The sequence below is a fragment of the Nicotiana tabacum genome, chromosome 6 (genome assembly GCF_000715075.1).
Source record: "Nicotiana tabacum cultivar K326 chromosome 6, ASM71507v2, whole genome shotgun sequence".
In the NCBI taxonomy this organism is placed as follows: Eukaryota; Viridiplantae; Streptophyta; class Magnoliopsida; order Solanales; family Solanaceae; genus Nicotiana; species Nicotiana tabacum.
Window position 1 is genome coordinate 31,880,559 of NC_134085.1, and position 71,779 is coordinate 31,952,337.

General features: G+C 37.7%; 4 protein-coding genes across 6 annotated transcripts; 2 read left to right on the plus strand and 2 right to left on the minus strand.

Moving 5' to 3' along the window:
- The first annotated feature begins 21,696 nt into the window (after positions 1-21,696).
- Positions 21,697-30,928, plus strand: LOC107794592 (DEAD-box ATP-dependent RNA helicase 37). 2 transcript variants are annotated; one of them, XM_016617089.2, is made up of 7 exons: positions 21,697-21,927; positions 22,479-23,357; positions 23,472-23,555; positions 28,304-28,546; positions 28,923-29,090; positions 29,653-29,766; positions 30,212-30,928. In XM_016617089.2, the coding sequence occupies exons 2-7, from the start codon at positions 22,620-22,622 to the stop codon at positions 30,695-30,697; spliced, it is 1,833 nt and encodes a 610-aa protein (XP_016472575.1). In that variant the 5' UTR covers positions 21,697-21,927; positions 22,479-22,619; the 3' UTR covers positions 30,698-30,928. The 2 variants fall into 2 exon arrangements, with proteins under 2 accessions (XP_016472575.1, XP_016472576.1); XM_016617090.2 differs by having other exon boundaries at positions 21,712-21,927; positions 22,551-23,357.
- Positions 30,929-37,083: 6,155 nt separating this feature from the next.
- LOC107794591 (lipid phosphate phosphatase delta-like) lies at positions 37,084-42,337 on the plus strand. Its single transcript, XM_016617088.2, has 8 exons — positions 37,084-37,451; positions 37,552-37,647; positions 37,730-37,804; positions 37,931-38,061; positions 38,579-38,682; positions 38,761-38,889; positions 40,466-40,581; positions 41,780-42,337. Exons 1-8 carry the CDS (start codon positions 37,290-37,292, stop codon positions 42,188-42,190), a joined length of 1,224 nt encoding a protein of 407 aa, XP_016472574.1. The 5' UTR covers positions 37,084-37,289; the 3' UTR covers positions 42,191-42,337.
- Positions 42,338-43,584: 1,247 nt separating this feature from the next.
- On the minus strand, positions 43,585-46,661 carry LOC107794590 (fatty acyl-CoA reductase 2, chloroplastic-like). The gene is made up of 9 exons (XM_016617087.2): positions 45,953-46,661; positions 45,676-45,779; positions 45,395-45,594; positions 45,212-45,312; positions 44,924-45,134; positions 44,674-44,835; positions 44,509-44,590; positions 44,027-44,424; positions 43,585-43,950 (listed from the first exon to the last, which is right to left on the minus strand). The coding sequence occupies exons 1-9, from the start codon at positions 46,308-46,310 to the stop codon at positions 43,785-43,787; spliced, it is 1,782 nt and encodes a 593-aa protein (XP_016472573.1). The 5' UTR covers positions 46,311-46,661; the 3' UTR covers positions 43,585-43,784.
- Positions 46,662-56,887: 10,226 nt separating this feature from the next.
- On the minus strand, positions 56,888-64,479 carry LOC107794589 (histone-lysine N-methyltransferase ATXR4). 2 transcript variants are annotated; one of them, XM_016617084.2, is made up of 7 exons: positions 64,024-64,479; positions 61,313-61,368; positions 60,012-60,138; positions 59,070-59,139; positions 58,713-58,892; positions 57,954-58,025; positions 56,888-57,250 (listed from the first exon to the last, which is right to left on the minus strand). In XM_016617084.2, exons 1-7 carry the CDS (start codon positions 64,369-64,371, stop codon positions 57,132-57,134), a joined length of 972 nt encoding a protein of 323 aa, XP_016472570.1. In that variant the 5' UTR covers positions 64,372-64,479; the 3' UTR covers positions 56,888-57,131. The 2 variants fall into 2 exon arrangements, with proteins under 2 accessions (XP_016472570.1, XP_016472571.1); XM_016617085.2 differs by lacking the exon at positions 61,313-61,368 and having other exon boundaries at positions 64,024-64,431.
- Between the last annotated feature and the right edge of the window lie 7,300 nt (positions 64,480-71,779).

A 71,779-nucleotide genomic window follows, 5' to 3' on the forward strand; every position in this document is an offset into this window, starting at 1 on the left:
CTTCTCCCGAATATCATCATTTCTAATCTTGTCCATCCTAGTGTGCCCGCACATCCACCTCAACATCCTCATTTCTGCTACTTTTATGTTTTGGATATGTGAGTTCTTAACAGTCCAACACTCAGCCCCATACATCATTGCCGGTCTAACCACCACTTTATAGAACTTACCTTTGAGTATCGTTGGCACTCTCTTGTCACACAAAACTCCGGATGCTAACCTCAACTTCATCCATCCTACCCCAATACGGTGGGCGACATCCTCATCGATCTCCCCTTCCCCTGGATAACCAAACCAAGGTACTTGAAGCTGCCTCTACTTGGGATAACCTGTGATTCAAGCCTCACATCCACACCCACTTCCCCCGGCTCAGTGCTGAACTTACACTACAGGTATTCCGTCTTTGTTCTGCTCAGCTTGAAACCTTTAGACTCAAGAGTCTATCTCCAAACTTCTAGTCTCTCGTTAACCCCGGCTCGTGACTCATCAATCAGAACTATATCATCGGCAAATAGCATGCACCATGGCACATCCCCTTGAATATGGTTTGTTAATGCATCCATCACAGGGTGAATAAGAACAGACTGAGTGCAGAGCCTTGGTGTAACCCTATTTCAACCATAAAATGCTCAAAGTCGCCTCCTACTATCCTAACCCGAGTCTTGGCCCCATAATACATGTCCCTAATTGCCATAATATAGGGAACCGACACACCTTTTGTCTCCAAGCATCTCCAGAGAACTTCTCTAGGAACTTTGTCATACGCTTTCTCTAGGTCAAGAAACACCATGTGCAGATCCTTCTTTCTCTCTCTGTATAGTTCCACCAACCTCCTAACAAGGTGTATAGCTTCTGTGGTAGAACGGCCCGGCATGAACCCGAACTGGTTGTCGGATATAGACACTGTCCTCCTCACCCTCGCTTCAATGACCCTCTCCCATACTTTCATGGTATGACTCAGTAATTTAATACCCCTATAATTGTTACAACTTTGGATATTACCTTTGTTCTTATACAATGGAACCACCGTACTCCACCTCCGCTCATCCGGCGACTAAGAATATAAATACATAAATTGAAGAAAGATATCATGGGCGAATAAGAATATAAATACAAAACTGACATGAAGAAAGATTATATCATATATTTGGAATATACATAAATTGAAATATAAGTCCTAAACTGCCATGAATAAGGTGGTAGCTTGGTCATCTATAGTAGCTCAGCTCCAAAATCTATATGTAAGGTATAGAAGTATAGTATGAGTATAACCGATCACATATACTCAGTAAGCATCAAGACTAACCTCAACGAAATAGTGACAAGGTTTTGTCAAAAGATACTCACTTTGTATAGCCTGTGCAGCTCAATAACATGTATAATAATATAGATATATCCAAGGAACAATCAAAGAATAAAGAATATCAATTAAAAGGTGCACACATTGTGTAAAACGCAGTAAGCATGCTGATCACACCAGTTCTAGTCCTAAAAGGATAAGCGATCGTTGCAAATATAATACGGTCTAAGATTATAATTTCATTTTAACCAAATTAACTAAAAAAATACTACAAAGAAGTAAGAATTTATCAACTAAAGAGACTAAGGGTTGGAGACACGATTAAGAAGGTTTAAAGTTATTTTTTCTAATTGTTAGAATCCTTCCTGATATGTCTCCTATAATTTTGCCTAGGTATTCTATATTGATCGTGATCACTTCACGTGTCATAATTCTCTTTCGAGCAACTACAATAATTTACTAGATATATTCTTATGAATTACGCTAGCTGGCACTATCTTACTGCTCAATATGATAACGTCAAGACTTTGTTATTCCTAAACCCACATTTAAACCCGTCATATTGATTTCTCACATAAGTTAGGAGTGATGTTGTTAAACAACCACCTAAATATGTATCATTCCCAAGAAAAACATAATAAATAGGCAAACTCAATTTATGGTCATTCAATCAACAACAATAAATACGTAGTTCAAATTCAAAGGCTAAATTATATTAAAATATAATAATAATTCTTCCTCCAAAAGGTTCCATCAAAACTCTAGATAATAAATTAACTACTCATAATAGTATGTAGAAATACAATATTAAAACTCATATCCAACAATAGAAAATAGGAAGAAGAAAGAGAAAACTCGTAGTTGAATCTTTTTCCTTGCTCCTAGCGTATTCTTGCCACAAGGAGTTGTCTAACCCCTAAAGTAGTGTCTTCCCCCTTCAAAAGGATGTTTTAGGAATTATTTATATCAATTAGGATTTATATGACACGTAACAAATCAATCCAATCTCGAATAGAAAAGTTGGAATCCGCATCAACTTTCGCGCAACGCAACCTAGACGCGAACTCAGATTTTGAAAATTTTCTATTCGCTTCACTTCACTGTTTTGTGCATTCAATTTTCTCCTTTTTCATGTCCATTTTCGTGCCATGCGCGATAATAGCCGAACTCTCCGTTTTACCATTTTTTTCTTTGCTACAAAGTGATATCTTTTAATCACTTATTATCCAAACTTACTCATATACACAAGAAATACGTAACGAGCATATTTTATTTTAATATTATGTAATCTCCCGTAACTCACACGACAAATGATATGCAAACACACTTAAAAATATGCACTTTTGGTCATTTATCACCACCCGTACTTAAATATTGCTCGTCCACGAGCAACTTTAAGAGTAAGCACTTCGGCAAGAAATAAATTTTTAATCCTACTCAAGCATCACACCAGTGATAATGATTTATACCAATTCTTAGAACTTAGCATAAGTACTATTCACACTTTTCCTCAAGTTTACGTCATGCCAAGATTAATTAAAATAGTTGTGTGACTCTTTCTAACTTCCTAACCTCAAAAATTGACTTCAATTGATTCCATACTATGACTTGCTTCTTGTGCCAACTTAAAAATCAAGGACACGACTAATCCTTTGCAAATCATGTGCCCTCACCAACAAACCAACGAGAATAATTATTCTCCACACTCAAATATAAGTTCAAGTATCTTACGAAAGAATTCACTCATTCTCACAAGAAAACTCATATGCCAGCTAAGTTCGTACCATATGCTTGCAAGTAGTGTAAGACTCAGCTAATTTAAGCTCGAAAAGTCTAGGATAAATTAGGTCTTTATGGGTAGTAATGTAGGATAAGGGATAGGAGGATAGATACGGATAATAGTGATAACCTTCCAAACCACTTTTAGTACATTACACTTCTAACTTTTAAGCACATCCTCTTCATGATCACTCAACACCGTACATAACATAGCTCATTAACTTTAAGCACATCTACACAATCACTAGCACATATCAGTGAATTGGAGGGGTATTTTTTTATGGCATTCTTGTATCTTTTTTAAAAAAAAATCTTTTCAATGCCCTCTAGAAGTTGGTATTTCTCGCTAGTGACCTTCATAATACATACGTATATATTTTGGCTTTTCTATGGTTCCACTTAAAAGCTACTCAATCTCTTCCCTTGCTATTCTATTGGAGGTAAAGATTTAATAAGATTTAATTAAGAACAAAGGGGATTGGCTAGTAATATGAGTGCCAAAGAAAAAGTCTACAAGCTCAAAATGATGACTATGGATAATATTAGCACTGGTAAACAAATAGGCTAAATGCTCAATCAAAGAAATACATGTATCACTTCCTAAACTTACACTTAATCATTTTGCTTCGACTCACATACATGACAAGTTCTAGACTAACAAGGGATGACACAGAGTACAACTAAAATTTCACCTCATACAATATACATAACTCACTCAGGATGGCTCAGACCCGACTTTCAGGTTAAAGCAACTAGCACAGTCATCAAATAATCCAAATACATAGGATGTAATAACATGAGTCAATAGATGAGACTAAGTGTTAAAAGAAAGCCACATATGCTCTCAAGGCATGTAATCACAGAAATTATAGAGAAAGTACTGAGTTCAAATGCTCTAGACTTAAGCCCCAATATAAACCATATTAGCAATATAGACACTCAAGTTCTTCCCATTCCATTATCAGTTCAAAAAGGGAAAAAAAATCTTTTTTTTATTTTTCTTTAGACTTTAAACCTTTAACAAACTGTCTAAAAAGTCCATCATCGGGAAGTTCAAAACTTTTTGAAAATTCTACCTAAAAAATAATTATTACCCAATTCAAAGAGTCATCCCTTGAAAAAGAACAGTGGTCATAAGAAAAACCAAGAGGAGTTATTTCTACCTAATTATTATTTTTCAATTCATTTTTTAATTAAACTAGCTAAATTAAAAGAGCACAAAATTATTCAGAGAACCTTTCCACCCCATGCTTCAGATATCCCCAATGTGGCAGGGCATCCCAATGCACTAAGATCCCACTATGCACAGTATACCTTGTCCCTAATATACACCATAAATATAAAAGGGTAAAAGAAACTCCCTAGTAGGCCAAAGGCCGAAGTATTAACAACTCATATGATACTCAGACTTCTCCCATCCTTGGTCCTTTGAGTGGGCACCCCTCACTTAGTTACAACTACTTTGCTTGCTTTTGCATCCTTCCAATGGTTTTACATTTCATATTCCTACTCCTACAAAATCAAAATAGTACTACAAAAATAACACATTAAAATAAATAATAAAGAACTACAAATAAATAAAAGCGGTAAAATTAGGTTGCCTCCCAACAAGCGTTTGATTTAATGTCGTGGCATGAAGTGAATCACTTTTTGTCTCTACCTCGAGCTTATGAATTAAACGGGCAGTGAAATAAATCTAACTGGCCAAGCAACCAATGTGGTATTCTCCACTTCTTGGCCTTTAGATGAGGTATCTAATCCTGTCTTTCTTACACGAAAATTCCATAATGTAGGCACCTTGTTCCTTATTCCTTGACTCTTCAATTGGCTCGGATGACTCTATTTCCATATAATCATCCAAATACAATGTGAAAAAAATTCTTGGAGTAAGGAACAATGCGCTCAAATATATAAACTTCAGGATTTTCGACATCCCCAACACCAATGACACTAGAGTCAACCAAATTTGTATCCCCAATTTCCTTGCCTGACTCTAGTATTACTTCTTTAACTCCTCCATCAGTGTGTCAACTGTTGATTCTAATCATACTGTTCTCGGCTACTATCCACAATATTAGCTTGTTGAATATTAAAAACTTTCATCAATTGACTCACTTGAGCCTCTAAGTTGTGAATAGTTGCCTCTTGCCTTTGTATCTGCAATTAGTTCCATGAGGCAGTTTAACATATCATTTATCTCCTTCAGGTCCGCATCCCCTGGTTCTTTGTTCCTATTAACTTCATAAGAAAAAGTAGAACCATCATAATAAGGATTTTTGGGGAGGATAAGAAATATAAGCATAACCATAAAAGTGACCATCTTGACCACCACACACATCACACATATTCCACACATAAGATTGAGTTGGTATACATAACTCATTTCTGGAAATATTTTGATAATTTTGTGGTTTCTTTCACAATATGCATAAGAAAGATCAAAAGTAGAACTACCAATACTTGAATCCTCATAATTCCAAGATGCCACATTTCTCAAATCACAAATAAAATAAAATAAAACAACATAAATATTCAAACTTGAACCCTCACAATATTTATAGCAACAACTACACTGTTAATTCTCTGGCAATGGTGCCAAAATTTGATCATGCCCAACTCTATTCCTAAAAAGGATAAGCGATCGCTACAATATAATCCGATCTAAGAGTCCGGGTCGAATCCCACAGAGAACTTAGAGTCAGTTACAGTTGTTCAGTATCGCTAAGAAATACAAGTCTAAATAATTTTCTAATTATAAAGATTATAATTTTATTTTAAATTAATTAACTAACAAAATACTAGAAAGCAGTAGAAATTTATCAACTAAAGAGACTAAGGGTTGGAGTTAAGAAGGCCTAGAGTTATGATTTTTCTAATTGTCGGAATCCTTCTTCCTACGTCTCCTATAATTTCGCCTAGATTCTCTACTGATAGTGAGCACTTCTTGTATCGTAATTCTCTCCCGAGCAATTGCAACAATTTACTGGATATATTCTTCTAAACTATTCTAGCTGGCACTATCTCACCGCTCACCATGACCGCGTCAAGGCTTTGTTATTCCTAAATCCACCTTCAATCCCACCATATTGATTATTCATATACGATAGGAGTGAAGTTGTTTAACAACCATCTAAATATATATCATTTCCCAAGCAATACATAATAAACAGGCAAAGTCAATTTATGGTCATTCAATCAACAACAATAAACACCTAGTTGAACAAATAGAGAAATTCAAAGGCTAAAATATAATAAGAATTTATCCACCAAAAGGTTCCATCAAAACTTTAGAAAATAAATTAGCTAATCATAATAGTATATGGAAATACAATACTAAAATCATAACCAACAATGGAAAATATGAAGAAGAAAGGGATGCTCCTAGCATATTCTTGCCTCCAAAGGTGTTGTCTAACCTTAAAGTAGTGTCTCCCCCTTCAAAAGGACGTTTTATGATGTATTTATCAATTAGATTTTTTAATAGATGGAACAAATCAATCCAATCTCGGATAGAAAAGCTTGAATTTGCATCAACTTTCGCGTAGAGTGCGACCATAGACGCGGACTCAACTTTTGAAAAATTTTCATTTCGCGAAGCGATCCGTGCCTTCACTTCATTTCATTATTTTGTGCATTCCACATGTTTTGCGTCCGTTTTCATGCCATATGCGAGAATAGACGAGCTTCCAGTTCTTTTTTTTCTTGCAATAAATTGATATCTTTTAATCACTTATCATCCGAACTTACTCTTACATGCAAGAAACACGTTTTACTTCAAAAAACATGTCCCGTGGCTATACAACAAATGAGATGAAAACATACTAAAATTATAAAATTTTGGCCATTTATCACATGCTTTTTAAATAACCAAATCAAGCATGTCCACATGCACCAAATTAGCATATCAATACAATTTGCACCAACTAGATCTAATTCAAGTACTCACACATGATCTTAAAAGGGACTATGTTTACCGTAAAAATGGTAATAATAATTAAATTTGTTGATGGGACTCTAAAAATAGGTGATCTATTTTTATGCTAGTTTGTTAAGCAGTTGATGCTAAGTATATGAAATTTAGGGGCGAAATATAGTTAAGGAGAGAGCTGTAATCAAACCGCTAAGTCAGCTATTCGGGGCCTCGAGCCTATCGATTTGGGGCCTCGAGGTCGATCCCAGGGCTCGGACTCGAGCTATCATAGGTGATCGGGGTAGGTCTAACAGTTATGAAATAATTGACGAAGGCTCTTTATGGCCAATGATGAGCAATAAATGATGAACAAATATGAAGATAATAAATGAAAGCAATAATATCAAGAGAGTGTATGAAAGAGCAAAGAGAATATTTTTTGTATATTTCTTGCGGAGCAATTGGGGCAACAGAGAGTTACAAAGTGTCAAGGATCCCCTTTATATAGGAGGAAAAATTTCAACATAGTACAAAATATATTAACTACAAAGGTACGGAGACGTGACAACTAGATGACACCCTGACTCGGGTCTTAGAGTAGCTCTCTAGGCTTCGTCAGTCCTAGCCACGTGCCTTGGGAACTCCCTATTTCCGCCGTGGCCGTGGTTGACATTATCACAAGACCGAGTGCCGACGAACCTCGAGGGAGGAGTATCGATCATAACCTTGCAGCCTCGAGGTCTCGAGATGATCCCATGAAATGTCTTAATGATGAGAAATTGGACCCTTCGATTTCGCTATATACAGATAGTCTCCGCGTTTCCTAGAATGAAGTGATGTGAAATGTTTTTGAGCCTCTGTTCCGAGGACATCATTACCGTGACATCAGCCTATCAGAGCATTAAATGTCATGTCCCAAAAAACCGTGCAAGGGTCACCGTCAAATGCGACTATCGAGAGACTCACAAACTACTATTGGCTCGTCCCTTCCGCTGCCCATGTGGTTCCTATAAATATACCAACCTTTTGATAATTCTTATTTTCTCAACATCTTCAAATTCACGAATCCAAACCCATCTCCTTTTACATTCTTTCTTTTCACTTTCTTAGAGAAAATTTTACCGTCGCAATGGCCAGAATATCTAGGACGGTTCCTCGGCGGAACGAAGTCACCTCTTCATCTTGGTCGTTTAAGGAAAAAACAAAAGTGATACCCACTCTGGGACAATGTACTCTCCCCCCCCCCCGATCTTGACATGTCTAAAGATTATACGACCGATAAACCCCCTGCTACACCGGGCCAATGCGAACACGTGTCCCAGTACGTCAGTGTCGTGACCAATGCGGGGACGGTAAAAAGGACTGCCGATTGAAGAAGGCAGCGGAGGTGGAGATTCCCGGCCCTAATGAGAACATAACGGATTACAAAGATGGTTTCCTCTACGTATATACTTATCCCTTTACTTTGAGTCCGACTGAGTCTTCTGGATCGCCTCCCCCGGAGATAGATCCGGTCATCCTCGACTTCTGAGACAAATATCAAGTGACACTCAGTCAAATCTATCCCTTTTTTTGGAGGATAGTCCTGATGCTCCGTTATTTCACTAATAAGGTTGGGTACGAGACCTTTACTCTGAATCATTTGATCAGGATGTACAACCCCTGGTTCTATCGAGGCTTGATTAGGCTTCGTCCTCGATCCAAGAAATCATTTTTCTCGAGCACCGACGAGGAAAAAGATCGAGGATGGATGAGTAGGTTCGTTCGGGTTAGAACCTCAGACATCATTCTAGCCGGGAAGACACCTTTCCCAGAGAGATGGAACATGCAGCGTAAGCATTTTTTCCTTCAAACATGTTTTAAGATCTTCTTTCCCTTCTTCCAAAAAGATAACCTCTTTTTATTTTCTACAGCTGCCGCTTGGTACCCTGAAGCGGTCTCGGATCTACCGGGGTGGATTGAGCGGTTAGACAAAAAGTTCCCGTATCTTACCCGATCTTGGACCGACCTGGACAAGACACGATGGGTGGCCAAAAATCATGGTAAAGTTTCTTTCGCAACCCTATGTTTTTTCTTGTACCTTCTTGTGCTGACAAGTTGTGGCCGCTATGCTCGTGTAGGCCTCGGTGAGAATGTGCTGATGAGACCACCCCTAGAGGCGAGATGGAGGTTTCGAAGCCTGCCAAGGGAAATAAAAGGAAAGGCAAGGAGGTTGCCGACCCTTCTGTGACAAAGAAACCCAAGCCGCACAGGCCTAAAACCGCCATTGGGACCTCAGCTTCTGCTTTCGAGGCAAACCTTGGTACTGATGACGAAAATGATGATGAGAGCGGGTACCACTTGGAGGAGAGGCTGAGGCCGGATGTGAAAGCCCCGCAAATACCCCAACCGAAAGCTGCAGAATCGGGGACGGCTGACTCAGGTCGGCCCCGTAGATCAGAGATCCGCGAGGAGGGTGTTAGTGGCCTCAGATCCCATGACCGAGTTCGGCGTAGTTTCCATTGGGGGGGACCGTTGTCACTGGCCCTGAAGGGTAGGGACTTGGAGCTTTTCAAGAGCAGGAATTGCACCTCGGGGACATTGGTGATATAGGTGATTTCATTTTCGGCTCCTATTTTTCGTTAGGGGAGCTAAGGGATGCTCAAGATACGAATGCCGCCAAAGCCGGGGATCCTCTCAAGGGAGGAGGCACGCTTGGCGATATTCTTGGCGACGTTAGCGGGAACGTCGATCTTGACACTCCCAGTTTTGTCAAGGCGGCCGAGAGGTTCATGCAGCAAGTGATAGCTGCTTTAAGTATATTTATTTTAGCCTCGGACATCTTTCTTCATTCTTTTAACTCTTCGGTTTTGCTGTAGTGCAAAGAGATGTATGATCATGCCCTCTTCAGGCTTAACGGGGAGCTTTCGTGCCGTGAGAAGGAGCTTGAGAAGCTGTCCTCAATACTGCGAGAGTCAGAGGCTCGTTTTGCCCAGAAGGAAAAAGAGTCAGGTGAGCTCCGGGCTACTTTGGAGGGAGCACTCTGAGAAAAAGATGCCTTTGTCGAGCAGGTATTTTATTACGCATGAGTCTTTCCCTTGCTCCCATAGTTCGATACTGACTGATTTACTTTTCTTTTTGTAGGTCAAGCAAAATGACTCACAGATCGGGCGGCTAAATGTGGAGGTCCTCGGTCTGAGGAAATAAAATGAGGTGGTGACCTCAGAGTTGGCATCGACCCCTGATCTTCTCAAGGATGCCCGAAAGGAGATAGATGTGCTGGTTGCGGCCAAGTCCGAGATCAAAAGAAATGTAGCTACTTACCTGAAGGACGCAACCACAGCGCATCAAATAGCCCGTGACGTATCGATAAAGGCCGAGAAGAAACTAGCTCGGGCCATCAAACATGCTAGGGCGTAGGCGAGGAGAAAAATATTGGAAGAGATCGAGGCCGTAGGCATCGATCTGTTAGTTGGAATTGAGGAGGCCCGGGAGCTGGAGAGAAAGTTGGCGCTTTTGATCGTGCCTGACGAGGATCCCGGATATGGTTCGGGGGACAGTGGTGATGAAGAGTAGGCCTTGTGTTGCTTTTGTCCCCCCTTCCTGTGTATGCATGTACCCCCGGGGGAGTGAGTCTTGTAAAGACGTCCCTTGTAAATACATATATTTTTTGGTAATGAAAAGAAAGGGTTTTTCTTCTATCTGTCTTTTCATTCTTTTTACCTCGCTTCCCGAGCAGGGTTAACCTTAGACTCTAGGCGTTAGCTCTTTGAAAACGTATTTGGAGCGGCTGGGACCCCTAAATCGGGTCCTGTCCCGAAGTTAGATCGGCAGCTTCTTTAGGGTCAGTGCTAGTGATAGCGAGGAGTCCTTGAGGCCTCACTACTTCTCGAATTTCGTGGGATAGTAGCATTCGAGCAATCTGGTGAAGGGACCCCGAGGTGGTCTTGTTAGTACATTTCCCTAGAAAAAAGGTGATGTTAACGCGGCCAGAATTAATTGGCCCTCTGGGTAAGCGAGCAACCGCTGCCTTGCCCCTATATATTCATTCATTTGCCTCTCAAGTGGAGATTTTGCTCCTTTGAGTCACCGCAGGACCTGGCGCTTTGTGCTAGTTCTCCCGTTGTTCCATCTCAAAATATTTGCTCAAATTCATATCTCCCCCTTCCCATTTTTCATAGCCATGACTAATACGTCGACCTCTGCCCACCAAAGAGAGGGGAGTTCTGCTTATGTTCCGTATTCGGTCATTGGTACATTGCCGGTGCCTAGTGAACGGGCCTCGAGGTGCCTTTCCTCGAGAAAAGACATTATGTTGGGGAGACCCCCTGTTGTTCCAAGACATCGGGAGCATGCGTTGAGGTTTATCTCATCAGTGGGAGAGGAAAACCTTGAGATGATCAGAAAAGATTGTGAATGGGGGGAAGGCGTGGTATTGCAAGTGCCTTCCTCTGAGGAGAGCATCATGACCTATGTCGAGGGGTTTTTGAGTGTGTACACGCATACTTTCACATCGAGTCCCCCCGACTGGGTCGTGCTTGAGTTCTATTGGAGATATCGGGTTACCTTGGCACATGCTCACCCATTCCTTTGGAAGATAGTGCAAATGATAAGGTATTTTGCCGACAAGGCCGGGATTGATTTTACCCTCAGTCATCCCGTGAGGTTATATCGGCCACTGCACTATCGAGGTTTGATTGTTCTGCAGCATCGATCCACCTGGGCTTCTATCGTTAACAGCGTAGAGGATGAGGACCGTGGATGGATGAATCGATTAGTTCGAGTTCGAACGATCGATATCATTCCTGGAGAGTTTCTGCCCTTTCTTGAGAAATGGAACTTCACACGTAAGTGTCACACCTGTTTTTTCATCATTTTGACTAGAGGCGCGCTCCGTAATGACATTTTTCTATTTCGTTTTTATAGTGATTCCTTGGTTGCCGAACGAGGTCCCTGATTTGGCCGAGTGGTCTCGTAAGCTAGCAGCCTACTCGACTTATGATAGGCGCAGGTGGCGAGACCTATCCAAAGGGATGTGCGAGGCAAAGGATCATAATAGGTGCCTCGTAACTTGTTTCCCCAAAATGGTGTTTTTTTTCAACGTACTAACTTAGCCGCTGCAGGTACCGGAGATTTTTCTGAAATGAGACCGTTCTCTCTAGGAGAGGAGAAGAGACTGCCGAACTCGGTGTCGAGGGTCGATAATAAACGAAAAAAATCTTCGGGGTGCGAGGAGGCTTATAGCGGGGCGAGTCCTTCTCAGCGAATCAAGAGAGGTGATCTGACCGATCATTCGGTTTCGGGGACCTCCGTTCTCGAAAGAACATTCCCCGTTTCTGCTGATGGCGCTTCGGGGGATACTAAGCCATCGGACATTGGCTCGGCTTTTGGTGAGGCTAGTGGCTCGGCTTTATGGTAAGTTTGGTAGCCGGCATGGGACTATTCTGGCCTCACACTTTTCTTTTCTTATTGAATTTTCTTTCGCAGGCCTTCGACAGGCTCAAATTCGAGCTACTTCGATATGAGGCTCGGTTGCGGAGAACTGTGGATAGGGAGAAATCCCTTAAGCTTTTTTGTAAGAAAAAAGAAAGTGAGCTGGTATCCCTGTGGTGCGAGGCGGGTCGAAGACGAAATCACGAGAGCTGCCTTGAGAGATAGGTATCTTGTGTTTCATGTTGACGTATGCTTCTTCTTTCATTTTCGGAGGTTAACGTTTTGATATTTCAGTTGGAGAGCAAAATGGAGGAGCTGGAGCGGCTTTGGGGCGAAGTTGGCAGGGCAAAACGTGAGTTCGACGAGCTGCAAGCCCATGTAGATGCCCAAGTTGCGGCCAAGGAGAGTGTTTTGGCTAAAGTTTCCACCCTGGAGATGCAAATTCGGACTGCTCGTGCGAGTGATTCTGCGCGAGCGAACATGATCGCAAGGCTCGAGTCTGAGCTTTCAAAGACGAAGGCCGAGGTGATGAATGCTCGGGCCGAGGCTGTGATGAGTAGCACTAGGGCTGATCAGAGAGCGACGGCTTATTTGAAGAATGCTGCCACTGCTAAAGTTGAGCTAAGGAGAACTCTTGGTCGAGCGAGCAGTAGTAAAGAGTACGTAAAGTGCAAATCTCGCAGGGAAACTCTCGAGGAAGTTCATGCCAGGGGTTTCGATCTTTCGTAGGAGATCGAGCAAGACAAGGTGGAGGAGTATGATGCCAAGTTCCTTCTGTCTGATGCCGAAGATGGTGAGGACGAGGCCATCGGGTCATATTCCCCAAGGGGGACGTTTGCTTTTTTCTTGTTCTTGTTTATATATCTTTCATATTATGTTATAAACAGAGCTTGTATTCTATTACCTGTATGTATAAGAGGGGAACCTCACAGTTTTGTATCTTCTGGGTTTCTGTTTGCCAAGATTTTAGCCAGATCAATCCGATCTCTTGAGTTAGTAGGAGTCTCTAGATTCGATGATACGGCCCTGGGGCTCATTAGGCTGGCCCAGGGGTCTTTTACGCGCTTGTTCGATACGACCTTTAATATAAGCTGGCGTTTGAGCTCTTATGATTTTGTTCAACCGTTTTGGGTTTAGTCTCCGAGTATGGTTTCAGCTCGAGCTCATTTGACCCTCAGGATTTTACGTTTGCGTGGGCTGGCGATAATGGCTCTTACGCCTTGGGCCGAAGTGGCCTTTTAATGTAAGCTGGTGATAGTGGCTCTTATTCTTTGGGTCGAAGCGAACTTTTAATGTAAGCTGGCGATAATGGCTATCACGCTTTGGGTTGAAGCGACCTTTTAATGTAAGCTGGCGATAATGGCTCTCACGCTTTGGGTCGAAGTGACCTTTTAAAGTAAGCTAGCGACAATGGCTCTTATGCCTTAGGCCGAAGTGACCTTTTAATGTAAGCTGGTGACAATGGCTCTTACGCTTTGCCCTTAGGCATATATAGTTAACTATTTTGGGTCCATTCTTCGAATCGGGTTACGACTCGAGCTCATTTTGACCCTCAAGTTTTCAGATTTTAGGCTGGCGACAGTGGCTCTTACGCTTTTGGTCGATGCGATCTCTTATGTGTGTGGCCTTGAAGCTCATTAGGCTGGCGATAATGGCTCTTACACGCTTGGTCGATGCGACCTTTTATATAGGCTTTATTTTCCTCTCGTTAAGGACTTTTGAAGTAATTTTTGCCTGACTCATCATCGGTTCGGGAAGAACCTCAATTTCAAGTAACTTGCGGTGACGTTCGAGCACCTCGGGAGGCTTGGCTCGAAGGATGAGTAGCTCGAAGCCTATGATTTGGAGCTGACATGGTCGAAGCTCTTTTGCCTATGTCGAGGGTAGCCTGTTTAACCGGTTCTTTTCGAAGTAGATTCGAAGTAATGGCCTGTGATTTTATAGCGACGGTCGGGCATCCCCGAGTCGTGTTAGTTTGGCTGGTACCGCTGTGTGACCAGAGTCACTTATGTTTGGCCGGAGCCATTTTGATCCCGAATGAGATAGTTTCGGCATCTATATCAATGGTATGCTTTTATAGGGGTTTTACAAGTTCGATATATAGCCGAAACTTTGAGATCGGGTTTATGACTTTAGTAAGGTCTTACAAGTTTTTCATGCCTTTGAGGTCTTACAGTTTTGGATACTTGGTACAAGTATTGTTCATGCCTTGCTTGAGGTCTTGCAGATGCAACTGCTGCCTTATATAGGTCTTACGAGATCGAGTCTGCCCGCTCGGGGTCTTATAGCCTAGCATTTTGATAAGTCGATAGAGATGGTGCTTGGCGGCAGTCCCCGAGTCGTCGAGGGTTTCTTGACTCGAGAGCTATTACTTCCTAACTTTGTATTGCCTCGTTGAGGGCTTACGATTTTGGAGATCCCGAACCTAAAGTCATGCAATTTTGGAGATATCGGCGCCAGTTCTCGGGTGTTCGGGGCACTTTTGGCCTTGGAGATGTTTCGAGATTTTCCTGCTTCCTCGTTGAGGGCTTATGAGTTTGGTGTTCTGACCCTAAGGTCATGCGGGTATCGAATTGTTGATGGTAGTCTCCGAGTGTTCGGGACGTCTTTGATAGAGAAATCGTTTTTGCGAAAATGTTGAGTTTCTTTTGGAGTATGAAATGCTTTGACAAAAAGTATTCTTTGATTGCTTGACACAAGTATAAATTGTTTCGTTATCGGGGGACCGACTATATAGGCACGGTTCGTTCGACCATTTGGCCCGATACATCATTTTACTAATGGGACCCTGGGGGGATGCCCTCCAGTATTCGGGGTTGATTGCAAAAGAAGACCAGAATACTCGTCGAGTCTTCCTCAGGTAGAACACGGATATTTCCTCATTAAAAACCTTGCCAGTAAAACCCTTGTCAGGATAAAAACCAGGTCGAAGGAAAGAGTGCAATAGATGTTTTAAAACCTTAAGGTCTTTGGGCTAGGTTAGCGCTTTGACTGCATCGATCGGCGCCTGTATGAGGGTTAGTATGGAATATAAAATAAAAAGGGAGATGGCTATACCTCAATGGCGATTGCGCTTTTGATCCTTGGTATTCGTTTGGAGAACGCGGTACGGCCCTTTATTCGGATACGGTCGAGGGCGTATCTCGCGGCTGCTATTTTTTTACCGATTTATCTCTTAGTCCCTCTGCTGGAGAGGGCTTTGGTGTTCCGGCTAGTGGCGGCCGTCTCAAAAAATCGTGTGGATGACATGTTGTGGCTCGTCTGCTTTGTTCTTCTTGGTTGTTTCCCTTTCTCGAAACTGGTTTTTGGCTCGGTCGCTGAGGAATTCCCGAAGATGGCCATTGTCGAGTAACCGGACCATTTCCTCCCGGAGTTGCCGGCTTCGGTCCTGTGTCCGTGCGTGTTGTGAAACTCGCATACTAGATTATAGTTCCTTTGTGAAGGATCCGATTGTACAGGCTTGTGTCATCTAGCGTCTCTGATTTTATTGATTGCGAACACGATGTCTGACACATCGACGTTGAAGTTTTACTCTGACAAGCGAGGTGCCTCTGTTGCCCTGTGTTCCTACCGAATCCGGCTCTGTTGGTGAGTTCCCTATGATTCTGTCCTTGGTCTATCCTTCGATCATTGCGAAGTGGGTTGCGCCTCGGGGCATTCCTCTTGTCTTCGATGTATGGCTGATATCTTTCTTTGTTTGGTTTTGGCTCCTTTGCCAGGAGCCTGTTTGGGTATACTAAGCCCGAGGGGGCTCCCAACTGGTCATCTTCGGCCCTGATTTTCGATTGGTACCGGTTGTGGACGTCCAACCAGGTCACAGCTGGATACTCGATCAAATTCTATTTCAAATATTTCGAAGCCACCGAGCTTCGTTCATTCAGACCTTGAGTGAAAGCCTGCACTACCCAGTCGTCGTAGACTGGTGGTAGCTCTATCCGTTCCATTTGAAAGCGAGATATGAATTCTCGCAGCATCTCGTTCTCCCTTTGCTTAATCTTGAAAATGTCGAATTTCCTCATTGCTACTTTGATGGCACCGGCATGTGCCTTTATGAAGGAGTCTGCTAGCATGGTGAATGAGTCTATAGATTTAGGAGCTAAGTTATGATACCACAGCATGGCCCCCTTCGAGAATGTTTCCCCAAACTTTTTCAGTAATACGGACTCGATCTCGTCTTTCTTTATATCGTTGCCCTTTACTGCACAAGTGTAGGCAGTAATGTGTTCATTAGGGTCTGAGGTCCCATTGTACTTTGGGAGTTCCAGCATTCCGAACTTCTTTGGAATGGGTTTCGGGGTCGCTTCCTCGGGGAGCGGCCTTTATATGAACTTCTCCGAATCCACACCTTTCAGGACCGAGGGTGCGCCCGGGATTTGATCAACCTTGGAGTTGTAGGTTTCGACCTTTTTGTCGTTGGCTTCTATCATTTCTCGTCCGATTTGATCTTTTTGGTGAGATCCTCGAGCATTTTTACGATGACAGGGTCGGCTATCGACCCGTTATTGCTCAATCTCTCAGATACCTATTCGGCTGGGGGAGCTGTCCCCGGTGATACCGTGCTAGGAGTTTTCTGGTGACTTTGCAGCTAAGCAATAGCTAGCTGTTGTGCCTGTAAAATTTCAAAAATAACATGAAGGCTAACCTTACATTCTTCTCTAGTTGGGATTTTCTGTGCTTCTTGTTGATCCCCTTGGTGCACGCTCCTGTCAGTGTGGGAGCTTATGTGGATGCGCTGGGCGTCGCGTGACCGTGTCCATGGGATTGGCTCTGGTGCATTCCCAGGGTTTTGTGGTGGCACAACAACACCTGGAACAGCCACACCATTTTCCCCATGGTCCTCAAGATTGTTATTTTCATATCCATTTGCCGAGTTAGACATTTTGACCTGAAATCGAAGATCTTGGACAAGAAAAAGCGTGAAAGATAACTTGCGTTATGTAGTAAAACCAGCAACAAAATAATCATTATTATTTTTATCCCCATGGTGAGCATCAAACTATTTACCTAAAAATGGTAATAACAATTAAATTTGTTGATGGGACTCTAAAAATACGTGATCTATTTTTATGCTAGTTTGTTAAGCAGTTGATGCTAAGTATATGAAATTTAGGGGCGAAAAAATAGTTAAGGAGAGAGTTGTAATCAAATCGCTAAGTTAGCTATTTGGGGCCTCAAGCCTATCGATTTGGGGCCTCGAGGTCGATCCCAGGGCTCGGACTCGAGCTATCGTGGGTGATCGGGGTAGGGCTAACAATTATGAAATAATTGACGAAGGCTCTTTATGGCCAATGATGAGCAATAAATGATGAACAAATATGAAGATAATAAATGAAAGCAATAATATCAAGAGAGTGTATGAGAGAGCAAAGAGAATGTTTTTTGTATATTTCTTGCGGAGCAATTGGGGCAACAGAGAGTTACAAAGTGTCAAGGATCCCCTTTATATAGGAGGAAAAATTTCAATATAGTACAAAATACATTAACTACAAAGGTACAGAGACGTGACAACTAGATGACATCCTCACTCGGGTCTTAGAGTATCTCTCTATGCTTCGTTAGTCCTAGCCACGTGCCTTGGGAACTCCCCGTTTCCGCCGTGGCCGTGGCCGTGGTTGACATTATCATAAGACCGATTGCCGACGAACCTCGAGGGAGGAGTCTCGATCGTAACCTCGCAGCCTCGAGGTCTCGAGATGATCCCATGAAATGCCTTAATGACGAGAAATTGGACCCTCCGATTTCGCCATATACAATGCATGATAAAGATCCAATTTCTTAAAAAAATTCCAAATAATATTTATATGAATCTAGCATGAGACAAAGTGTCAGTATATAACTCGACAATTGCATCAAACCCGACACTCTCCAAGTGTCCAACCATTAGCTAACAAGCCTCATGCATATGAAAATACATGACTATACATATGTCAATTATATGTATGCATGTTTCTGCACGAGTCTAGGATGTCAATGCATGCTCAAGAATCAATCCTTTTTGAAAAATCAACATCTATACATACACACCGCACACATACTATGCTCTCGGGGCTTAAGGTACAAAAAGTGATCACCTGACTCCAAAGGGACAGATTCAAATCCAAGCATTGTACGGACAACTCACGTGATGCACTGACAATTCACATGCCAATAATAATATCACTCGCACGAATAACTCACGTATCGTACAGAAAACTCATATGTTAATAATAATATTTGCTCGCACGGGCAACTCACGTGCCTTAACATACCAATCACACGGATGACTCACATTCCATGCTTACTAATAATATCGCAATAACCACACGGTAGAAATTTCGTGTCATAATCATCTAAACTGCACTGGCAACTCACGTATCATAACCCTAGTCCATATAAGAGAATAATATGTAGAGTTGCATGCATATAAATAAAAGATAAGCATGTATAATGCACATGGGAAGAAAAGTAACCCTACAGGGATGCATGCATGAGTACAAGAGATGATTTCTAGGCATGATGTACGCCTAGGTATAACGTATGACTACGGTCGCAACACCTAATCTATAATCTGTTGTCCTAAGTAAAGGTAAAGTTTTGAAGACTGATAAAGGAACTCAGACATGAACCAGGTCCATCTTGTGAAACACAGTTGTGATCAACCCAAACATGTGAGATGCACGTGAAGGAGATAAACCTAACTTATCAAAAGTAGTGTCTCCTGATCATGATTGAAAAGGTTGCATATTGGATAAGGAGAAAGACTCCTTACACAAAGAGAACACGGTTTAGGAAAAGGATAGAGTTAGAGTATGAGATCAACTAGAACTCTTCCACCATGGAAGAGTAGCATCTTTATCCTAGTAAATCTCTAATTGCTAACTCCTTAAATATTAGTATTGTTCTATTTTACAGGTAATGCACATAAGCAAAAGTTAAACGTGAATTGAGGGCAAAATAGCAAGGTTTTTGCAAGTAATTTATGTGTGATTCAAGCGTGCAATCCCGAAGCTACTTGAACCAGATAGAAGAACCAGTTCCAAGTGTCTATATTTTATTCTAGATCAATTGTAGTAGGTGATTTTACATTGTACCTTTCAGCTTATATAGAAGCAATTGTATTAGGTACTTAGAGTTTTCAAGTTATAGTTAACTTGAAGTTGTCACAACAGTTGAGGTTGTGTACCACATCGGGATTAGAGTTAATCCTAGGTTTACAAAAGAGTTTTTGTAAATGCAGTTTTGGCTCAGTGATTTTAGTAGAGAGTTTGGGAAAATCCTGCTAGAAGGTAGGTCATGGTTTTTTTACCTTTTGAGCCAGGTGTTTTCCACATAAAATCTTTGTGTTCTTTATTTTTTGTATTTATTATTCCGCAACAGTAGTAGTTGGAACACATAGAAGAGCAGGTCCTTCTATAATAAAGTTAAGCGAAAATTGGGTACCACACAAATCATCCCCCCTCCCCCTCTTGTGTGGTATTGAAGTCTAAAATATCATAATCCAAATAACTTTCACGTCTAATTAAGCATCAAAAGACTAAACATGATCTTTAACATGAATAGAGAAGTTCAAGTAGTCATAATATTTTAAGGCATATCACAAGAATAACATGTGCGAATATGTTAATAATATCACATGTCACTATGGCCGAATCAAGTATATCAACAAATCTCAAAAATAGCTCACATGGCCCAAATAAGATGTCATAAGATAAAACATAATCTCTAAGCACGAATAATTGTGCCACAAAGTCATATATATCAAATAAAGAGTCAAGAAGATCACATATCCAATCAAAGCATAAAGAAGTGTAAAATCCAACCTCGACATGATATAATCTCAGTATCCGCTTATACACTCGTCACCTCGCATATACATCACTCCCAAAACATATAACATATAGCAAATAATTTCATTTTTAGAAAAATAATCCCTCAAGTCGAGGTAAGCGAGATACTTACTTTTTGCAAGCCAAAAGAATCTTTCAAAAAAGTTTTTCCTTTAAAAATCATCTCCAACCGGCTCAAATCTGGCCCAATAATACTCAATAAGATCAAATAAAGCTATAAAAATCAACTTCAAACAATAAAGTTTTGTTCTTTAATCAAATCTCAAAAAGTTAACCCCGACTCACGGGGTCAAAACCCGAGTCCAAGACCAAAGCCCACTGACCCATAATCTCACGAGTCCAAATATGTGATTATATTCTGAATCCGAGGTCAAATTGGTGTTCAAAATCTTAAAATATATTTCCTTAAGTTGTAGATAAAATTCCCAAATTTTACTTTAAAATTCTATGTTTAAGGTGTATAAATCTATGGGGAATCAAGATATATAATTAAATTCAAGTAGAAATTACTTATCCTCAAAATATGGGTGAAATCCATCTCCAAAATCGTCTCTTCACGATCTCCAAAACTCAAAATAGTGAAAATGAGCATTACTGAATTCTGGACATAAAATACCTCTGACAGCATTACCCTTCGCGAACGCGACCTTAACCTCGCGTTTGCGAAACACAAACTTCAGTCTCATGAAGGCCCTTCTTTGCAAACACAACATGTCCCATGCGAACGCGAAGGCCATATGCTCATCCTCCTATGCGAATGTGAGAAGCACTTCATGAACACGAAGGCCAAATCTACTCCGACCACTCCCTACTTCGCGAACACATACCACCTCTTCACAAAAGTGAAGAACAAAATCCTCCTGTCTACTCTCTTCTTCACGAACGTGAGCCTTCCCTCGTGATCGTGATAAACACCTGACACCAGCAAGAACTAGCAATCTCAAAGTGATCCGAAACACACCGCAACCCCTCGGGACCCGTCCAAACATACTAACTAGTATGTATACCTTCCCCGAACTTATCCACGACCTCAAAATACGAACAATAACATTAAAATTAAGAATCACGCATCACACCAAATTCTTCAAATTTTCTTAAGTTCAATATTCCAACTTTCGAATAGAAGCGTCGAATCAACCCGGGCCACCTTAGGCCCGTACTAAACATACGTACAAGACCAAAATAATCCGGTCTAGACTCGTTTACATAAAAATAAAATATTGATCAACTCTTCCAATTTAAAGCTTCCAAATTAAGAATTACTCCGCCAAACCTTGATCAAATATAATATAAGAGGTAAAAGTGAAATTAGGATCCCATGACAAAATTAAAACAAAACGATATCGAAGTTAAAGTAAAGGAACGGAAAAGAAAAGTAAAGAAAAACCACGAGTATACAACCACAAGGGTAGTTGAAAAGTTTGAAACGGGTAAGACTTTGTAGACACTATACATACACAGACCATATTAAGCATATGCAAAATAATCTGAATCTTACAAGGACAAAAGGGGTCTCCTTAAGGTTATTATAAGCCGTCAATCTGAAATCCAATCTCACAAAAAAAAGCATCTCTCCGATTGTTTTGCTTCTGTGTCCGAAAATTCTTATTCTTCCTTTTTCTTCGTCAGCCCTATCTAGGGTTTCTCTCTATTTTCTCCATTCATTCAGCCCACCACCCTTCTTTCTCTCTCTCTACAAGGTTTGCTTTTTTCTTCTCTTTCTCCATATATATATGTGGCTCTCTGTGTTTGTTTTGTGTGTTAATACTTGATTTGATCTCATTCCTGTATTTTTAAGGCGTTACATTTTGTAGATGTTTTCATTCTGTTTATGTTTTAGGTATTTTCATTCTGTTTTTGTTCTATTAACGCATTGCTTTTGCTGATGCATTCATGATTTCAGTTTTTTTGTGTGTTCATGTGTTAGCTTAATCTGATTCTGCCGCATATGGGTAGGTCGAATTTTTGAGTTTCTTTTGCAGATGATGCCATGTCAAATAGCTGATGTAACATATAACTACTGGTTCAGCCAAAACAGTAGCTTTGGCTCATACTCTGTATATGTGCTGAAAAATCTACTAAACATGCACAAGTATTTAAATTCAAACCAAGTAACTCAAATGGTTGGTGGATTCAGTGGCATCACAAACCCATAAAGTTCAAATCCTAGATCCTTCTTTAGAGCTATTCATTTTGGATTGTGTTTGGTTTTGTAGTGTTAATCATAGTGTTAAGTGTTTCTTTTGGTCAGGTTTTGGACTGCTGTTACATTCTAAGCAGATTTTTTTTGAGAATAAGTTCTCTGAAATTTTCTGGTTATCAGGGTCAGCTTTAGGTTTGGGGATTAGGATTTTGAGCTGTGTGTATTAGGAGAAAAAGGAAAATTTTGATAATGAGGAACTCGTGGGCAGATTCTGTTGAGAATACAGCTACTGATAATGTTGGGCCTAGTGGTGGGAGTGGAGCTTCTGCTTCTACAAGGAGATCATCTTATGTCCCACCACATCTTCGCAACAAACCAATGGGAGCGGAGCCTCCAGCTCCATCACCGGGTGGTCCACCGTCTGGTAATGATCGTTCAGGATTCAATGGACCAACTAGTGGGTCTCGATGGGTTGGTTCTAGACCGGATTACGGACGCCAAGGTTATAGCGGTGGCGGCCGCAGCGGAGGTGGTTGGGGTGGCAGAGGCGGTGGTTGGGGTAGAGAGCGGGAAGTGAATCCTTTTGGTAATGATGCAGATGTGGACTTGGAGCAATCATTTGATCAGGAGAATAGTGGTATCAATTTTGATGCTTATGAGGATATTCCAGTGGAAACAAGTGGAGAAAATGTGCCACCTCCTGTTAACACATTTGCAGAGATAGATTTAGGGGAGGCCGTTAACTTGAATATTAGGAGGTGCAAATATGTTAAGCCGACTCCTGTCCAGCGTTATGCAATTCCCATCTCCTTAGCAGGGCGAGATCTCATGGCCTGTGCCCAGACTGGATCCGGCAAGACAGCTGCATTTTGTTTCCCTATTATTAGTGGAATCATGAGGGGGGATTTTTCGCAACGGCCTCGTGGGGTGCGGACAGTGTTTCCCCTTGCTCTTATTCTCTCACCAACAAGAGAGCTCTCAATGCAGGTAGGTATGGTACTAGATCAGTTTTGTGAAATGCATTCTTGATCTTTCTATCCCTTTTTTCCTTGAAAACCTTTAGGTTTGTTAATTCCAGTTGTATGCTGCATTTACATGTAGATACATGAGGAAGCTAAAAAATTCTCATATCAGACTGGTGTTAGAGTGGTCGTGGCCTACGGTGGAGCCCCGATTAATCAACAGGTACCTTTTTACCCTCTTTCCCTTCTCCGTATTTGTGAAGGAAAACAAATACATTTCCATGTGATATACTTGGGTACTTTGCATTTGATGTTGGATGAATATGTATCTTTTTGTTAAGTAGATGATTCCTGTAAGGTCATGTTCTGTTTTTTTCTTCTTTTAATAACTGTGGTTTTTATTTGACCTAGACACTGTGCATTCTTGAATGTCCACGGAAAGAGGCATATAAACTGAATCTAGAAGCATTTTGCTCCCATAAACATAAATAGCATAACAGATGACTCCTTAGTGCAGTGTTATTATGGGTTATTGCTTCATGGGCGAAGAGAAGTGTGTGCTTCACAAAGTGATCCCAATGAGGAGATGTCTATTCTTCGAATCTTATCTTTGAGGAGGTGGATTAATATCAATATTATTGTGTAGTGAATGCTGAAATTAGTTATTTTAGTTGAAATTTGATTAATTTTAATACTATGTCATATGCGTTTGGTATTTTTAAGCTTCCATGAATTGTGCACTACACGTCAAAGATGCGTGCGCTTCACTTCTCTCTCTTTATTTCCAGTTCCATGAGCCTTGCCTTTTTTGTGCACATTTCGTTTTTGAAGCACCGCCTTAGTGCACCATTTTGTTAAAACAAGTCTAATTCATGTCTCTAACAAAATGCACCTAAGGATGTGGCCTAGTGGTCATTGAAGTGGGAAGAGATGGTTGGAGGTTGCCCGGTGGAATAGTTGAGGTGCGTGCAAGTTTGTCCGAACACCACCGTTATATGAAAAAAAAATATATCTAATGAAATGCACAGGTGAAGTATGAGATACATCTACGGACTACGGTTAAACAGAAAATCTTTTAACTTTACAATATGCAACCTTTGTCATGTTGGCTTCATTTTTGGTGAATTTAATATTTCTTCTAAGTGTTCAGGGAAGGAAAGTTGAATATATGTAATGCTTCTTTTTGGTGTCAATTATTTAGATGAGAACCCATTCCTAGTTATATCTTTTTTTACACGTCTTCTCTGTTTTGGTGCATGTTAAACTGTTCAAAATTTAAGGATAATGAGTTATATCTTGCAGGTCATTTTGATTGTCTGGTTACTTGTGAATTTTTGTTTGATGACAGTTAAAAAGTATCACTAAGTGGTTATTGAACAGAGGGGCAAACAAACTTTTCTTTTGAAATAGTTGCATTTGTTTGGAGTTTTTAGCCAATATTATCCCTTATCTTTTGGGGTAAGCTTAACTTTGTCCTTTAAATATAACCTTGAGCACATTTAGTCTCACCAACAGAAAGCACCAAATCTGTTAGAAAACTGTCATGCTAAACTCCGCATGTATTTTTCTCCGTTAACAGCACTAGACTTCAATGAGTCTTCTTATAGAGGTTATAAGAAATGCACAAATTTACTGGTTTGTCCAGAAATTAGTTCTCGCTTCACATGTCCCAAACATTAAACTCCAACCACAACATTATTTTCAGCATAACTTGCAAAGATCTGATTTTGGCCGTAAGACGGGGAAAAGAAAATGAAAGCAGTGTGTTTTGTAGTAAAAGGAAAATGTAAAGAGGGTAAATGAGAGCATCAACAAAAAAATTCCAATTGACACATGAGTTTGGCAAAATGAAGAGCCAAAACCACAACTAGAACTAGAAAATTAAATATCAAAAGCTATATTGACTTGTAGGAGAAGTCGCTGAAGTAGTTTTGCCTGAAACTGAATTACGACTTTTAGCACTCACTATAACTAGGATTTGTTCTGCCACTGCTCCTAATAATCATTGCTAGGATGAACCAAAGTATTAAAGACTTGAATATAAATCAAGAAGGCTAGGGATTTTTTACTGTTGTAACAGATATGCAAAGGTTAATTCGAGAAGAAGGGTCCTTCAAAAGGGATGGATATCGACGATTTATGGGTTATTAAGCATCACGTGCAGATCACAGTGTGCTCTGCTGTTAGTTTTCTAACGGAAGTGGATTTTCTTTGTTTGTGAGACTAAATGTGCTCAAGTTTTACAAACTTAAAGGACAAATAGTGCTTAGGGTTATATTTAGAGGACAAAGTTAAGCCTATCCCTAAACATAAGGGATAATTTTGGCTAAAAGTTTCATTTGTTTGTATGATTAGAACACTGTTATTTTTACACCAGTCAATGTTCAATCCAATGGAGGTGTATGTTTCAATGCTGATAAGCCCAAGGTCGAACAATAAATTTTCTCATCGTCTGGTTTGGATAGTGGCACTCTGTATCTGGATAACTGAAAACAGGATTTTGGATAGAGGAGCATGGTTTCTTGTTTTCCTGTAAGTTTTTAAAGCAGAAATTCAAAGATGCACAGAGGTTGTAGATACTTCAGGGAGACTGATGTTTTTTTTTTCTTTATGAATTTAATTTGTGATTTATTCCAGCAAGAAAGTATCACTGGTTGAAAATGTCATATGGGTTTATCCAGATAGATTTTTCTGTTACTAGCATAATGATTATTTCCTTGAATATATATATATATATATATATAATTTATATTTATATGCAACAACATCAATAACAACAACTACGCCTCAATCCTAGCAAGTTGGGGTGGGTGATATGAATCCTCGTCCCTTTCATTTAGCTCAACTCATCATCATTATTACCAAAATAAAATAAAAGTATAAGTAAAAAAAGATAAATATGTATAAATAATAGGAATAATAATAATGATGATAATATAAGCTCTTTGTCAAGTCTAAAACCTATTCTCAACTAGTAGGTATCACCTATATAGATTTTTCTTTTCCTTTGTGCCCTATCTTTAGTTAAGTCGACATCGATTCCAAGGATTTGTAGGTCTTTGGGGATAACTTCCTTCCATATGATTTTACCTCTACCCCATCCTATTTTTACACCTTCCACTACTACGGTTTCACACCTAAGGACCGGGAATTCTGTAGGTCGACACAGGACATGACCAAACCATCTCAAGTGACATCTTCTTATTTTATCCTCAATGTGTGCTACTTGCACCTTCTACAAATGTGGCCATTTTTATCTTATCTAATCTTGTGTGACCGCACATCTGTCTTAGCATTCGTATTTCTACAACACTCATCTTGTAGAAACGTTTGAACTTTAGCAGCCCAACATTCACTACCATATAACATAGTAGGTCACTAGGTCTAGGTCTAATAGTTGCTTTATAGAACGTACGTTTCACCTTGGTAGGCATCTTTCTATTACATAACACCCCGGTAGCACTTCTCCATTTCAACCATTTGATTTTAATAATATCTTCATCTATTTGTTCCATTCTCTTGAAATAACGAGCCTAGATATCTAAAAAAAAATTGGCACTATAGTTCTATCTAGTTTCATCTCAACTTCGCTCTTTTCATGCTACCTAAAATTGCAGTGCATATACTCAGTCTTACATCTACTTAGCTTAAAGCCCTTACTCTCTAAGGTGTTTCTCCATAGCTCAAGCTTTCGGTTGACACCCTCGCTAGTTTTGGCACTTATTACAAGATTATCAGCAAATAGCATGTCCCATGGGATCTCATCTTGTATTTTGTTGGCTAGCTCATCCATAACTAGGGTAAATAAGTAGGGGCTCAATGCAGAGCTTTGGTGTAAACCCATTGTTATGGGAAACTCCTTTGTATCCTCTACTACTATTTTGACGCTAGTGACAACTCCTTCATATATGACATTTGTATATTTAATATGAATTTATTTCTTCTCCTTCATCCATCAAAGAAGCTTCTGTGGTACTCAATCATATGCTTCTCTAGGTCAATGAACACCATGTGTAGATCTTTCCTCCTTTCGCGATAAATTTCCATCAAACTTCTTAGCACTTTTGTCGCGTCCTAAATCTAGGCTCTATTACTCTTTAGTCTTTCTCGGAGTTCCATTGTATGACTCCTTGAGTTTAATGCCACTATAATTCGCACAACTTTGAATATCTCCTTTTTCCTTCTTTTACTTTCCATCTCCATACATTCTCTTTGGAAATGACCTTCCTTTGCCAAGCAAGTGTCTAGATTTTGTCAAAAAATTGTTGTGATAAGAGCTAATGGTTTTGGCATGTTGTCAATTGGGTATCATTATATTCTTTCATGTTTTCAGCTGTTTGAGCAAGTATTGCCCTTCTCTCTCCTCTTTTCTTCCTGTAAGTAATCAGGAAAGAGAAAGTGTGCAATGTTTTGTAGTTGGACTTTAAAGTCATACACTGAAAAGTAGTTTTGGAGACTTGAAACAATCAAATCTAGTAATATTACTTTTATTTGGTATGCCGGCGAAGTGAAACCCACCCTGGAAAGAGGTCCTAGAATGTCAGCACTCAGTAGAAGTATTAAGAAATATTCAGTTATTTGACAATGGTGATTTGAAACCCACCCTAGAAAGAGGTCTCAGAACGTCGGTAGAAATGCTGAGATATTTTCAGTTGTTTGACTGTGGTGATTTGAAACCCACCCTGGAAAGAGGTTTCAGAACATCGGTAGAAGTGTTGAGAAATATTCAGTTGTCTGACTGGTGATTTCATTGTTAGATTTGCTCTCAAAGCCTGAACCTTCGAATATAAAGTGGTGTTTCGTGTCGATTTTCTGCTTGTTGATGAAGTTGTGTAAATTCTCTACTTTTTGGTACACCTCTTGTATATGTTGTTTCTCCTACAATGTCAATAAAATAGTACTTTCTTCAACATTAAAATAAAGTTGTATTTTACACTATTGCTCAAACAATTGCTTGTTACATATCTGTAGCTCCGAGAGCTTGAGAGAGGAGTTGATATTCTTGTGGCAACTCCTGGAAGACTGGTTGATTTACTTGAGAGAGCAAAAGTTTCATTACAGATGATTAGATATTTAGCTCTTGATGAGGCAGATCGTATGCTGGACATGGGATTCGAACCTCAAATCAGAAGGATAGTGGAGCAAATGGATATGCCTCGACCTGGTGAAAGGCAGACTATGCTGTTCAGTGCCACATTCCCAAAGGAGATTCAGGTTTTTCTTGTAGTCACTAGGGCTGTTTTCAATCAACGTTATTATTTGTTACTATAGTGTTTGCTACTTGCATTTTCTTTTGGAATTACGCACATCATCTTAAAGCATGGTTTGTGCTTCTTTGTACTTTTACTAAATTTTCCAACGTTTTCTTTTTCTTTCTCCAACCCACTCCTCCATCCAATTCCTTGCTTGCTGAATTCTAATATGCCAATTTTTCTTGTTATTGTTTGGTACACTATGCCACCTTTCTTTTTGCAATTGTAGAAAATATGCCTTGCAAAATGTTGAGTTTGCAGTGAGTAAAGTCTTCCGAGCAGTCATAGTCTTGTTTTATATATGACTCTAACCCTCCTTTTTTTTTTGTGGAATGCAGAGACTGGCATCTGATTTTCTTGCAAACTACATATTTTTGGCAGTTGGACGGGTTGGTTCGAGTACTGATTTGATTCTTCAGCGAGTTGAATTTGTTCATGATGGTGATAAGAGAAGCCATCTTATGGACCTACTGCATGCACAGATGGCTAATGGGGTTCATGGCAAGGTAGCATGTTACGCTAGCTCTCTCTTGCTTTAACAGTTATTTTCATCTACTTTGATCACATTTGAGGAACTTCAAGCAGTTGACTGGATGGAGAAGAAATCAAGATTTCTAATCCTAGGAACATAGCAGAGAATTGAGAATGTTGGCATTCTGCTTTTCCTGTGTGTACAAGCACTAGCATAAAACCTCTCTGCCCGGTCACTATTTTTTTTTTGTTGATAAAGTTCTCCACCTGGTAACTATTAGCTGCTCATTCTATCCATGATTGGTTTTGTTGGTTTACATACTATAGATATGAATGCTGAATTTCCTAGATTGGAGTCTTCGTAGATTTTCATTCTGCATGAGTTTTCTTTTAGTTTGACTGGTTTTGCAATTACTCTTCTCTCTTAAAATGTTTTAGTGTCTTCCACTGACATGATTGCATCCTCTTCCCTATTTGCTGCTGCTTCGTTGAACATAGATTCTGTTGTATTGTAAAATTTATAGATAATGGAACACAAAGTGGAGTCTTTGAGCTTTAAATTGACTGGCAATTTGACTGTGTTATTGTTTTCTACAGCAAGCTCTAACTTTGGTATTTGTCGAAACAAAGAAGGGTGCTGATGCATTGGAGCATTGGCTGTGTATCAATGGGTTTCCTGCAACTGCCATTCATGGTGATAGGACTCAGCAGGTAGGCGAGATCTAGGTATTTTTAGGTAGATCAAAACAATTTCATCTTCGATCTTCTAATATGACCTTTTACACTGTTTTGCGCTTCCACTACAGTGATTAAATGGTGCCATATCTTGCTATCAGTGCTTGAATTTCAATACTGTCTATTTAACATATAACAAAGATGAGGTGATCCAATATTCTTGTCTGCTTTTACAGATACGTGTATGCATGTGAGTATAAAAAGCATTGAAATGTGTGCCTGAAGCATGTGTAGCTATTTTACTTTTAGCTGTAGAAGCATAGTGATTTGTATAATATATTGAGAAAAAGGGGCATTCGGGCACGTGACACATGTACCTGGTACTTCTAATTCAGTTCATTTTTTGTGTTGCACCAACTATTACTCGCATACACTATTTTGCAGCTTCATAGCCAACATTACCTGTGGGTTTATTTTACAGGAAAGGGAGCAGGCGCTAAGAACATTCAAGAGAGGGGATACCCCAATTTTAGTTGCGACAGATGTGGCTGCCCGAGGCCTTGATATCCCTCATGTTTCTCATGTTATCAACTTTGACCTTCCTAATGACATTGACGATTATGTGCACCGAATAGGCAGGACAGGTCGTGCAGGCAAGTCAGGATTAGCAACTGCTTTCTTTAATGAAGGTAATCTTTCAATGGCCAAACCCCTAGCTGATCTGATGCAAGAAGCTAATCAGGAGGTACCTGAATGGCTGACTCGTTATGCTAGCCGTTCATACGGAGGAGGTAGAAACAGGCGGTCTGGTGGAGGCCGTTTTGGTGGGCGTGACTTCAGGAGGGATTCCTCTTACAGTAGAAGTGGTGGAGGTGGTGTGAGTTACTATGAAGGAGGTAACAGCAGTGGTGGTTATGGCAATTATAGCGGGGGATATGGTCCTGGAGTAACTAGTGCTTGGGACTAGCTTTTCAAACTTATGATACCTATATTTTCCTGCAGTTGTATATTACTCATCAACAAATTTGGATTATGATATTTTTCAGTGCGAAAACGGGGTTGAGTTCTTGTTGTTTTGTGGTCCTATAGGGGACAACTGCAAGATTGTTATGGTAGTTAGATTGGCAATTGGAGACCACTGACAGCTTTGTCCAACAGTTCAATGATGCCTTTGTTTTAATATATACTACTATTTCCCGAATTATTTTCTTGAATGCATATCAAAGGTTTATAGCGACACATGCAATGCATCTCATTTAGAGTGGTTTTATTGTATTTTCAACAAAGTGAGATATTAGACGCCTCAATCTTTTGAAGGTTTCTTCATTTTAGTTGTATCTTTCTTACTTGGGGAGTGGAAACGGGAAAGAAGGCTCATACGGACATTGACTACTATTTGTTTGTAATACTGATTGTTGACAGTGGAAATGGATTGCATGCAGGATCACAAGTGTTGGCATTGAACTAGCCTGTCTTCATTTTGTTTGACAATCTTGTATGAGAAACTCAAATGAAGCAATGCGCTCTTCAGAAATCTTCACGAGTTGAGAGTGGCTGTTCTATTAATGGCCTCTACGTCTGATGACGAATCTTAGGATGTGTGTAGTGTGACAGAGGTCGTGTTTGATTACCAAGAAAACTTTTGGTTCCTAAGTTGACAGGTATCCAAAAATTCGGTGCATGTTATGTTAGAAGAATCCAATGTAAAAGGGAGGGGAATGTCATTATATGAAAAAGGACATTCACATCAAGCACACGCATTTTGCACTCCTCAATGTAACATAGCCTAGTAGACAAATGCCGTGGGCTTTGTGTGTGACGTAGTTATAAGGATTGACCAAGAAATGCTAATATCTTGTTAACGATGCAAATACTATTTACCATAAAGAGTGTTACAAAAGTCGGAAAAATGACACTATCTATCCGCTATAAAAACAATAGCCGAAAGAATATATAAAATTTGTATATTTTTTGTATATATACATTTTGTATGTCATATACAGAAAAAATTTATACACTTTTGGCTGTCAGATGTAAATAGTTTCTGATGCGGACTAAAAGTGATAATACCCTTAGGTTCCAACACATACATATATTATATGCGTGATTGCCTAACCTTGGTGTCCAGGACCAAAGTATGCATATCCGAAAGAATTGAACCCATGCAATCTCACCACTGTGTCGAAGATTAATTGGCAGTCCCCTCTTCAAACAAGCAATTTTTTTAAAATATCTTCATAATTTCTCTAAAGAGAGATATAGTGGGAGAATATTCATCAAGAAAGTACAAATGAGATATAGTAATAGTTTTGGGCTAAAGTATAAATATTGGAGAACTTGTAATTCTTTTCATGAAAATCGGACAAAGTTGACCAATTCTCTAAAATTAGCCGTCAAAATAGAATACCCTAAAATCACCCTAAACTATCATGTTTTTGTCGGTTACATATTTAAACTATCCGGTATCCCTAAAACCCTCCCTTAACTATATCCACCTATATATTAAAAAATCCTTCGTCGATTTTTTAATGAAATATGTAAGGTAACTCGTTAAAAGGCGTGAGAGATAAAATTATACATAAAAATGGCCCCAATTGATCATTTTTAATGGTTAATTACTATTACCTTCTTTAAAAATTTAATTTTTATATTTTCCCTCTATTTTCTTTGTATTCTAGCCTTCTTCTTCATTTTTTTCTCTTCCTTTAATTTTATGGGTTTCATATGAAATTCTTTTCTTCTCTTGTTCGTTTGAAAATTATTTTTCTTCTTCATTTAGGTTTTCTTCTTTCAACAAAACCCTAATTTTTTTATCCCAAATCTCGTATTAAACTAATTCCCCTTGAAAACGAAGGCTAATAAAAAAATCTATTGTTTAGTCGAAGTTTAATGATGGAGATCACATTGGGACATGGTGTAGCCATTATCAGAGGAGACAGAAGAGATTTTTTTTTTTTTTTTTTTTTTTTTTACAGATGACCATGTGTTTATCCCTTCACACATTTAATTATTTTTATTATTAGTTAAAATTACTAATTAAATTGATATATCAGATTAGGCTAAGTAAATAGAAGGATGAATCACACTCACCACTAAAAAGTCGACAAGGGTTTTTTTAATTGAAAAAGGGTATGATATGTCCCTCTACTATTACAAATTGTTTAAAGTTGTCCCCCGTTATACTATCGGACCATAAAACTCCTTACCGTCTTACTATCCGCACACATTTATCGTTAAGTGGACGTAGGGGACATGTGACACTCATCCGTACCTTTTTTACATCTGGTATCATTAGACTCGACTCGATACCATATTACCCGATAGCCAAAATCGTAAAATATAACTCAAAAAATGATTAATCTTCTCTTCTCTCACCTCACACCAAAACCACTGAAAAACATGACAGCTCACCGAAAAATTCCTCTGATAGTACTAACCTCCACTGTACTGCCACCTTCTTCATCTCCCTTCTTCTCTTCTTTTTCTTCATGTTCCATCATCCAAACAACAAACCCGTTCCACCAAATAAGCAAATGGAACCGGTGAAACTCGCCAGAAAATACACAAAGCCAACACCACTGACTATCTCAACTCTCTCTCACTGCTTTCCTTCTTCATTTTATAACCACTATGAAAATCGGCAAGATCTACTACAGATCTTGGCCAAAACACCACTGCCTTACTTTTGTTATCTTTTTCAAAAAAATAAAAAAATACCAGTGCCTTACCCCCTTCCTTCATTTTCTTCTACTTATTTTCTTTTTCTTCTGTCCAATTTATTGGATCTAAAAACTCAGAGGTTTTGTATTTTTTGAAGTTCGTCGGAAAATAGAACCTCGCCAGATCCCATTGAAATTCTTGAATTTGCTTGTTGGTTTTTACGGGTTTGGGTAAGGGGTAATATGGATCGGGTCGAGTCTAATGTTACTAGATGTAAAAAAAGGCACGGATGAGTGCCTCGTTCCCCTCCGTCCACTTAAGGATAAATGTGTGCGGATAGTAAGACGGTAAGGAATTTTATGGTCCGATAGTATAACGGGAACAATTTTAAACAATTTGTAGTGATAGATGACATATCAGACCTTTTTTCGATTTTTTAATATACAAGTGTATATAATTAAGTGGGGATTTTGGAGACACCGAATAGTTTAAGTAGGTAACTGACAAAAAAATGATAGTTTAGGGGGTTTTAGGGTATTCATTCGATAGAATATATCTATAAGAATTACTCTTTGGACTCTCTGCGCCTTATAAGATTGCACGACCACTTGATTTAAATGACTTGTGAAAATGTCTTGATTTATCATAGTTTTTACTGATTTCCTCTTTTCTCGGGGCTCGTTTGGTATAAAGGATAATTAAATTCTGAATAAAATTTGAAATTGATTTATCCCACGTTTGATTAGGATAAAATTCTAAGTGGGATTATACTGGGTTGTTGTTGTTGATTAGGATAAAATTATGGTATATATAACTAATTCCGGAATTAATATTCTGGAATTGTAGTATTTTTTTTATCCTTATGGGAGAGTGAGATAATTAATTCCTGGATAACTTATTTCCCAATCAAACAACCCCTTAGGATTTAAATTTTAGCATACGTAAAAAAATATTAAGAGTTTTTTCTTATTTATAGATAGAATTATGTAGCAATAAAATAATAATACAATAATTTCTTTTTACTCTGACACTTATACTAGAAAAATAATAAATATCTAGTGGAATAATATGATATACGAACTGATCCAAACATCACTTTTATCCCGTGAAAAAGGGTTCTAAATGTCCCTAAATTATTGGAAAAGGTTTAAAAATACTCTTCATCCATCTATTGGGCTAAAAACACCCTTCCAACCACTTTTTTAGTTCACTTATACCCTTTGACCGTTAGGTCAATGCTAAATTAAAAATAATCATTATTCTTTTTGTAAAACTTAAAGAAATATTTTGCAAAATATTTCCGTTTTTTTGAACTAATGCACCAATAGTCCACTAATTTAGTAAAGTCATCTTTTTATTTTTTTTAGTTTTTACAAAAAACAATTCAGTTTTTACAATTTTTTTTTTCATTTTTTCCAGATTTTTAAAGCATTATTTTTTGTAAAAACTGAAAAAAATTGTAAAAATAGAAAAAATATTTTTAATAAAATATTTTCGTTTTTTAAAAACTGAAAAAGATATTATTGTTTTTGATTTTTTTACATTTATTTCAGTTTTTTTTCACTGAAAAATGAAAATAAAACGAAATGCTCTAAAAAAACTGAAAAAAATGAAAAACAAAATTTCAAAAACAAAATATTTTGTTGAAAATATTTTTTTCAATTTTTAAAAAATGAAAATATTTTATTAAAAATATATTTTTCTTGTTTTTACAATTTTTTTCCAGTTTTTACAAAAAAATTGAAAAAATAAATATTTTTTTGTAAAAACTGAATCATTTTTTATAAAAACTGAAAAAATAAAATAAGAAGACTTTACTAAATTAGTGGACTATTGGTGCATTAGTTTAAAAAAACAAAAATAGTTTACAATTTGTTTTTGTAAGTTTTTCAAAAAGAATAATAATTATTTTTAATTTAGCATTGACCTAACGGTTAAAGGGTATAAGAGAACCAAAATAGCGGATGAAGGGATATTTTTAACCCAATAAATGAATGAAGAGTATTTTTAAACTTTTTTAATTTTGAACTCTTTTCCGTTTTTATCCCCAAAAAAAAGGGGGAGGGGGAATGGATTTGACATGTGCAAGTTGGAGTCGATTGGAAGGTTGCTTCGCACAACAACGTTTAGAGTTTTGACTTCTGACTTCTGACGAAAGACCATATCAGATCTTTGTCAATATATAAATACTACTCCTATACTAGAAATAACCAAATTATCAAATAGTACTATGTTTGACTAGTAAAAGGGATTTTTATTTCTCTGTGTATTTTGTAAGGTAGTGTTTTAGTTCAAATATAAATTTTTAATATCTTAAAACTTCATAAGTACATAGTTATCTGGCATGGTTAGTGATAATAATTTTTGCTAGTGATGTACTCAAAGTTTTGCATTTTTTACATAGCCTATTATTAATTTGTTATATTTCAATTTTTAAGTGATTTTTATATGAGACTCAAAACGAATATAAGGTTTTAAATTAATACTTTGTATTATTTGTCAAGAATGTCAGTGTAGTGCATATAAACATATTTCTTTTCCAAAAAAAATTACTCTATTGAAAGAAAAAAAATACTACTCTTTTATTACCCTCTAAAATAGTTAGAATTAGTTTTCGAGCAGAAATTAATTCTACATGTACTTTTGTGACCTTATCATCCCAATCAAGACTTAAGGGGTGGGAATTAATTGATCAACACAAAGGTATAAAATTAAAATTAAAAAGGAAAAAAAGTGACAATCAGGACTAGTGGTGGCAAAATAGTTTAAAAAATAAATATTAGTCCATTAAAAAATGAGTTGGATAACGAATTTTAAAAATAAATTGAATATGGATAAGAAACATATTATCCATTTAAAAAATGGATAACCAATGAATAACTAATAAGTTTAACTTTTACATTTGTAAAGCCTCAAATTGGAGGTTACTCAAGTTTAGAAAACTAGGAAATCTCCCAAAAAATGATCATATTCAAGAAGTTATCTATAATATGGATATCCATATTATCTGTCACTCACCGATTAACCCATTTTTTATCTGTATTAAATATGATCAGAGCTGAATAATTTATTTGTTTTTGTATTATCCGTTTTCGATCCGCCGCCCATATCAGATCTGATCTGCCCGTTTGCCACCTCTAATTAGGGCTAATGCAGGAGTAAAGGCCAACTGCATCTTAATTTTTATAATTTCAATTAATTAGTTGTCTTTGTTTGCTATTTAACCACAAGAAAGAAGAAGAGAGACAAAAGAAACAAAAAACAGAAGGTTTGGGATAAACCTCAATGAAATAGTTATTTTTTTTCATGTTTGAAAAAACGAAGTGTTTTAACGGAAAATTCACGGAAAAAAATATGAATCGTGACAAAATGTAAGGCCGGATAAAAACAAAAGAATAGCGGAAAAAAAAAGAGAAAAGAAAATACTCTCAGAAATTTTACGGCGAAACACTAAGTTTGGAAAAAATAAAAAAATTCTTATGTACAAACGGGCTCTAAAACAATTAACTCATCATCACTGCGGATGAAATTGGAATTTTTCATCATTTGTGTTGAAAATAAAAAATTGTCTTAGAAATCTTTTTATAGTCAAGTCAAACTGACTCTTTCTCTGCCAGCCAAATCCAACAAGGAAATTAGTTGTTTCCTAGAAAAATACTGTTACCATTTTTCTAAAATTTAAAAACTAAAAAATGGAAAACAAGAAACCAGAGAATCACTTTCTTGTTTCTCTCTCATCCCCTTATAGTTTCAAATTCAATCTTTTTTCCCTTTAGCTGTCTCTGAAGAAAAAAAGGAGGAAAAACCTCTGTGGTTTCTTCAATCCCTCTTTCTAAATTCTTGAGAAAAAGGGGTAGAAGAAAATTAAAGGAGAAATTTGAAAAAAAATAAATATAGTGATGGAGAGCATCCCAGGGTGGGAGGTGGTGTTTTTGTGTGGAATTGCTACATGGGTTGTTTTGTCTTCAATATTTAATGTGACCCAAAAGATTAGATCTTTAACTCAATATTGGGTTTCTAGTTATGTTGTTTCTGGCACCCCCATTACTTTAAGGATCCAGGTTTGCTTCACAATATGCAAAATTCTGTAGATTTTATGATAAAGTTTATGTCTTTTCTGAATTCTGTTTGATGGGTTTTTCTCTTTTTTTTTCTTTGTAGAAATATCAGCACAAATATTTGGATGCCTTGTTTTCTGGTCTTTCTTGTGTTGTTTCTGTGCCTTTCTACACTGCTTTCCTTCCCTTGCTATTCTGGGTATGTTTTTCAGTTTTACATTTGGAGCTCAAAAGTTTAAAGCTTTCTGTTGTAAGTTTAAGACATTTTTTTTATGTTGCAGAGTGGACATTGCAAATTGGCTAGACAGATGACCCTTTTGATGGCCTTCTGTGATTATGTTGGTAACTGCATAAAGGTACTACTCTCTTTTCTCTTAACTTTACTTATCTACTCAGTTTTAATTTTGTTAGGTCATGGTTGGCTTTATAATGAGCTAAATGTGCCATTTCCAAAATAAATACTATGCTGAATGTGTTTGCAGGATGTGGTATGTGCTCCTAGACCCAGTTCACCACCTGTTAGGAGAATAACGGCAACCGAAGATGAGAAAGAAAATGCTCTGGAATATGGACTTCCTTCTTCACACACCCTCAACACTGTCTGCTTGTCAGGGTACACATCTTCTTTTTGTTGTGCCGCTTCATATCTGTATTGATGCTGAAGATTCCTATAGATTGGTGAATGCACATTATATGTGCTGAGAACTTAACGATATTGTGATCTAGGAAAAATCAATAATGGTTCACGTCAAAGAGAGAGTTACTGTTTTGACAGGCATAGATCTATATTTCTCTTCCTAAGGTGAAAAACTTAATGCTTTCGCATTATTGATAAAAAAACATATGCTTACTACTTCTGAGGGAGAATAGTCCGGCAGTACTTTGATCATGTTTCTTTTTGTGATTGACCAAAATGGTTTATCAAGTGTCTGAATATGCCCATTCCTCCAACATTTTCTTTTCTGTGAATTGGCGGCCAGAAGGGGCAGTGTCCAACCACCTCTTGGGTTGTAATATATACTATAGAGAAGGAAAAATACTTAACGTGCTGCATTTTTGGTAGCAAAACGCTTTACTCATGCCTCATCCAATCAGCATAGTCTTACTCCTCTCTTCTATGGATAAATCAGGTTCCTTCTTCAGTACATCTTATCCTACACAGAAAATGAAGATGCCATTATTGGATTGGCAGGATTTGCAGTCGTTTGTGTGTTTGTTTTCTTGATTGCAGTAGGTAAGTTTTACTTCTTGCACAAGGCTCCTATCTTTCTTCTTTAAAACGTCCAGGACTGAATTTTTGCTTATTTATCAGGAAGAATATACCTGGGAATGCACAGCTTGATTGACATCATTGGGGGTCTAGCTTTCGGATTGGCAATCCTGGCATTCTGGCTCTCTGTTCACAAATACATTGATGATTTCGTAGTCTTGGGGCAAAATGGTATGAGTGCTGCTACCTGTTTTGAATTTGCTTTGGTCTTAAATGGATATGGAGTCAGGTTCTTAATGTATTGGCATAAAGGTTCTTAATGTATTGGAATCTGTCGGAAAATCCTCTTGTTCCTCATATATCGGGTGTTATAACCTCAGAGCTGGATGAGAGAAGACATAGCTCTTTGCACCAATATCAATGGTAGATTTTTGGACGGCCTTTTGCGGACTTTCTTTGAGTTCTTTCATAATAAAAGAGTATAGATCAGTCATTACAGAGATATATTCGCTTTAAGTTCCCTCTTGAGCATGAAGATGCCCTGTGCTCTGCTTCTATATCATTTTCCCCTGAATCCTAATGAGGGCTAAGTTGCGCGGACTCTTCGATTTTGATGTCGTCCCCGTCCCGATACGAGACAGGGAGCGGGATACGTCCCGGATACGGTCAACTGACTTCAGACGCTTTGACCGGAGTCCATCGACAAATTTGGGAGAAAAATTGAGATTTTGATTTCTCAAAATAAAAAATAAAACAGATTTAGGAGAATGAAAGAATAATGTCCATCTTGGAGAGTGAAAGATTGAATTCTACAATATTCATGTAAGTTTTTCACAGCATATCTCTCAAAATTTACAATATTTTTATAGCTCTATTTTTCTTAGCCGAATCCCCGTACCCGTATCCATATCCGGATCCACACCCCTGAATCTTAAAATTTAAATTTTGCCGAATCCGATACTCGGATCCGTCCCGTATTAGATACCCGCACCCGAGTCCGAGCAACTTAGAATGAGGGGCTTTGTCAGTATTAGGTTCTTATCAAGGATTTGAATGAAAGTTTGATATGGGTAGACTGAACCTAACTTTTAATAATGCCCATATTCAGCAGCAATTTCTATCGAAGAGCAAATATTTTCTGCTTACAATCTGATGCTATTAAGATAGCTTAATTTGTATGTGCAATTTTGTCTCCTAACAATGCTTGTTTTATCCCTACCAGACAATTTGAAAGAATTGTGTTCTTCGCATAACCCCCAAAAAATTCTATGCTGGGAAAGTTAGATGCTTCACCTTGGTTAACCCCAGTGCTTCAGTGCGGGCTGAATACAACACTAAACAAGAAAATAGAGATAGCAAGGATATACTAATTGTTAAGGAAAATTTATTGATGAATGTTAATGATAAGGTAGGAAGATTTGAAGTTTAGTAAAAGAAAATTAGTCAGTAATTTGAACTAGGAACTTGCATCTGAATCAGAAATTTAAAATGATCTTTGAATTTGATTTACATGGTTTGTAATTTTTTGGTCCGTATAAGTAGTGAATATATTTACAATTATTATTTTGCAATATATGTTTTAATCTATTTCTTTCATTTGCGCTTTTTTCCGCTAATGCTCATGCTTTAATTGCTCTTAAAGTCTTAATAGGTGTTTGGCGCTTTTCTATGCTTTTTGCCTTTGATTCACTGGAAAGAACATTGGTTATGAGAAAATTCTATCTTTTGATTATTTAAGATAGAAGAAAGTCGATTCTTTGACAAATGGGAGTTTGTCTGCTGTTCTGAGATTTGGCATCTTTTGCAGTTTCATCCTTCTGGGCTGTGCTTAGCTTCTTATTGCTCTTTGCTTACCCAACACCAGAGATACCAACTCCAAGTTTTGAGTTCCACACAGCCTTCAATGGTGTGGCATTGGGAATTGTAAGCACACAACAGTATTTCCTTGACTTTATCTTGTGAAGTTCATTTTTCTTCTTCCACCTATTCCTTTGTTGAGACCTCCCACTGAAATTTCTGTTCATTGACCAGATTGTTTCAGTATGTTTGCATAAAATTTGTACAACTGAAAAATGACTGTGTAGAGAAAAATGTGGGCAACAGTTATATCTCGGTGCTTAGCATATGATTGTAATATTTTGCTTCTCCTGATTCATAGTTCATGTTAATCAGTTATCTAGATATATAAAAAAAGGTGATATTGTTTTGCGAAGTTACTTCTTCTGTTCTGCTTTTCTCCTTGATGAGTTAGTCAGAAGGTAGTCGTCTATCTACAAAGTGATTGTCTTTGGACAATTTGTTGGAGAAGGTGGACTTTCGACTGTTGAATCCAACATTTTCTTTTACTCTTAGTAAACTTGTTATTTGTCGCACTTTGACTTGTATGATTAACATGGTTCTGTTGGTAGTCATGAAACTCCATTTAAATTGAATGACTAATAGTGCAAAGGCATCTTAGTATTAAATATTGGTGCGGGTAGGCTGTCCCGAATTAGAAGCCATTTTGTGTTGCTACCTTGGTCGTGGTAGCCAAAAAATAAAGAGTATGCATGCTATTTATTGTCTATCAACGAAACAACTAGATATGTCAAGGAGTAGCATAAGTATCCTGTGTCCAATTCCTCCTCTCATATTTCGTTCGCATAGCTATTATTTAAGCAAAAAATGGAATAAGTAGAATTGCTGGAGAGAGGGAGAGAGAGGTGTCTGCTCTTTTCCTCGTAGGTCCACAGTCAATCTTAACCTGTGTCTTCTGCTCAAGCGCCATCCTTTTTGATTCCTACTCCTGTTTACATTCCTGCTCAACACCTCACTCTCTCTGGGGATGAGGGCTAATAATCCTGTAGACCTTAGTTATTGTGGATTCAAATGTTTAGGACTGAGGAAGAATTACTTGGTATTGGTTTTCTCTATGAGAGTTCACGTAATGAATTTCTTTCCTTTTGTTCTAACTTTTGGCAAGGTTACTGGCAGTAATTTGCTTTTAGTTATGATGCATGTCCTTGTGCTCTGCCTTTTTTTTGTTTTCTGGACGTAAGAAAGGATGAAATGATCTCTTATGAATAGGGTACAGGGTAATTGCAAGTATCTCTAATTTCATGAAAAAAATTCTTCTGTCCAGGTAATTGGCGTCCAGCAGACATATCATCAGTTCCATCATGAGAGTGTTCCTCGTATCTTCACTCCCGATCTTTCCTTTCCTGCATTTTTGGGAAGAATGCTAGTAGGATATCCGACTATACTCCTTGTGAAGTTCTGTAGCAAGGCTCTTGCCAAATGGATGCTTCCCATACTTGCCAGTGCGTTGGGTATCCCAGTGAGATCAACCAGCTACGTCCCATCACTAAGCTTTTCACCTTCCGCTAAAAAGTCAGATGAAATAAAGCAAGCAGGTTATATTCAAAAGCTATTCTTTTTCTCCCATCAGGACTCGTTTGACGTGGATACTGGTATAAGGCTTCTTCAGTACACTGGTCTTGCATGGTCTGTGGTGGATCTTGTGCCTTCTCTATTCTCTCACCTAAGCCTATGATGCTTGGTATATCATGTATAATAGAACATATTTTTTGTGTTGATATGTAGGAATACGTTCTTAGCTGACCATATTGACCTCTTGTATGTCAATTTTGAACATGTATAATATATCATTACTAATGAAAATGAGGTATATTCTGCGGGTTCTGAAAGCAATACTAGCTGCTTTGCTTGTCTCATCTCAATTCAAAGAGGATTGTTTGATCTGTAGAGAGATAATTTGAAAAAATTTATCCCCTATTTAGTTCAAGGATCAGGTATGGGATAATTGTTGGAATTAGATTTTCTTATGTGATATACAAATCTATTATTATTAGCAACTTAATAACATTTAATTCGGACAACAAAAAACATATAAAAATAGATGATGTGGTTTAGTTGTGCTGATTTAGCGATGCTCTTTTGCTTTCTCTTTACTCTAAAAGTAAATAGAATATTGAAAATCATTGAATTTGTTTGTTCTGATACAAGAGATTGACCCGAAAACAAGATATGGTAGGTCTTGAAGATCACGGTGGTGAATCGTGTGATGGGAAACCTTCCTGCATAATTCAACGCGCGCTGAATTAGAGTGGGAGATTTACCACCTTATCATTGCATGCAAGTGTTTTTCAATAAGGAAAAGAGAGAAGAGCAGCCGATTTAATATATTAAACCCTGATTCGATCTTCATATAATAGACATTTGTGGTTCGGCCCTTCCCCGGACCCCGCGCATAGCAGAGCTTAGTGCACCAGGCTGCCCTTTTATACTTTCCCGGTGTCATAGGTTACCTTTATATCTTCCTCTGCCATGACATGCCAAAGTAGGCTGTCCACTTTTGTGTGATTCATGAAAGCAAGGCTGTCACACTCTTGGGTATTCGGCCATATACTGAAGGGTATCCGAAAGCTACTTCTATCCCGATTTTTGAACTTTTCTAGTATCATTAGGTTACTTTTCCATCTTCCTCTCCCGTGACATACCTAAGTCGGTTGTCAACTATCACATTTACTGGGATCCGGGCATGGTAGGGTCTTTATCCTGAAGCTAATACAGGATAAAAGAGGTAGAAGTGGAGGTAGGGTTGGAGGTAATATTTGTGAAATTCTCTAAGTTCCAACCCAGTTCCAACAATGCACTTATGGGCACATCATTTGTAGGGGAAAGCGGAACTGCTTGACGCTGTATGCTAAATACAACAAGCCCGATTCACATCATTATGCTCAATAAAAGGAACAACTCTTCAGTAACCCACGGTGATCCGACCCCACCGACGCTTTTTTCGTTGTATACCCCCTCCATCCTTCGGAAGTGGAAGAAAGGGTACTCTAATTTGAATACATAGTAGGGCCCCAAAACGCTTATGTTTTTCCTTTTTAATACAAAGAACTAGAAAATTTGTAATCCATGTAGAAGCTGAAGAACCCTAAACATTTTTCATGGTAGACTTACATTGAAGTGATATTACATCAGTGATTTGATTTATTAATTGAAATGATATTACATTAGTGATTATCAGGAAGTTCTTTTTAAGTATGATTTTGTCCGGAAATCACAAGTCTATACTTCTATTACAGTAAGATGCAGAAACTTAAAGGAGCACACTGGGATTAACTGCATGATCCTCTTCCTTTCATCACATGCTTCCTTAGCCCTGGAATGTGGACGTTAGAGATGTAATCTTTCCAATCTATGCTCTCTACATCAAATCCAAATTGCCATCTTTCTTCTTTAGACATGCATTCCATCAACCTCTGAGTATTGCTGTTGTCAAATCTGGAAATTTTGGAATTTTCATTTAGTGTCATGACAAACTTTATATATGCATAGGGTTATGTTTTTAAACTCTTACCTTCCTCCATAGAAAGTGTACGGTTCATAGATATTAGCCAAGTACTTTGCTTGCTCCACTGACTTTCTACAGATATTCTCAAGTTTCTTGGACAAGTTGCTGTTTGGATCAGCCAAATCTGTTAGGCCACTCCTGTTAATGGCGTCTTGCCAAAGGTGGGATGACAGGTCCTCCATGGATCTCAGCAGCGTCATCTTTGGAACATGAATTGGTCTTCCTTTGGAATCAATGTATGGTGAACGATTGAAGTGATCAAATAGCATTCTTGCCAAGTCCTTGAAGACTAATGGATTTACAGCAGATGAAGCAACCTGGTAAACACTACTTCCTGGTTTTCCTTCTGTCCCATGTTTTGCCATGGCTGCCAACGTTGCATTCACAACCATGTCAGCTGGAACCTATAAGAGACATAGAAATAATGTTGATTACACACTACCCTTTATATTAGGATTAAAATTGAATCAGTGGATTGAAGAACTTGCCACATCAAGAACCCCATTAGGGTCTACAAGAAATCCTGTGAGCTGCCCTTTACCATAGTACAAAATGATTGGATCCATCATCCTGCATAAGATTTCAAGGTTAATATTATTCGGAAATTACATTAGCTTAAGGTAAATGGAGGTCTTTTAGGTTAAGTAGAATACCTGCTCCCTTCCATCCATCCTGGAAATGGTTCCTTGTAGGTGCTTTCAATGACACTTGGTCGAATAATAACTACCGGAATATCACCTCTCATACTGTCTATCATCATCTCTCCCATTGCCTTTGTGAATACATAAGTGTCTTGCCAACCAAATTTGTTTGCTCTGATCAGTTCAAAACTCTTTGTTAAGCAAATTGTGTTTACATATTTCTTAAAGTTATAATGAAGCAAATGTCTAGTGTTACATATACCTCTCTAAACCAATTTCTTTCATTTTCTGAGACACTGAGTTATTGTCTAGAGCTTGTTTAGACTCCAAAACTAACTTTATCTCATCTTCAACATTCAAAAAGGGGAAGGAGTTGTGATTGACTCCAGAGAGAAGATTCTCCCTTGCTATACTATCTCCAATGCAGAATGGCTTTTCCATAATTCTACCTTGTCTCTGTCCATTTACATAAGCTGTTTCCAACATGAAACAATCTAGTAAATCGATAGACACATAATTTTAGTTGAATAAGATCAACAGTTTAACTTGCCTGTAGATACTTGTAGAAAGAGTTTAAGATTGTGGCATTGTTTTGCAAAGTTGATAAGGCGGCTTGGTCCTCCAGTGTTTATATCAAGTGCAATATCGTACCTGACTTTCATCACATATATTTGTTAGATATACTTGAGAAAACATGAACATACACTATTCCAAATGTAAAATTTCCAACAACCTTTCATCAAAAGTTGTATTAGCAGCTGAATTCACAATTATGTCAACCTCTTTGGCTATCATTTTGGATGTATCTTCATCAATTCCTAGATTAGACTCACAAACATTTCCTACCACAGGTACCAACTTGGTCAACATGAAAGTCTGATAAAATTTCCCATGGACTTGTTTGAGGGACTTGAATATATCAGCATTGAGGATCTAAACATGTGAGAGAACTGTTAAAAGGTTGAAAAGGACCAAAACAGAAAAATATTATGACTAAATAAGATTAATGCATACTTCATTCTTCAATCTCTTCATAGCATGTTCTTTGTTCTTTGCCTTGATCAAGATGAATATTTTGTTCACATCAGGTGCTGTCCTTAACATCTTCTCAATTAGAACTGAATTTCCAGCAGAGCGAAAAAGGTGTTAGGAAAATCAATAGCATAGAAAGAAAAAATGAACAACAACAATCTCAATCCCAAGCCTCGGCTATATGAATTGTCTTATCCATATTGCCTCATTTAAGCTCATCTTAGTCTAATACGAAAAAAAATTATGCATTGGAAATAACCTTTTCCCAGAAAACCAGTTGCACCAGTAATGAGAAATGCTTTTCCCCTCAGAAACTTGGTAATGCCTATACCATCATCATGCCTTTCATAAGGCACCAAATCTTTCACCTTAATTTCAGCTTGGCTGTTACTATTTGGACTCAAAACCAAACTTCCTGCAGCCTCCATAAAAGCTGTGCTATGATCCGATCTAATCACCGATGACCTAGAAGACGATTTTATAACATTTGTACCACTACTTTGGCAATATATCATGTTGTCAACTTTCTTGGCAGGGCATCTTGTGGAATTATTAGACAATTTCAAAGCAGTTGTTGATATAACAGAGCAAGAACTTAGAGTGCTCAAAGCCTCCATTGATGCAAAAGGGAAAGAAGAAAAAAAAAGTTTAAAGGAAAATAGCAGGAAAGGTTATAGCTATGAGGTGCAAAGATAGCCTGCAGCAATCTACTAGCTAGCTAATCACTGTTTTCTTGATTATTTTTTTTACTTTTTCTTTTTTTTAAAGAAAAGAAAGTGAGAAACAAGTTAACTAACAAGTTTCTATATTATAAGTGAGTTTGGTTTGATCTAAGAGGGAGGGAAAGATTGAGGGAATGTGAAGAAAAAGAAGGTTTGGTTTAGGGATATTTAAAAGGAAGAGGAGATGAAAGTTAGGAGAATGAAAAAAAGGCACTCTTTTTGCCTCTTTCTTCACACTAATAACCAATGGCTAAGTTGGCGGGAGTAATTTATATACTTGTTCTCATTTGATTATTCAACTTTGGTGTATAAAAAAGTCAAGAAAGTATATAAGAATAAAGAGTGTGATAATTGTGGGAAGAAAATTGTGCGAGAAAGTGGAGTCAAAATGGGAAATGGCACCATTGGTCAGCTATTTTAGTGTGGAGAAAAAATTATTACTTTCCATTCTTATAGACCAAAAATTATTAATTTTTTCATTCTTACAACTTGTGACTTGATATTTGGAAACACAGGGCAGAGTGTTGTATGTATCATGGCCATGGGGTAGGACGTTCGCCATATAAATTTGTGGAAGCAGAGGGGTGAAGTATTTTACCTATCATAGGCAGGGGCGGAGGCAGAGAGCGAGTTACGGTTTCGGCCGAACCCAATAGCTTTGGTTTACACTCTGTATTTGTTTGATGAAATTCATTAAACATGTACAAATAATTAATTTAGAACTAGGGGCGAAGGTATATATCCCTAAGGGTGGTCAACTGACCATCCTTGATCGAAAAATTACACACACACACACACATATATAGGTAAAATATTAGATTTTAATGGTATATAACATAAATTGAACACCCTTTATCGGAGATTTTTTACTTATTTCAAGTTTGAACACCCTAAATGAAATTCCTGGCTTCGCCACTGTTTAGAACTCAGTAACTTAAAAATAATTAGAATTCCGAACCTATAAGCTTCAAATCCTGGCTCCGCCTCTGATCATATGGCAGGACATTAGCCCTAACCCACAAAATTTTATAAAAATAAATTTTGAGATAAAATATACAAATTATTGAAAATGCATCGAAATTGCATGAAATTCAAAATTAAAAGATGTACATAAATTGATTTAACTTTCTCGGTAATATTACATAACAACATTGTTTTAAGTCATAAATATAATTATTATATAAGTTATATTCAAAATTCTAAAAAAAGATCCAAAAAGGTAACGTCTTTAGCCATGCAGAGCAGACAATTTAATGACAAAAAGTAATATTGTGACATTTTCGCTCTAGATTACTTCAGAATTAATAGTCTTTTACAGGAGCTACTATAGTGTTTAATTGCTGAATAAGATTGACTTCCACCTTGACATGATTAAACTTGAGTTGCAAAAGAAAAAGCACACGGTCTATTTCACTAATCTTGTCCATTTCCTCGTCGGGAGTAGAGGCGTAGGCAGGGTTAAAGGATTCAAAAAAAAAGGAAAAAGTTAAAAATCAATGACCTTACACAGGTTATGAACCCCTTGACCACTAAGTTATGCTTTTGGTCTGTGTCAAAGGGATTCAAAATATAATATATAGAAATCAAAAACAGATTTTACCTTATATATAAAGTATAATTTTTCGGCGAAGGGGATCCGAGTGAACACCCTTCTGCCCCCTAAATCCGCCCCTGCACGGGAGGAGTAGATTGCAATTGCTGCCTCAATGGCCAGATCTTCCATGTGTGACTGAAGAGCTCCAAGTGGAAAATGCCTTGATTTAGAGAACTCGCCATCCATATTTTGGTCAGCCCTAATAAACAACATAGGTATGCTGCAGTGTAAGCTACATCCTCAACATGGATGAAGAGATTCGTCGTACTCAATGGCGAAGCTAGAAATTTTCCCAAGGGTGTCCAAATTTAAAAGAAGTGAAAAAAATTTCTGACACAGGGTGTTCAATATGTGTTATATAACTCTAAAATATAATATTTTAGCTATGTACACAGTGCAATTTTTCGACAAAGGATTGTCAGTTAACCACCCTTGTTACCATGTGACTTGCCACTGCTCAGCTAGTCATTAACGTCTTTACTCGTATGATCTTATCGAGATTTTTAAAGACACTTTTGCTCTAGTTTAGTTCAGAATTAATAGTCTTTTAAAACATGTGACAACCCCTTTCTTGTACACTAGTAAGATGTTAAGGACATATTCCGTTCCAAAAGAAACGATAGAATTCTATATTTGGAAACAATTTAACTTTAAACAATTTCATTCTTAGTGAAAAGTTTTGATAGTCACACAAATGTCATGGCCTTACAAAGCTTTTACCCTTAAGCTTTTAGGATTATATATTTCAAAAGTTCATCTAAATTGAAGCGAAGGAAAGGAAGTATATTTCAGGCCAAATAGGACTTCTTGTTCGTCCCTCCTTTGGGACAATTATATTAGAAGGTCTTCTAGAGCTACCGTTCCCTCCCTTTCTTGTTCTGTTAATGACTGAAGTCAAAATTGTCATCATCTTCTTGTCCTTCTCTTTTGTCCAATTATACTACTCCGCATATACCGTTATTTGGTGAAAGTAGAATGTCAATGTGCATATTACGTTCTTGACTGCAAGTTTACCTTGAAATTTGACTATTTCTGTCCTTTGAGTCTTAGATGATAATAACACCCATGACCCACTCTCAAAAGTTTTACATCATTTTAGTTGAACGCAACAAATCAAGTGAAGGAATTTGCGCTGTTTTTGTTCCAGAAAGTCACACCCAAAAGGCCAAATTCTATATTTGTCTTGTAAAAGACACTCTCAATGAGGACTAGATTAACGTCCCCTGTTGATGCTATATCCTTCTCTTTTCCTTTTCTTCTTCTTGAATAGTCGACGACTTTGATCAACACTTGAAACAAAAGTAATAAAAAATGAAAGTTCATACATTTCATAATTTGAGGATCACTAACACTACTAAAAATCTGCTTAAATTCGTCCAAGAAAACCGATCAAAATCGGTCGGAAATTGTAAAAAAGCGATCGATTTCCAACCGTTTTTAATTGGTCGGAAAAATGATGGTCGCTAACATGTTGCGACCGAAATCAGTCGAAATTTTCGTTGACTGGCCGTCAAACTTCACTTACCGACCAAAATCAATCGGTATTAATTAAATTTTTTAATATTTAATTTTCAAATACCGACCGAAATCGGTCAAAATTTTAAGTAAAAGATAATTTAATTTAAATATGTAATTATTTATAAATTGTAATTTATTTAAGTAAATAAATTTAAATTCATAATTTCCAGCCAAGTTCGATTGGAAAATTTGAATTTCTGGGCAAAAACTAAGCAGAAAATGCCTGCTTTTAAGCTACACCTGACAATTACAACCAATATACATCCTATAATGGCAGCATTACATTGCTGTCATTCAACCATAATTAATCAACAACAACAACAATTAACTAACAACAATAACAACAATTATCTAACAATAACAACAATTAACCAACAACGCTAATAACAACAACGCCAACCCCAAAAACAACTATACAAATGTTCAATAACAAAATAATATCAACAATACAATCATCATTCAAAACTAGTCTCAACAATAATTATAATTATGAAGGACTACCTATAACCGCCTTTTAAGTCAGTTGATTGTATAAATAATTTTTATATAATATTCATTGAGTTATCGAGGACTAGTAATGAAGTTTACACATTTGAACTAGGTTTTTAAAAAAAATGGCTCGCTACACTAACAAATACCACAAAATTATGCCCGTTTTACACTGATTGTCCCCCTAAGGAAATGTTCTTTAAATATAGTGCCCGTTTTATATTTTATTACAAAAATCAACTTTTTCTTTACGAAAACATCATAGTTCTTCAATATTTGAGCTTTAAATTATTGTTTGGGGTGAAACTGAAAATTAATGATCAATTATTATTAAAATTAAATAAAGACTGATAAGTTATGCTTAAATTATTAGGTCAACACTCATTTAGTAATTTGTTTTAAAATCTCAAACCTTCATTGTTGATCCTGAGAAATTGTTGAAAAAGAGAAAATGGATCTTTTTGATTTGGTATTATTTGACCAAATTAGTGAATGAGAATCATTTGTGTTAGTATTTAGAGGTTTTGTTTTAAATTTGGGATCATTCGGAGCGGATTTGAGGTGGTTTGATCGAAATTGCAATTGTTATTTTAAAGAACACTTTGTTGATCTCAACATAGATAAATTATGTTGATCGGGTAGATTTTGATGAACGATTTAACAAATAGGTCGATTGCAGATAACACAAAGTCATGCCAATATGGTAGAGTTTGGTGACCAATTGTGACGACCCGGTCAGTCGTCTCATGAGTTACTGCTCCGTTTTCTCCATTTCTGCTTCTTTATGCTTTTTTTATCCGTGTTATGTGGTATCGGGTTGGTCGGATCGAATTCAGAATGATTTTGGTAGGGTTTGAGACACTTAGTCTCTTTTGAGGAAGCTTAAGTTGGAAAAGTCAACCGGATGTTGACTTATGTGTTAAAGGACTCGAATGTAAAATCCAATGGTTCGGATAGCTTCGAGAGGTGATTTGGGACTTGAGAGCGTGATCAGAATGAGTTTTGGAGGTTCGGAGTAGATCTAGGCTTGAATTGGCGAAGTTGATATTTTGGTGATTTCCGGTTGATAGGCAAGATTTTCATTCCGAGAGTTGCAGTAGTTCTGTTGTGTCATTTGGGATGTGCGTGCAAAATTTCAAGTCATTTAGACGTAGTTTGGTTGGGTTTTTGATCAAAAGCGTAAATTAGAATATTTTGGAATTCTTAGGCTTAAATCCGATGCGAATTTGGTGTTTCGATATTGTTTTGAGCGTTCCGAAGGTTGGAACAAGTTTGAATGAGGTTATGGGATATGTTGGCATATTTGGTTGAGGTCCCGGGAGCCTCGGGTGAGTTTCGGTGGTCAATCGGACCATTTCGCGATGTTTAAAATTGCAGAAAAACTGTTGTGTGTTGCAGAAGATTTAGACCTTCGTGCTCGCGAGTGCATCCTCGCGTTCGCGAGTGGGTCAGCTGATGAAGGCTAGGATTTAAGCTTTCACGTTCGCGAGGAAGGCTACGCATTCGCGAAGGGCTGGATGTTTGTGCTTCGCGTTCGTGAGGAGGGGAGCGCGTTCGCGTAGAGGAAATTGGTCAGCTGGGTTTGAGGTCGAGTTGTTCATTGCGTTCGCGAGAGAGGGAATGTGTTCGCGAAGAGTAAGTCTGAGGAACCATCGCGTTTGCGATGGGCATGTCGTGTTCGCGTAGAGGATATTTGGTCAAAGTTATTTTTGTGCTTCGCGAACGCTAGACGTTGACTGCGTTCGCGAAGAAGGAATTAAGGCCTGGACAGAAGGTTTAAAAGGTCGTCTTGTCCGCAATTTTGGAGTTATTTCTTCCATTGTTGGTCGTTTTTGGAGCTTTTGGAAGGGATTGAAGAGGGATTCAAGGGGAGTCACTTGGAGGTAAGATTCTTGGCCTTAAAACTCGATTCTAATATGAATTCCACCTAAATAATCATGGAAATTAATCCAAAAATTGAAGAACTAGGGCTTGAAAATTTAGACCTTTGATTGAGGATTTGAAGGACCATTTGAGGTCGGATTTCAGAACTTTTGATATATATGAACTCGTGGGGAGATAAGAAATCTATTGATGTAAAAATTATCAAATTCCGAGACGTGGGCCCGAGGGTCGAGTTTTGGTAATTTCAGAATTTATATTGTAATTGATTATTTTCGCTTGGGCTTCGTTCCCTTAGCATATTTTGACATCCTCGTTCTGATTTTGGATAGATTCGATGTGAGTGGAGGCCGATTCGAGGGGCAAAGACATCGTGAGCTAGAGATTTGACCGGTTCGAGGAGAGTAATGATTGTAAATGATGTTCTGAGGGTATGAAACCCGGACTTGCACATCGTTGTGCTATATTGAGGTGACGTACACGCTTGATGATGAGCGTGGGGTCGGGCACCATTGGGGATTGTGACTTAGTCCGTCCCGAATGACTATTTTACCGCATATTTGACTGAAATCTATTTGCTATCATCATGATTTGGACTTAATGCCATATTTGGGCCTTGTGCCAACTATTTGAACCCTTCAGGAATTTTTACTGGTATTTCCTCACTGTTTTGACTTTATACTTGAACTCAGTCATGTTATATTTCACTGTTTTCATACTCAGCCATATTTACTCTGTTTAACACTTACATGATCTTTTAAATGATATTTTTGGGCTGAGAATCATGTTTTACTATTGCCCGAGTGGCTTGTGAGGATTTTGACTAAGTAAGGCCGAGGGCCTATGTTGTGAGGAAACATTTGATACTGATTATGAGGCCGAAGGCCTGAGATATGTACGCCACGAGGTGGCTTGATTAATATGAGGCCGAAGGCCTAGTGATGATGCCATGAGGTGGCTTGATATTGCGCTTGGGCCGTAAGGGGCCCCTTCAGGAGTCTGTACATCCCCAGTGAGCGCGGATACCCATTGTGATGTGAGATTGAGCTCGAGGGGCTGGTATTGTTCTATGTGATTGCCCGAGGAGCTGGTACTGTTCTATGTGATTGCCCGAGGGGCTAGTACTGTTCTATGTGATTGCCCGAGGGGTGAATTTGTTGATACGGTGCACGAGGGGTGAACCTTTATGTGTTTATCTTTTTCTTAATTTCATGTCAATTACCATGCTTGATTGTTGAAAAAGGCTTTTCATGAAGTTAAATTTGAGTTAAAGAATTTTTACCTATCTTTCACTGGTTTACTGTTTTAAAGGTTTTACTGCTTCATTATAGCATGCTTTTGTGCCTTACTTGATTTCCTGCTTTCAGTCTTTATTTATGATTATTACTCACTGAGTTAAAGTACTCACTTTACTCCCTGCACCCTGTGTGCAGATTCAGGCGTATCTGGTCCCGCTCTCGAGTGCTGATCATTTCTGGCTCAGGCGGATCCGAGGAGTCTCTAGGTAACTGTATCCCTATCTTAGTCCTTCATGTTCTTAGTTTTCTGTATTAAACTCTGTAGTTATATTTGGAGTATTCCGTTTTGCTAGATGCTCATAACTAGTGACACCCCGGTATCGGGTTGTGTTGGGTTATTTTCCGCGAACTATGCTATTATCTGTTAACTTTGGATTATCTTATCATGCTGTAGATTTATTTCTTATGGTTTAACTGTTAATAATTGGATATGGGAAGTGTCGACTGGCCTTGTCTTCACGAGAGGTGCCATCACGACCAGGTCAGAGTTTAGGGTCGTAACAACAATTGAACAAGAACAAAGTCATGTCAATCAATTAGGTTAGTGAACAACTTAACAAATAGGTTGAATACAAATAATACAAAGTCATGCCAATACGGTAGAGTTCGGTGAATAATTAAACAATAACAAAGAGTTTGTGAACAATTAATAGTATATGTAGAGTAAATATAGCATAAAATCTACCAATCTAGCAGATAAGTTATTGGCAAGCAATAAATGTGTGGGGGGCCAGGGGTCATTTTTTTTTGTTGGTATTCTCGCCTATATTTATGTATTTCGTAGGTTATTTTTTGTGGCAGATCCCTGTGTTTTTTAAAATTTTATTGTTTGAATATAGCCAAATTAAATACAGTGTAAAAGCAGCTATGAATGAATACAGTAAATTGAATACAACTGAATATCAACTTTTTGTGATTTTTTGTTGTTTGAATACAATTGAATTAAATAAAATGTAAATGAATATAGTCGAATTGAATACCTTGTATACAAACGAATTGAATAGAGCGGTATACACCCTATTTTTTTTTTTGATTTTTTATTGTTTGAATACAACTGAATTCAATACAGTACAATGTAAATATATAAGAATGAATACATTTGAATTGAATACAGTGTGTACAACCGAAATGAATACAACGACATACATCACATGGCAAGCAATTAGTAGCTACAGAATGTAATCAGCTAAATTATAGTTACGCCCAGAAATACGTCTCCAAATAATAGTCATTTCTAACGTTCCCATTTTCTAAATACTTTAAAAAACGAAGATAGTATTTAAAGACCAACCCCTTGTAAGGTCATTCGTATCAATCACCCAATTATTACTGCCTCAAAAGTCCATATTATGCTTTCCAAACAATCGTTTTATATTAGAAACTTTTTAATATGGAACACTTGGTTAAGATCAAGTCCCCTGAAGACTATGCTTACTCTGATGGATTATTTTACATGATTTGTCTTTTTTTTTTTTGGTTTGAATCTCTATCCATATTTTAATACAATAATATATTGAAGGTTAATTTAACAGGATAATTTGACTTGACCAGTTGACTTCTAGCTTAGTGAAGGTCAAGAGTGAAACAAGTGATACAAATTTCAATTGTTAAGAAGCCGCGTTTGCTCCTCTTTATTTGACTCCTTCTATTTTGTGTATGTAAAAACTCTCCAAATTCAGAAACTAATTCCATAGAATTTCTTTATTTTTACTTTTTTGGCCATTATTCTCCTCCTTTTAACCTAGCTGGAGGCCAATTCAAATTTACTAGTTGATTGGCTTTATCCGAACATCCGCTACTGATGAAGAAATTTGTTCGAAAATAAATAATAATAATAACAGCGATAATATCCCCAGTTAAACTTCAGAGCACATAATATTATGCTAACACAATATCTTTTCCAACGGTTAGGATAATTGCCTTCCAAGCAATAGACCCGGGTTAGACTCCGGCAGACGCAATTTTTGTACCTTTTACTTATTTACCAATTCTGTGCATTTATTTGTTATTTAATGAAAATCTGCATATATCGTTTCGGTCTATAAAGTATGGTATGTTTATTTTGTAAGATGACAAATTGCAGGTCTAGAGTGTTTCCTTTTCTATGCATTTATTATTACAGGTCTAGAGTGATTCCTTTTCTATTCATTTATTTTTATTTATTTTATTTTCCTATTGTGAAAATCTGCATTTATTCTTTCGGCATATTTTAAAGAAGTTTGGTAGGTTTATCTATTAACCTAAGAATTGCAGGTCTAGATTGTTTCCTTTTCCCTGCATTTATTTGTTTGTTTATTTCCTTATTTTGAAAAACCATGTGTATATTATTTCCACATTTCGTTGAGAAGTCTGCTAGGTTTATCTTGTAACCTAATACTAAAAGGTTGGAGGTCTAGAGTGTTTTCTTTATCTCTTTAATTATTCCCTATTTTTGATAATTTGCATATTCTTTTTTAAAATACTTTGGTAGGTCTTGTCATGTAAGCTAAAAATGCAGGAGTGTTTCCTTTTTTTTTTTTTTAAAAAAAAAAAAGATAATAAGCGGCCATTCTTTGTTTTTGCACGCCTTGTCTTAATAAGCTTTTAAAGATGTAGTTCTAAGCACTTATTGTTAAGAATTTAACTTGAAAATTTTGCAATGTGCACGTTACAGCTTCACCTCCACGCAGTACGATTGGCTTATAACATTTAACAGCTTGTGAGTTAGTTGACTTCAATACCTAGAACAATGAAGAATATAAGTAAATGCTCTGACGCCAATAAGTTTTTCAAAATAAGAAAATAAATTAAAAAATTAATGCAGAGAAAAGAAAACACTCTAGTTATGTGTGAAATTAGGCGCATGTCAATGGTTCGCATCTTGCCACAAAGTCTGATATTTAAGTGGGTAATGCGGGCCCATTATCCGTGAATAATGCGTCACTAGGTTTTGGTCTAGTGGTAAGAACGCATATGTTATGTGTGAAATAGGCGCACATTAATGGTTTGAACGTTGCCACAAAGCGGGGGAAGTGCTCAATGAGCCACTAATTAGAGATGTCTTTATTCTTTAGCCACTTTTTAAAATGTATTTATTCTTTAGCCGGTGCTTAAAATTTTTTTATCCGTTCGGACGAAAATACCCCTGTGCTAGACATGGGTGCTTTGTAAATATTAAGGACATGGTGTCCTTAACTTCATGAGTGTTGTGTAAATATTATGGACAAAGTGTCCTATATTTGCACCTTCTGTTGTTAAACTTTAAGACATCATGTCCTTAACTTAATATGTGCAGTGTTAATGTTAAGGACATAGTATCCTTAACTTCAATTGTGCGGTGTAAATGTTAAGGACAAAATGTTCTTATCTTGTATTTGCACATTCTGTTGTTAAACTTTAGGACATCATGTCCTTAACTTCATATGTGCAGTGTAATGATGTCCTTAACTTCATGCGTGCAGTGTAAATGTTAAGAACATGTGTCCTTAACTTTATGAGTATTGTGTAAATATTAAGGGCATGATGTCCTTAACTTCATGAGTGTTGTGTAAAGTTAAGGACACCATATCCTTAATATTTACACAACACTCATGAAGAAAGGGTAAAAACGTCTTTTCGTATTAATTTTAATAGAGCAGTGACTATTTTTGCTCAGCATTAAAAATACTGAATAAAAACTAAATACCACATGAAAAAATGGTTATCTCACGCCATTTTTACCCACAAAGCCTGATATTTAAGTGGACAATGCTGGCTCATTATCCATGAAAAATGCATCACAAGCCCTCTGGGATTTGTCGATTACAAAATAAAAATACATGCCCTGATCATTCTTTTGAATATCATGGTCCTAGATTAGACATTGTTCTTCTGGAAGCTGTAGGAAAACTAGAAACTGAGTTGAGTGTGTTCCCTAAAGAACTGAATGGAATGCAGACAAACTAGAAGTGCAATTTTCTAGTCAGTAGACATACATCGAGCACATTTGCAATGGAAACCGAATCCTTCAGAAAGGATAGCTTGCCGAGCATTATGATCCATGCTTGCATCGATGTAGCATATCCGCAACTCTTCTCCTGTTATATAACATGACAGTTTAAACGTCAATGCGAAGTTACTGATGAAATCCTAGAGATTAAGAAACAGTTAGATGACTGAAAACAAAGCAGGGAATTGACGACTTATTTGTCAATTATATTATGCCAACATGCTCAGCTGGACGGGAGATCACCAGTTGAGGTTTATCTTTAAACTATTTATAATAGAAAATCTCAGAGAGACATATTCATGGGCAATATTACCAGTAGAAGGAAATCAATCAGAGAGAATTGGAATTAACAGGCCAAAATGGAGCAAATGAATATTGAATATTCATATTATTGACCTCAACTAGCTTGGGATGGAAGATTTTGTTGTTGACGATTTTTGCTGTTTTCTTGTTGTGTTTGTAATATAGCAACATTAACCAAATCATAATTACGCAGAAACGTAGATGTTCACCGCAATAGAATTGTAGGTCTAACAGCTTATGCAAAATATTAAGCATGCATTGTTTTGAGGTCAGAATTTGGATAACTGCTGCTATCGGGCTATAATCACGTGGAACCTCTGTATTCAATGACAATGAACATCCAAAAATTGAACCATAAAACAAAAGCCTAGACGGTTTCACCACATAAGTAAATATAGCGTTCTTAAATCTTATGGGACTGATTCTCTTACAAAGACACATGTATAAAACCGCAAAGTGAACAGATCAAATAACGAAAGGAGAATCACCTGCTTCAATATCACGAAGTGCCTTCAATTTTGCGTTCACACTTTCTATCCACAGAATGTGTATATTGGGATCTGCAGGGGGAGAATATGAGTTAATTGAACTGCTTTGTGTTCCATTGGCACATCTCTGGATATAAGCATTGGAGCAAAAAAAGTTCTTTCTTTGTTCTTCTTCTAGGTTATTTTGTCTGCTTAAATTCAATTATTTCTAGGAAGTGGGTAGTACGGAAGTGAAACCACTAACAACAGTTGCAGATCAGAACTTGGAAGATCATAGCAAGAATGAAAGTACGGCCCTACCCATAAAGGCCAGTTTAGAAGAAAATGATTAAAGCCAATTTATAGGAAGAATGTTCAAATCTTTTGAATCACTGTGCATAGTATCCTTAGTCCTAATTGCCACAGATTATGAGACTCCACTGGGGCCAATTCATTAGCCGCAGCCCTTCAGAGGAACTAGATAAAATTCCTATGCGCCCATTCGACAACCATCAGAAAATTGCGGCCATAAGTTTATGGAGCTATGGAAACTTCATGGAGTTGGGAAACAAAAACGTGAACATATGCATAGTGTGAACATTAACCATGTAAATTGTACTGTCTGTCGTACAGAATCAAAACAACAGGCATGCAGACCAATGAAGTTTTTGTTTTGGTATGTCTCTACAAATATGCATTGCGATTTGTGATTGATGGCCAACTGAATTTTTTTAGATAATGTAAGTGCTAAACATCAGAAGAATGAAAACAAACTCTTACCGCAGTCATGATTATAAAATGACGGTAGTATATAAATAGCATTTCCAACAGCAGCCTCTGCGTCTACTGATGCTGCTGCTGACAAAAGGATATCTTCATACGATCCCAAGGCCAATTCAATCCGAAAAGAATTAATACGGATCCGTGCCAATACATCAATATACCATTGCTTTGTCAAAACTAGTAGAAGTTAAAGAGACAATAGCACCATTTCTCTCCCAGTATGTCCTAACTGATTGAAGTCCTCTACTTTAAATAATAACGAGACTACACCGAACACGCCTACTGTATTTCTTCAATAAAACTATAATACACTCCAATCCTACGAAGACACTAGATACGAAAGAGTAAGGATACATGCAATCTGCTCATCTGTGAACCCTGCATCTTCAAATGTGCTTCTCAGCAGCTGATATTCCTTCTCCATCTGATATTAAAAGGGTCAGAATAGCCTCCATTGATTACAGATCTAACTTGCAAGATGTAAGTCACAGGAATCTATCTCATTCACAAACTAATTAGGAAGAAAGTTTTATTTCATTCCACCTTCCAAGGAAAAAGAATCAAGCGGAACTTCTTTTTGTAAGTCATACAACATTCTTGACAGAGTATTTTCATAAATTCTGGTCATTGGCTGTTCCATTCATGAAAAAATAACTTCTTGAAGTACATTTAAATGGAATATAGATTTAAATGATGTATGCCTTTTAAAGGTACAGGCAGTATTATCAAAGGCCAAAAGCGGGAAAGAAAAAGCTCAGTTGAATCGGGTTTTATGTGCAAATCACAAAAAGGAGCAAATGAGTAAAATATATGAAAAAGATACGTACATAATGCATTAAAAATAATAATATAAAAAAAAAAAATAAAAAAAAAAATAACTCTTACGCACAAAGCGCGCTTAAGCCTGAAGCTCGGTGAAGCTCAAGTTGTGCACTTCACTTCGTTTAATTGGCGCTTCACCTAGTTTGACAATACCTGACTACCTTAGCCACCATATATTGGTATTTAGTAAAATAAAATATGGTTGAAAATATTTCTTCAACCAATAAGAAAAAGAAAACCTTGCAAAAGAATCCCAAGTTTCTTGTTGAAGATATTTATCTATGTTTACACGACGACACTCACCTGTTAACTTCGGAAACAAAGTTTTGCAGCAAAAGTTCGTTACACTGCTGAATGAGATACAGTAAAGATTCTCAAGGATTAGAAAACAGCTAGCGAGTTTGAAGTTTTAATACAAACACCACAAACATGGATTCCAACTTCTAAGCAAAAGGCTGAACCTGAAATACTCACCAGTAAAATCATTCCGGAAGATAACGTTGCTGGCTGAAGTATGTCAAAAGTTTCAGGAGTGGAAGCTCCAGATATAATCATGCAAGCCAATCTCTTTACTAGAAGTGGATACTTTAGGCCCTGAGTTCTTCATAACAATAACAAGCAAAATGAGGAAAAGCGACTTATAAAGATAAGTGAAATGAATATCTCCAAGCTATGTGTCATTAGGTCCATATATGCTTTCTAAAGCAACTCCAACAGTCATTCACGCCTTAATAGCTAATAGTACAATGAATCACGAAGGATGATTTCCTCCCTATAATCATATCCTATCATCATATACAAAACCATGATATAAGGTTTATTAGCAAAAAAATGAGATGGAATGAGAGATCAATCATATGTTCATATTTTCTACTTTAAAATGGAAGCAGACCATAGGAAAGCCACTTCCTTCTTTTACATGTGGAAAGAATATCTATTGCATTCGAGAAGTATCCTAGTTTCTAGCTAAAACTAAGAAAAGACTTACTTGGTAACAGAAACTAACCAATAAAACATGAGAAAGAATCTACTTATGCAGACAACCCTTATACTCGAATAGTTCTGCTAAGCAGATTAATTGGAATACCCAAATCTGACCTGCCAAAAGAAATTCAGATTATAGGAAACCTGATAACTTAACATGTTCCATGTGTGGACAACTTATAAGCTAGAGAACAGTAAATTTTATCTCATTCAAAAAATAAGTATATCTTTCTCAAAAACTTACTCTTCGAATTGTTCTATAAATGTATCTTTTCTAAAAAAGTATAAATGTATCTTTTCTAAAAAGCAAATAGTTATAAAAATGTTAATGTAAGTTATCTCGCATCATCTGTCTCCTAGCAAAAGCCAAAAGGTACGTGGGACAATTCCCATGATATCCTGTAGCTAAACGCATACAAAATTTATCAAATTTGTTGAAATAAATTGTTTAACTAAATGTAAAAGAATAGTTCTGAGTGTTGATAGATTTATAAATGCTTGAATTCTTTTCTTTGGAACATATGGATGTTGGGAAAAGTGCCCTCAGTGATCTAATTCAGAATTTCCTGTTGACAAATTAACATTTTGAACATATAGGAAACAATATTTCATTGCCTTCTCCCCCCTCATGTATAAGAATTTAGTAGTGGTATGACTCGAACTTAACCATGTAATGCCCATATACATAGGCAAGAATGTGACGAATAGGATAAAATTGATTCAGGAGAAAACCAATAGAGCAAACAAGAAAAATTCTATCCAGAATAGAGGGAAACTAGAAACTTCCGTACCGACAGTATTCATGAATAGCTGACCAATCTGCTTGCTTTTCAGTCTCATAGAAGATCTAAAACCGTGAGATAACATTAGTTAAAAGCGAGATATACTAATACAAGCAAGCTTCTTTATCGGAAAAAAAACATTAATACAGACGAGCTTATTTTAAAATCCAACAACCAAGACACATTAAGCACAACAAAGTAAGTATATAGAGCAAGTCATAGGATAGTCCCCTTGTGGAGTTATTACAGCATATAAAGTTCATAGTCACTTAATTACCGCTAAAGAAGCCATTAGGTTAATTAATGGAAGCTAAATAGTCTTTCCATAAGAAGATCCAAGAAGTAGTTAGTCCATAAGGTCTTACTGTGCGTTCTGATATCACCAGCTTATTGCATGCTCGTGATATCATCAACTCCAACCTGTCACCACAGGTTCATTCATTTGGTAATGGATCCAGGATTTGAAGTTTATGAGCTCCTAGCCTCCTACCAAGAAATCAATATATAATTATAACTGGCCAAATATTTATAATTATTCAGTGGATTTCTTAATACTTATACAGGGCCAGAGAAAAGAAGCTACTAAGTTCCCGTGAACCCATAAGTTGTGCTCTCGATCCGCCACTGTTGGTAATGCCAGCAAAATATGAAAACCCCCTCTAACCTGAGATTTGTAGAGTGGCAACGCGGCGGTAGATTCGTTACTGTTTCCAGAAGACTATCTCAACTAAAGTAGAGGGCACAGTCTGACGACAAAACTTGCCGTTTGATCCTTGGAGATAATTAAATTGTTCGTAAGCATGAATTTTCACTCTTTTAGAAGGTCATAATAAAATTGAAATGATCAAACTGACCACAGTTAGGAACTCTATTGACATTGCACTTCTCTTTCATTTTTTTTGATATTAAGAGGGCACAAAGTGAACTTCAACCAGAATTCATAGTATTATGTTAATGCTGCCTCTCAATCCTTAACCGCCAACCCCACCCCACCCCCAAGTTCTCCTCCCTCTTAAACAATGTTCTGAATGTCTTTCCCGGAAGGTAATTGACAAATGACAGCACAACACAAACATCAAACGAATTGTGGAAATGGCTCAGTTCAAGATGTTGTTAAGATAGCTTCCCTATAGTTAAATGGTAGCATAACCAGATTTGGACTAACCTCCAAAGCTATTGAAATGGGTCAATTCAAGGTGTGCATTTCTAACAACAACAACAAACCCTGTATAATCCCACATAGTGGGTCTTGGGAGGGTAGTGTGTACGCAGCCTTACCCCTACCTTGTGGAGATAGAGAGGTTGTTTTCAATAGGCCCTCGGCTCAGAGAAGCATAAGAACCATATTAATGAAGAGAAAAACAAGAAGCGCAACCGCGAGAAGCCATGTAAAAGCAGCATAAATAACAACCAGATAGTAAAATGACCAAAATGAAAGAAACTACAGGTAATCATAGAAATCTAATACCAACAGAATATGAAAGTACGTACTAATACTACCGGTATGACAAGGAGAACATTAAACTAACTAACGTGTACATTTCTACTTACTCTTTTTTCTGTGATAGTGGTCCGCTCCAACTTATGCACACCTCCACTAATTCATCCAGCAATCTGCTAAGGGCATCTCCAACCTTCACTCCAAATCTTTACTCCAAAATAGAATAAACTAACTCCAATTTCCTCAAAAAATGAATATTCCTTTTTATATTCTTCTCTCTCGTCTATATTATTTTATTATCTTTTATTTAAATTTTATTTTCTTATTTCCATTAAACAAATCCTATCTTTTTTTTCCTTTTTACATATTCATCCCATATAATTCATATTTCTTTCTTATATAACCATTTAAAATAAAATTATTTTATACCATAATTTTTTAAATAATATAATTTGTATGCAAATATTATAGATTAAACATATTAATGGATAATTCAAATCGTTGAGATATAAGATAATTCAATACATATTTCATGTAGTTTAAAATTTAGTTTAAATATTACTTAAATATTCAACTTCCACCTCTAGTATGCTCCCATAAATGATCTATTAATGCATTACGAAGCGGAAAATGAGCATCTTTGTCCTTTACATACAATTTTACATAAAAATAATATATGCACGAAAATTAATTTATCAAATTATACGCTAAAATTAAGATGTAAAATTAATATTATAAAGATATTACATAAACATAATTAGATATATATAATATGATAAATTAAAAGGGTTAGATAATAAAAAATAAAAAATAATAGAGAATAGTGATGGAGTAGATGTCTGGAGTGACACTATTCACCCTCCAAATTTGGAGGTGGGTTGAAGCAAAATTCCTCCATTTTTGACTCTAAAATGGAGTTTGGAGGCAAAAATATAGTATGGTTGGAGATGGCCTAAGCACTAGTATTGGGCAAACTACCAACTAAAGACTAAAGCAGGTGGGCTTGCGCTGAGCGCTGTGGTTAGGACTCCGGGCACACTTCCATTATCCACTCAAAGTCTCAAACAAAGCTAACCATACAACTCTATAAAAATACCATCCATTTGGAAGAAGAAAAAATAATCAATCTTTGTCATAAACCCACTTTCAAACAGATTGTGACATTTACATTTCTAAACAATGGATACCTAGTTCCCATAGCTATATGTCGTCACTAAACAACGACGTAATCTCTCAAACATATAAAGAAAACAAACTTTACGAAAAAGGGTTAGTATACCTTGGAATCTTCTCTACATTCATCACTACAAAACGGAATATTTGACGCTTCAGTTTGGTTCTTGAATTGAAGCTTCTTGAGGCAGAAATAACAGACGCTATGAAGTGAAGAAAGAGAAGGGTGAGAGACGATGGGTTTGGCAGTGTGGATGAGTTCGCCGGAGCCGATTCTCCGAGAGGCAAACACACCTCGACCGGCTGACTCGGTGAACCCGACTTGGATCGGAGGCGGCGAAGCGAGTCGACTCGGGCTTGACTCATTTGCGTAGCCATTACAAATTGAGAGGAACGGGTTTTTCCTCCTCGTATGAATATGAATATTGGACATCCGACGGAGTAATGGTAACATTGCCGCTACTTCTGAGTGCTGACCCAAATTGGATTTGTAAATTTTACCTCTAAACCCCGAACTTTTTCTTTTTTTTCTTACTCATATTCCTTTTTTCGGTAAAATACACACCTGAGCACTTTTTAAAAAATATTTAAGAAAATAGTATTACTACTTTTTGTTTATTTCATAAATAGCAAATTTTCTTACACTAATGGCAGATAAAGATTAAGCACATAATTAATGAGCAGACAAAATGCATAAATTATGGAATATTGCCTTTCCATACTTTCTCTCCTTTTTTAAAAATTAGGAATTCAGTTATGTTCTCTTAATTTTCGTTACATTTATCTACATATTTTTTAAAATTTTCCTTTTCCTTTTGACACCATACTTTCTGTTAGACCCCTGACAAAGCTGATCGGCAAGCGGCACGGCAGTGGCAAGGATTTTGGCATGATGGCCTTGCCATTGGCCTATGTGCGAGGGAAAATCAACATGCAAGACAATGCGGGGGTGTTGTCAATGGCAACAAATTGTTGCTAAGCAAGTGAGACGGACTACACTTGTATTTGAGGGCTAAGGTGCGACGGACTACACCAAAGCAAGAGGGGGCTGCGTACAAGCAAGGCCAAGACCTTGACGGAACTAGGCGGGCTGGATGGGAGCTTGACAAGCCAAAACGGGAAAGACCTCGGCGCTAAAGTGAGGCAGCTTAGTGCCAAGGCAGTGGCATTGGCAATGTGGTGTTGCCATGACTTAGGTGAGCGGACTGGCACCTAAGTTAATTGTGGGCAAACGACTTGGCAAAGGGAAGGGCATCAAGGCTTGGTGACTTGATGTTAAAATCAGTATGGGCAACGGGCAGACTTGATCAAGTAGGGGCGACTTGACAAGGACAAGCAACTGTGGCAGCGGATTGGCGTGCGGCTAAGTCAAGGGTGACGAGCTGTGGCGATGGCATTGAGCGGGAGCAGTGTCAAAGGCTAAGGCTGGGCGCAAAGTCAGCCTTAGACGTGCAGCAGCTGGCCAAGAAACACGCACATGCAGTGCACATGAAGTGGTTTTCAAGTGTGCTGTGCACATGCCATGCAGTTGGCGGTTACAACCCATGTCCAAGAGTTGCTGATTAAATGGCTGAGTCTTTGCACGTTTTTGGGGGCATGTTAGAGACATGTTCCCCACGTTTTGATCATGGGGATCACTTCCTATCAGTTGGGGGATGTCAACTGAACATAAGAGACTCTTTGGGGCTGACTACACTATATATATGTGTGTTAGCAGCCTTAAAAACGGGCTAAGTACCTAGGGAGGGAAATGTCTGAAAATAGGCATAGGGTTGTCTATTTCGTGGCTTGAGCATGGCAAAATATGTGCCATTGCCTTGCCAAATGAGTGGCAGCACGAGTAGCCTTAGGCAGGGGCTTTTATAGGGCTGATTCGTGCATGAGTAGGCCATTTTTGTGAGTTGGTGCCTGCCAAGGGTGGCAGCACCTTGCCTAACTCGAGATTTTCCTTTGTAATTTGATTTATTATAAAAGGTTGGGAAAGGGTTCCCGTAAATCTGTGTTGCCTTTGTTTTTCTTGTTGCCTTTAAATTATTCTAAGTGTTGAACCTCGAAACCAAACGAAAATTGGGTAAGGCTGAGGTCAAGTGGGGACTTGACTGCCGCACATCGGGCAGCATTTTCGGCGGACAGAAATTGCCGGTGTGACAATTGGTATCAGAGCCAGGTTAGGCTTGGTTTGGTTTGGTTTGGTTTGTGATGAGGTCGAGATGGCCATGGACAAGACTGCAAGACAAGGGGTCAGTGTGCTTGTTCGTGGAAGGGACTGTCTTGGCTTAGAAATTCAGAAAAGGCAAGGAAGGCAGTGATGCAGAAATTTCGAGTTTGAGGGTGCCAAAAATCAGTGTGGGTTCTTACAAATCAGTCAGTTGGCGTGCTGAATTTGCTGTGGGAACGACGGACAAGAAATGCAATGAGAAATCAAAAACGTTGCACTTGAGGGCAAGGACAACGTAATTCTCAAAAGGGTGTTGAACTTGTGATGTCTTTGCAAATGGCAGCATGTGGTGGGATCTATTCGACGAGGGCGTCGAATTCAACTGGTTGGGGTGGTTTGTTAGACCCCTGACAAAGCTGATCGGCAAGCGGCACGGCAGTGGCAAGGATTTTGGCATGATGGCCTTGCCATTGGCCTATGTGCGAGGGAAAATCAACATGCAAGACAATGCGGGGGTGTTGTCAATGGCAACAAATTGTTGCTAAGCAAGTGAGACGGACTACACTTGTATTTGAGGGCTAAGGTGCGACGGACTACACCAAAGCAAAAGGGGGCTGCGTACAAGCAAGGCCAAGACCTTGACGGAACTAGGCGGGCTGGATGGGAGCTTGACAAGCCAAAACGGGAAAGACCTCGGCGCTAAAGTGAGGCAGCTTAGTGCCAAGGCAGTGGCATTGGCAATGTGGTGTTGCCATGACTTAGGTGAGCGGACTGGCACCTAAGTTAATTGTGGGCAAACGACTTGGCAAAGGGAAGGGCATCAAGGCTTGGTGACTTGATGTTAAAATCAGTATGGGCAACGGGCAGACTTGATCAAGTAGGGGCGACTTGACAAGGACAAGCAACTGTGGCAGCGGATTGGCGTGCGGCTAAGTCAAGGGTGACGAGCTGTGGCGATGGCATTGAGCGGGAGCAGTGTCAAAGGCTAAGGCTGGGCGCAAAGTCAGCCTTAGACGTGCAGCAGCTAGCCAAGAAACACGCACATGCAGTGCACATGAAGTGGTTTTCAAGTGTGCTGTGCACATGCCATGCAGTTGGCGGTTACAACCCATGTCCAAGAGTTGCTGATTAAATGGCTGAGTCTTTGCACGTTTTTGGGGGCATGTTAGAGACATGTTCCCCACGTTTTGATCATGGGGATCACTTCCTATCAGTTGGGGGATGTCAACTGAACATAGGAGACTCTTTGGGGCTGACTACACTATATATATGTGTGTTAGCAGCCTTAAAAACGGGCTAAGTACCTAGGGAGGGAAATGTCTGAAAATAGGCATAGGGTTGTCTATTTCGTGGCTTGAGCATGGCAAAATATGTGCCATTGCCTTGCCAAATGAGTGGCAGCACGAGTAGCCTTAGGCAGGGGCTTTTATAGGGCTGATTCGTGCATGAGTAGGCCATTTTTGTGAGTTGGTGCCTGCCAAGGGTGGCAGCACCTTGCCTAACTCGAGATTTTCCTTTGTAATTTGATTTATTATAAAAGGTTGGGAAAGGGTTCCCGTAAATCTGTGTTGCCTTTGTTTTTCTTGTTGCCTTTAAATTATTCTAAGTGTTGAACCTCGAAACCAAACGAAAATTGGGTAAGGCTGAGGTCAAGTGGGGACTTGACTGCCGCACATCGGGCAGCATTTTCGGCGGACAGAAATTGCCGGTGTGACACTTTCCAATCACATAAAACTCCTCTTTGGCCTAAAAGGGTTTTCAATTAGCAGAAAACTCATCTCCGACAATTTCTTCGAAATCATCTTACCAACTTCAGATTTTTACTTGATTTACCAATTCAAATATACCTGATATATTTCAAGGTATATTATTGTTATTGATGAGATTATACAACCTGATTTATAATGTATAGAAACTACATACATATGGACATTTTTTAAACGAAATAATGTATATAACATATTTATCCTTAAGATATTTATTATACCATATGTTTAAATGGTTTATAATATGTATATATACCATATAGTATAGGCTTACATCTCTTTTAATATATGTATATTATTAAATAAAATTTAAGTAAAAATTTATACATGAGAGAATAAAGTACATGTTCCTATGACTGATTGGATATCTGCATGATGACTTTTGTCAAGATCAAGATGATTGGGTATTGTTTAAACCTACAATGAGTAATCAAAGTTTTATTGTCTCAAGCTATTCAAGTCTCTTCGAGAAATGACGCAACAAAGCAAATTTCTTGCTTAAGTTTGATAAAAGCAACGTTACTGTGATGTTGCTTTATAGAAGACCATCTTTGATCGATCTAACAATAATTATCTTCCCAAATGTGACCATCCCAAGTAGACGGATCTGCCTTTGTGATCTTACAATAGGAAGAAAAGGAGTTTTTGAAGTTGAAGTTGAAGGTGAATGAGAAATTGGTTGAATAAATTTTTTATTGGAGGAGTATGGCAAAATAAGAAGAATAAAAGATTTAATTAATTAAGGAGAATATTCAAGGCTGCTGTATACATTTAAACATGATTTAAAGATAAGGCTTTGTTTTCAATCTTAACTAATTAGTTACCAAATAGAATAAATACACCTTCTAAAACAGTACACAACCCTTCAAAATATTTTCTGTTTTTCTTAATATTTTTAAATAAATAATACACACACAAAAGAATTTGATCCTTTTAAGTTTCTGTCCTTCATTTTTTCTCGAAACTAAGACTGACTATAATATAAGAGAAGGAAAAAATAATGAATTTCTAGCACACCAGTATCCGTAGAAAGTAATAGGAATGCAAGAGTATATCCAACGATTAGTGGCGTTGGTCAAAAAGCCATTGCACTTTCTATACTCATACTCGCATGGAGCATGCATCCCCTGTATATTCACTTAGCATTTGACTTCTACCTATGCAAACTCTTCCAAAGGACTTTTACACTTTATACGTACCAGTAACAAGTCATCGTGCCTACAATGACAAAATAAAAGATTATATTTACGTTTAGTCATCTTGATAGATTGTTCAAATTGTGAATGCCTTGACACCTACAAAAATTAAAATTCAGTCAATGACCAATCAAATATTATCTAGGCGTCGCTCATATATTATAAGCTTGTCAAAATGGAAACAAAGAGATATGATATAAACACGTATTAGTAATAAATTTAAAAATTTACTGCTAGTATAATAATTTGGTATTAATGTCAATAACTTAATTTATAAGTAACATAGAGGAGTTAGACTATGAGAAAATTGATGCGTAAATGCCAGTGCGTTAGTAAATTAAGAACCTGGAAAGCAAAATTTGACTTGTGCATGTTCAAGATTTTAGGTGCTGGGTTTGCCAACTATCAAGCATTTTATACGTGGTATTAGTTCTTATTAACAGTGTGTGAATGAAAGTAATCGGTGGCAAGTGGCAACTCCAGATGTGGAAAAGCGTGATGTCAACCGATACGATCCTTAGCTTCCTCTTGCACTTGTTAGCATAACAAGCGCTTGTTTACCTTTTCCTTTTAGGTTTGTTTTTATCTATTAGGTTATTTAGAAGGGTAATATGGTCTTTTAACTTTTTGATTGAGAGCTTTATGCTTTTAATATAATATAGATAGATATAGTTAGATACGCGCATACATATACAGGATGATATGTAATTATTAAATACAAAATTTGTCGATATATATGAGATATCACATATATTAGCATACGAGATAGACCGAAAAAAGGATACATGTATCAATTGAGATACATACAAATGCTATTACTTAGTTTTTGGACTTCTAATATTACTTTGGGCCCAGAAGCTCACTCTTGTATTTATCTCTTTACATTAGTTAGCTAGGCGGGTCAATATAAAGTGGGCTCAGATAGGTGATCGGTATATTGTATTGAGACAACACTTTTATTTTTTACACATCAATAAATACAGAAAATCCTTTTTTTCTCTCTCCACGACCCGTATCAACCCTAGGTAGATTTTCACTGATTGACGCTCAATCCAAACTTTATCATGGTATCAGAGCCAAGATCTGGATAGATCGGGTGATTACCTCACGTCCAATGCTACACTTGAATGGTTTTGCCGAAGTTTTGTTGTTCCGCTGTTGTCCGCTATTTGACTATTTCTGACGAGTTTCTCCAGTTGCGATGTCGAAATTAGTGTGATTCCTGGTGGTGTCCGATCAAGTTTTCTGATTAATCGAACTTTTTCTTGTTTTCCCGTGGATCTTTGTCAAGTTAGGGTTTTGATAATTTCTGCAGCTGCACATTCAGCTAGAGTTTAATTGTGTCTTCTGTCATTCGTTTTTATGGATAACAAAGTCGTTGTTCCTTCCGGCCGCGAAGGAAATTGGTAACCCTAGACTTCTCTCTTCTGTTTTTTGTGTAACTTGCATGTGTAGTATTTTTCTGTTGATTGTGTAAAAATGTTGGATGATAATACTTCTCCATTTGTATTGTCTACTTTTCGACCTGCAACCTCTTGTTATGTTTTTCATGAAGACGATTATACTCATCCTTGCCATCCCTTTTATGTGCATCTATCTAATTTGTTGGGTTCTTCGTTGGTTTCTGTACGTTTTGATGGTACTGGATATGGGCCATTATCTTGTGGCTTTATCTGTTAGAAATAAGTTGGATTTCATCAATGGATCCTCAGTCAAACCTCCTAATAGTTCTCCCTTGACAAGACAATGACAGAGTTGTAATTATTTAGTCGTCTCATGGTTAACTAACTTCCTGTCCAAAGATATTTCTCGTAGTGTTGAGTATTCTGAACTTGTCAAAGATATTTGGAGTGGGTTGGAGAAAATATATGATCAGGAAGATGCTGCTAGTGTTTGAGCTTAAGAAAGAACTGGCTCACATCTCACAAGGTTCACTCGATATTGCCTCTTATTTTAATAAGATCAAACAATTGTAGGATGCGATTGATGCCTTGTCAATCAGTAGAGTCAGATCTTGTAGTAATTGTGGTTTTAAATCTAATTACCAGAATGATGATGATGTCCAGAAAGTGTATCAATTTTTGACGGGGGTAAATGATGCATATGTGCATATTAGAAGTAATATATTCATGATTAAGCCATTTCCTTCTGTAAGCACTGTCTACAACATATTATTGTTAAATGAGAGGCAAAGGCAGTTCTTTACCTCTCCTAAGTTTTTCAGTTCATTTGCCTCCTTAATACCGATGTGTCCAAACAAGAGTTTCCTTCCAAAGTTAATTTTAATGTTCATAAATCCCCTACATGCAAATACTGTATGAAGCCAAGTCACACCATTGATAAATGCTACAGGCTACATGAGTATCCTTCTAATTTCAAATTCACTAAAAGGTCTAGCAGTAGAAAGATTGCTGCTCATGTTGAAGTAAATTCTCCTGGTCCTCCTGCTACTGTGGCTCCTACTATGAGTCTTGAGTTTGTCAAGCCTTCTGAGTCTGGTCCTATTTCAATGGTTCCTGGTTTGTCTCAAGATCAATTCTCCCAGCTGATGATATACTGCAACAGTCCCATGTCCTTGCTGACTCCTCCTCTACTCCTAGTTATGGCTTTTGCTATCTTTGCTGGTAAGCTATTATCAGAAAGTATTTTGATCAAGTCATGTATGCTTTCACAAGTAGATAGTTTTATTTTAATTATAGACTCTGGAGCCTCTGACCATATGACCTCACATAAAGACTTACT

Bases quoted from the DNA above. Each gene is read 5' to 3' on its own strand.
- LOC107794592 (XM_016617089.2), top strand. From the start codon at position 22,620: ATGAGGAACTCGTGGGCAGATTCTGTTGAGAATACAGCTACTGATAAT. The intron at 23,556-28,303 runs GTACCTTTTTAC...ACATATCTGTAG, and splicing joins GAGCCCCGATTAATCAACAG to CTCCGAGAGCTTGAGAGAGG. The intron at 29,091-29,652 runs GTAGCATGTTAC...TGTTTTCTACAG, and splicing joins CTAATGGGGTTCATGGCAAG to CAAGCTCTAACTTTGGTATT.
- LOC107794591 (XM_016617088.2), top strand. From the start codon at position 37,290: ATGGAGAGCATCCCAGGGTGGGAGGTGGTGTTTTTGTGTGGAATTGCT. The intron at 37,452-37,551 runs GTTTGCTTCACA...TTTTCTTTGTAG, and splicing joins CCATTACTTTAAGGATCCAG to AAATATCAGCACAAATATTT. The intron at 37,805-37,930 runs GTACTACTCTCT...ATGTGTTTGCAG, and splicing joins ATGTTGGTAACTGCATAAAG to GATGTGGTATGTGCTCCTAG.
- LOC107794590 (XM_016617087.2), bottom strand. From the start codon at position 46,310: ATGGAGGCTTTGAGCACTCTAAGTTCTTGCTCTGTTATATCAACAACT. The intron at 45,780-45,952 runs GTTATTTCCAAT...CTGGAAATTCAG, and splicing joins AACTGGTTTTCTGGGAAAAG to TTCTAATTGAGAAGATGTTA. The intron at 44,425-44,508 runs GCAAGTTCTTCA...TGTCTCTTATAG, and splicing joins CTAATGGGGTTCTTGATGTG to GTTCCAGCTGACATGGTTGT.
- LOC107794589 (XM_016617084.2), bottom strand. From the start codon at position 64,371: ATGTTACCATTACTCCGTCGGATGTCCAATATTCATATTCATACGAGG. The intron at 61,369-64,023 runs GTATACTAACCC...TCACGGTTTTAG, and splicing joins AATGTAGAGAAGATTCCAAG to ATCTTCTATGAGACTGAAAA. The intron at 58,893-59,069 runs GTATCCTTACTC...AACTTCTACTAG, and splicing joins CACAGATGAGCAGATTGCAT to TTTTGACAAAGCAATGGTAT.